At 49.4% G+C, this 54,204-nt stretch overlaps 2 protein-coding genes across 6 annotated transcripts; one reads left to right on the plus strand and one right to left on the minus strand.

Moving 5' to 3' along the window:
* The first annotated feature begins 5,737 nt into the window (after positions 1-5,737).
* Positions 5,738-21,997, plus strand: SH2D2A (SH2 domain containing 2A). Of its 4 annotated transcripts, XR_006891566.1 has the most exons (10): positions 5,738-5,872; positions 6,482-6,642; positions 7,395-7,567; positions 8,297-8,386; positions 8,613-8,781; positions 12,280-12,429; positions 12,648-12,965; positions 14,677-14,847; positions 19,611-19,724; positions 21,065-21,997. XR_006891566.1 is itself a non-coding variant. In XM_046682386.1 (9 exons), the coding sequence occupies exons 1-8, from the start codon at positions 5,839-5,841 to the stop codon at positions 14,842-14,844; spliced, it is 1,263 nt and encodes a 420-aa protein (XP_046538342.1). In that variant the 5' UTR covers positions 5,738-5,838; the 3' UTR covers positions 14,845-14,847; positions 19,611-20,335. The 4 variants fall into 4 exon arrangements, 3 of the variants coding, with proteins under 3 accessions (XP_046538342.1, XP_046538343.1, XP_046538341.1); XM_046682386.1 differs by lacking the exon at positions 21,065-21,997 and having other exon boundaries at positions 19,611-20,335; XM_046682387.1 differs by lacking the exons at positions 19,611-19,724; positions 21,065-21,997 and adding an exon at positions 15,412-16,590.
* On the minus strand, positions 20,456-43,491 carry PRCC (proline rich mitotic checkpoint control factor). Of its 2 annotated transcripts, XM_046682383.1 has the most exons (7): positions 42,765-43,489; positions 33,062-33,109; positions 30,043-30,609; positions 27,384-27,479; positions 25,147-25,290; positions 23,050-23,115; positions 20,456-20,905 (listed from the first exon to the last, which is right to left on the minus strand). In XM_046682383.1, exons 1-7 carry the CDS (start codon positions 43,230-43,232, stop codon positions 20,819-20,821), a joined length of 1,476 nt encoding a protein of 491 aa, XP_046538339.1. In that variant the 5' UTR covers positions 43,233-43,489; the 3' UTR covers positions 20,456-20,818. The 2 variants fall into 2 exon arrangements, with proteins under 2 accessions (XP_046538339.1, XP_046538338.1); XM_046682382.1 differs by lacking the exons at positions 20,456-20,905; positions 23,050-23,115 and adding an exon at positions 23,148-25,044 and having other exon boundaries at positions 42,765-43,491.
* Between the last annotated feature and the right edge of the window lie 10,713 nt (positions 43,492-54,204).

Raw genomic sequence — 54,204 nt, forward strand, 5'->3', positions numbered from 1 at the left:
CGACCCCATCACCCAAAATTAGTCAACTTGATAGAATGATAGAATGACCTGTCAAAGGCTCAGGAAAGCACCATCTGGGAAACCATGTCGAGTTGGAGTTCTCTCCTCCAAGATGGAGTGTATCCCGTAAACCAATGCTCATGATACGGTACTGTGTCCCTGTCTTAGTCAGCTCAGGCTGTTATAACAAGAATACCATAGACTGGGTGACTTAACAACATTTATTCCTCACAGTTCTTGAGGCTGGGAAGTCCAAGAGCAAGGCATTGGCAGATTCTATGTCTAGTGATGACAGTCTTCCTCGTTTGCAGATGGCCATCTTCTCATTATATCCTTACATAATGGAGAGGAGGGGAGCGAGCTCTCTTCCTCCTCTAATAAGGACACTAATCCCATCATGGGGGCTCTACCCTCATGACTTAATTATCTCTCAAAGGCCCCATCTTTTAATATCATTCTATTGGGAGTTAGGGTTTCAACATATGAATTTGGGGGGGACAAAAACATGCAGTCCCCTATAACCAGAATACCCAGATGGGGGTACCAGGGGTTGGAACTGGAAATGGTTCCTCTCGCTATTACATCCAGTGACGTATTTCTGAATTTGTGATTCCCTTCACCATAATCTTGGGATCTTCCAGATTAGAGGTCCTAGTTAACAGAGGGAGATGATTTCTACCAAATGACATCGTAAGAATTCTACTAAACTGGAAGCTGCAACTACGACCCATCCACTTTGGGCTCCTCATGTAGTGGACCAACAGGTAAAGGAAGAAAGTTCTCATACTGGCTAGGATAATCGATCCTGGTTACCATGTGGAGACAGGATGGCTGCTGCACAATGGGGGCAGGGAGAATGTCTGGTACCCAGGGACTCTCTGGGGCATCTCTCAGTACTTTCATGCCTGGTGATGACTGTCAATGGGTAGCTACAACAACCAACAAGAGCAGGGCAACTAGGGGTCTACACTTTTTGGGAATGAAGGTCTGGATCACCCTACCAGGAAAACAACCCAGACCAGATGAAATGCTAACTGAAGGAGGGGGCATCTAGAATGAGTAGTAGAAGAAGGAGACGATGACTATCAATTAGAGCCGCTGGACCAGTTACAACTATGAGGATTGTAGCTTGTTTTGCTAATCCTCTTGCCTCAGTCTTTGAGGAAAACACTCTTGACCTCCACCTTGAAGGGAGCCATGTAACTGATTGGACCTGTAGCTCCGTTCTTGGAGAATAAGTAAGGATGTCTCTGTTTGTACAAAACAACTGTAAGCCCTATATTGTAGTATAAAGGCTGAATATAATGAGAGGGCACAAGGGGTGGACTGTGTTGGACACAAACTGGTACACCTCCTGAGATTCTTTTCATTGACTCTTTATTTCCAAAGGGCTGCCTGCCTTCCAAACCACTGCCACCTTTATCAGAGCCCTTCCTTGTGGCCTGAGCTGATGGAGTCCAAGCTGAAGGGCTAGAAATACGTGGTCTTCACACCCGACATGTTGAGCCTATCTCTCTGAGTCACCACTCCAATTCCGATTAATATCAAATACCACACTATGGGCCATGGAATCTGGCTTCCTAAGTGGACACCAAGGTACAGGGGATGCAACCTCTGCCTATGGCATAACCTTGAGCAATGGGAAGTGGGAAGCAAGAGAGAGCCGGCAAGATAAATTCCTCCTCCTTTCTGCCCTCTGAGAATTCCTCCAAGGGGTGGTTTCACCTTGCACCCTGTCTGGAGAAAGTCCTCTTTGTCAAGTGAAAATGCCTGTCTGGCAACTGGCTGCCTCTCTTTGCAGTTCGTTTTGAAGTGGTAACCAATGCAGTAACATTGTTTTGCATCTTTTTTTGCTTCACTTCTCTTTTCCTCATCCTCCCCACCCTGAGCTCATACCTCCCAAAGAAGGTATCATACTTTGATTCTTGCCTTGGGCCCTGCTGAGACACTTGCCAATGTTGTCCTCAAGACTGGATACTTGAGCTGGGATGCTTCCCTACTCTAGTAGTCACGATTGGGACTCACCAATATAGCTGGCTCTCCTCCCCTTCTGGGCATATGAAAGAATACACATCTCTGACTCTTGAAATGAGGCATGACCGTGTGACCCGCTTTGGCCAATGATGTGTTAGCAGAAGGAGCGTGTTTCATTCCCAGAGACAAGAAGAGCATTTAGGAAGCAGTGTGCAGTTCGTGTTCCTCTTCCCCTGCCACAGCGACTGTGCAAAGGTGTGTAGATATAGCAGCACCACAATATTCAGGCAACCTCAAAGGCTGAGCCACCATCTGGGCAACAGCTTCCCTGAAGAAATGCCCAGATCTACTGTGTAATTCGCAGAGGTGAGAAACAAACTTCTGTTGTGTTAAGCTGCTGAGATTTTAGGGTTCATCGGTACCTCAGCATAACATTGCCTATACTAACTGATGCTACACTTCCAAACCATATGAAGGAGGGGTGCTCAAGGAATCACTGTCATGGGAGGAGGGCTTGAAGAAGAGGACACGAGCATCTTGCTCCCTAGCTGATATCTGCTGAGCCTACCATGCTTTCCGTGCAGAGCATGGTGAGGGAGATCATTCATCATCCATTCACTCAACGAATTACCATGGAGCACCTACAACATGCCAGGAACAGTTCCAGGGGCCGGAGAATCAGCAACGGACAAGACAACTGATACTACAGGTGCCCTGTAGAATTTGACTGGCTTTCGTGAACCAAGAACTTCTTACCTGGAGGTTTCTGAAGGTTGGAGAATTGCTAGAGCAGCCTGTGAGAACAAAAGAAGAGGAATATGGTGCAGCGGACCCAGAAAAATGAGGATGGGCAGCCCCGCCTCCCCAAAGATCTTGGAATGGTTAGAAGGAGACCCAGCAGTTTCCATGGCTTCAGGAGAGGTCAAAAGCAAGAGCCACAGGACTGCCCTGCTGGCCAGGAGAAGCGATGTATCATTCAAAGAGGGATGGGATGGGGCTCTTGGCTGGGCTGAAGGGAAACCCAGTAGGCTGCCCCTGAGAGGATTCTGGGTGATGGACCCACACAGATCAAAGCTGAGCAGTGCCTCTGGAAAGCAGAGGCCACCACTAGCCACAGGCCAGAGCGAGGTCAGGCCTCTTACACTCCAACAGGTGACTAGTGACATAAGACATAAGACATGAATCTTATGTGACAGACAGACTCTAAAGTAGTTTCCCATGATCCCTGCCACCTGATGTTCACGCCCTTGTGTAATCCCATGAGTGTGGGTAGGACCTGCGACTTGCCTCTAACCAATGGAATATGGCAAAGGTATAAGTAATTACGTGTATTCGATCACATTAGATTGTAGCGTTCATCTTGCTAGAGGCTCTTTCTCCATCTGACTAAAAAAAAACTAGGCAGCTACATCAGGAAGCCCAAGTGGCGAGGAGCTGAGGACGGCTTCTAGGAGCTGAGGGCAGTCTCCAGCCAACAGCCAGGAAGAAGCCGGAGACCTCAGTCCTGCACCCACAAGGAAATGAATGCTGCCAACAACCTGAGTAGCTTGGGAGAGGATTCCTCCCCCGTCACACCTCCACACGAGAACGCAGCCTGGCAGTCACTTTGACTGCAGCCTTGTGAGACCCTGAGCAGAGGACCCAGCTAAGCTGTCCTCAGACTCCTGACCCACAAAAACTGTGAAATATTAAATGTGTGTTGTTTTAAACCGCTGAGCTTGCAGCAATTTGTTACATAGCAATAGATAACAAACAGATGCCCCTCTACCTCCTCTCCTCCCAGTTCTGCCCCAGCCTCAGAGGGTTGGGGAGGAGGAGAGCAGACCATGTCCCCTCCCCACTCCAACTCCCTCAGCCACTGGCCAGGGGAACAGGGTGGGAGAGGGGAGGAAGGAAAAGAAGTTCAAATCACAGATATGTGATTGGATATTGGAGTTTTAAAATGGACTAAATTGAACTCTCAATGCTTAAAAGTGAGTGGAAATTATAGCATCTGCTCAAGATGTTACAGAGTAAGAAAGAGAGCAGAGCCTGGTTGAAAGTAGTGACTGCAGAAAAATAAAACCATGTCAGATTTGAGCCCTACTGAATTGAGACTACTCAATAAATTGGCTTTATCACTGATTTTCAGGAGGTTCAGCTCCTCCTCTAACTTACTGTGAATGCTGGGCAAGTGACTTTCCTCTCCAGGTCCCAAACTCTGAAGCATTTGTGGAAGATCTTTAAGGCACCTCTGTCTCATTTCCAACCCCTGGGGGCTGGAACCAAGGGTAAGGCCACAGTTTGTAAGGAAGGGAAGAGGGAGCAGGCAGCTCAGGGAGGGGCGTGGGTGTGACTGCGCCAGTGGTTCCCTGCCCAGAGCTGGTGCGGAAGTAGCTCTCCAGGCTGAGCATCTGGTGTCCAAACTCCTTCCTGGGCACAAGGCGGCATGTAACACAGCCCTGGTCCTCTCCAGTTGCGTAAACTACTGCTGGCAGCCACCAAGCCAGCTTCTGCTCTAGTCACACACTCCCCGGCAGCTAGCCCATGCACTATGCCATTTCCTTCTTGCATGCATTTGCACACACTGGTCCCTCAGCTAAAACACCTTTCCCCACCTTCTTCAGCCTTACTCATCCTCCTCAGTTCAGCTCGGTCTCCTTTTCTGACACCCCAACCCCCTATACACACATGCACACACGCTAGGCTAGATGAGGAGCATCTGAGGTGGGCTCCCACAGCAGCAGCCCACACCATGAACTCACCACAACCGTTGACAAGTGTCTGTTGGCAAGTCATCTCCCCTACCTGACATCTTGTGGCAAGATCCTTTTTCTTTCTGGGTTCTCAGCCCCAAGTACCGGGCCTGGCACATAGCCACGGACTATTGGCCTAAACCACAGTAAAATTAGTAAAAGAAGATCTAGTTTCTAGTCCCAACTCCGCCACCAACTTCTGAGACACTGAAGGACCCTGGCCATGGCACTTAACTTCTATGAGCTTCTGTTTACCCTTCTGGAAAATGGGGATAATATTCCCTGTCCCCTTCTCATTTGTGAGGAGCAAATGAGAGAGAAATGGGATTGGTCCCCTGGTGAGGCAGGAGGTGTAAGCACAGAGTAAGTTTAAGACGTCAGCACTAATGTTATTAACAACTACTAAGAGTGTTGCTATGAATAATGACCAGCTTAGTTGGAGGAAATTCCGCCTCCCTTCCTCCAGGATTGCCTGGTTTTGCCCTAACCCAGCTCCATTACCTGCTGGAGGACAAAGCCAGGACCCCTCCTCTCTATCCCCTTGTCTCACAGATTTCGTATGACCTCAAAAAGTCCTTCCAGAAGTCTAACCCACATCCTTCCTGTTGCAGCCCTGCCCCCTTCCCTCTTCGTGTGTCCTAAGAGTATAATCCTGAGTATGAACTTCAGAGGAACTCGAAGCCCAAGCACCCTATAGGGCTTATCGTTCTGAGGTTGACATCCCCTTTGCCACTGCTCAGAACAGAAGCCGAGAGAGACAGAGAGACAGAGTGAGAGAGAGAGAGAGAGAGAAAGAAAGGGAAGTCCCAGTTTGGAGTGAGGGAGTGGAGAAAGAACCAGGAGGGCTAGGGTCAGATAGCAGTAAGGACTTCCCAACACCCAAACACAGAGTGACACAAATACCACCACCACACCACCACCACCTTTGGCTGCCTGGCTTCCGGGGGAGGGACAATTGTCTTACGCTTTCCATGACGTGGGTCCTCCAGCAGAGTTTGGGCTGTGGGCGAGGTGACACTTCCTGCCCTGGGGGCTGGGGTGAGAGGAAAGATGGGTTGCTGAGTGTGCACACCTTTGAGAGCACACACACACACACCCTGCTCCGGGGCTCCCTTCTTAGGTTGCCCCCATGGAGTTCCCCCTGACCCAGATATGCCCCCAAGGTAAGTGTGAAGTTGGAGAATGTGGGTGGGAGGGGACATCAAGACCCTCGTCTCCCCTGCTCTCTTCCGTGCCTGAGCTCCCACTTCAGGGGTGAGGGGCCACACCCCAAGCCAGAGCTGCCAGGGTGTCCACCACCCCTTCTCTTTCTCTGGGGATCCAGGTCCACTCAGGCCTCAGGACCAAGGTGACAGGGGCTGCTGAGCGCTTCTTAGAGGGGCGAGAGGAGGGAAAAGGAGGATGAAGCGGGGTGGGAGGTAGAGGATCCTGGGCCAGAAGAGGGGCCCGCCCTGAAGAGATTGCCTCCTCTCCTAGATCGTGGGACTTCCGGGCCACCGGGAGGCCAGCTGAATTCCCAGCTCTCCTTCCTGGTGCCCAGTTTCCGTGACAAGCCCCTCTGCCGCCCCAGCCCCTTTGGGCCTCCTAGCTCCTTACTCCTCTGCCCTGAGAAATGCCCCCTGCTGTCCCTCCTGCCTTTCTCCTGCTCTCATGACCGTCCGTGTCCTCCGGGTCCCTGGTCAGAGGCATGCAGGGCCCCTCTGGGCCCCGGGGCCGGGTGAGAGAGGCAGTCCCTCACTGAGAAACCCCAGCTGTCCTCTTTATGCTAACAGGGAGTCGTGAAACCCCTGCCCCAACCTTCAGCACCTTCCAGCCCTTGAACTTGACCAGCAGGAGCTGCCAGGGCCTGGGCTCACTTCCGGGGCCCAGATTCCAGGCCCCGAAGGCAGAGGAAGCCCAGCCCAGCCCCAGGGCCCCGGCTGTCCATGCTGTGGTGAGTGGGAACCTGGGGGGTGCAACTCCCTCGTCTGCTCCCACCCTCCCAGGGATGAGGACTTGCAGAAGGACAGAGGCCAACAGGGAGAAAGCAAGAATGATCCGGGGCTGCCAACAGGGCTAAGGGCACAAAGGGAGGGAAAGGAGAGGAGGGTACCTCCTTCATTTGCTGAATTGCCAACTCACTCTGTCCCCGGAAGTTCTGGCTGAGTCCACAGGTGACCAGGGTACAGTGTATTGGGCCCCAGAAGCAGGCGTGTGCATCTCTGTCATTTGCCCAGTGCATCCACATCTCAGGCCTTCTCACCCACCCAGTCATCAGGAAATCCCCTCTCCGAACCAGCTCAGTCTCTCCTACTGTAGGATGAGCACTCCCTCCTTCTGGCCCCCGTGGTGACCTCCTACATCATCTCCCTTCATCCCTCAGGTCAGGAACGGACTTTCTGCCCATCTGGAAGGCCCTACCCCCATTTAAGCACAGTTTAACGGCTCACTGCTACCAGATTAAAGGCCCTCAGGACCCAGAAGGAAGTGGAAGGAAATTCCCTGGAAACCAAAACAGCGGGAGCTGAAGAAGGGCTTTAAGTTAGATCTTGGGAAGGACTTTCTGGACAATTATACCCTAAAATAGGCAACTGGGATGGGGGTGGGGAGCTTCCTCTCTGCACCCAGGAGGGGCTGGGTATGAGGATGAGAAGGCTCACTAATTGAACTCTAAGGTCCTCCTCCTTGAACTCTTCCCCTACCCAGGCCCTGGGGGCTTTCTCAAACCCAGAGAATGCTGGGAAGGCTGAGGAGGTGCCGAGGGAAGGAGGCCAGTCCCTGCAGGCCGAGATCCTGGCTTGGTTCCAGAAGACCCAGGCCCACTGGCTCCTGCAGCACGGGGCGGCCCCTGCCTGGTTCCACGGCTTCATCACCCGGAGGTGAGTCATAGAGGAGGAAACAGGCCCAAGAGGGGCAAGGGCAAGCCCTGGGTCCTGCAGCCAGCCAGGAGAAGATTGAGGCTACAAGTCTAGTCTGTGAGTCCTGCAGGTTCCCAGCCATTCACTAAGGCATCTCTCCTGGGGGAGATCATTGGAAAGGCTCTGGGCCAACCCTTCTGTGCCTCAGTATCCCTTCTCTAAGACTCAATTACCCTCCTGTCTCTAAGGCCTCTAGTCCCCATAGTTTTCCCGTCTGTCTCTCGGTCTCTCTCCCTCCATCTTAACCTTGGGCTCTCTCCAGCCCTCCCCTCTTTCTTCCCTCCCTTGCAGTTCCTCCCTCCTCCTCCTCTTCTCAGCATTGCTTCTCCTGTATCTCTCTGTTCGCCTCCTCTGTTCAGCTTGTGACTTCTGAAATCTAAAAGTCTATTACCGTCCCTGTTGCCACAGCCGAAGCGCGCACACACACGCCCTGCAGGCTGCCCTTCCAGGATGAGGCCAGGAGGAGGATGCAGGGCTGGGAGACATCCTGGGTGGGAACCCTGGCCCCTGTCCATGCCCAGTCCCTGCAGTGGGAGAGCAGTGTCCACATCCTCTCTCTCTCATCTCCCCTCTTCTCTAGCCACTTCAGCCAGCTTGGTTGGGGGTGGGGGTCCCCTAGAAAGCCAAGCAGACAGGGGGCAAGATTGGAAGAGTCAGAGCAGCGTTCTGTCTCTTTTCCATCACCCACAGGGAGGCAGAGAAGCTGCTGGAGACCAAGCCTGAGGGATGCTACTTGGTGCGGTTCAGCGAGAGTGCTGTGACCTTTGTACTGACTTACAGGTGAGAGGCGGGGCTTCGGGCTAATCCGAGGGACTGGACTTGGTGCCGACTGACTCGTGAGGGGCAGAACTTCATGCTGACCCCCCTCAGGAGCGGGGCTCTTTGCTCAGCCCCAGGGCTACTGAGGGTGGGAGACCCTGACGCTGGGCAGGTGGAGGTCATGCCTCATGCTGGTGGCTGGGGCCGCGAAGAGGGAGTCTGGCTGATCCCAACTGGCGCCCTCCAGGAGCCGGACTTGCTGCCGCCACTTCCTGCTGGCCCAGCTCGGGGATGGGCGCCACGTGGTGCTGGGCGAGGACAGCGCCCACGCTCGGCTGCAGGACCTGCTGTGGCACTACATGGCCTACCCGCTCAGCCCCTACGGGGAGACGCTCACCGAACCCCTCGCCCGCCAGGTACGTCCCCTCAGCCCTGACCCTCACCCTGACCCCAGGGACCCAGGCCAGCGCCCCTCCCCACGCAGAGCCCAGGCTGCAGGACCGCAGCACCAGACGCTTTCTCATCCCAATAGGTGACCCAGCCCTGCCTCCCTTGCCCACACATCTCTGTGTAAAGCCCTTCGAGAAAGATGCGTGCTGGGGGAGAGGTCCTCTAGAGACCAGCCCAGCGACACAGAGCTGCAAGGGGCTGGGAGTGGCCAGCTAGGCACATGGGCCATTTGTTTTTCAATCTGAGATATTTTCTGGGTACCTAGCATGTCCCAGGTACTGGCAGTCCCTGGAAATAGAGCCATGGACAAGACAGACGGGTCCCAAATTCACAAAGCTTACTTACCAGCAGCAAAGTCAAACAAATAAGAATCAAGTGTGAAGAGCGTGAAATGAGAGGGAATACAGAGTGGGTGCCACGTAGCTCACTTGGCAGGGAGCTGTATCAGGGAGTGCCTGCCGGAGGAAGCTCTGGCAGAGCTCAGGGGCCGCCATGTGCCAGGCATTGGTCTGCACATTGGGAAAATAGCAGTAAACAAAACCGACCAAACTTATCCCTGCCTTCACGGAGCTTACATTCTAGTGAGAGAAGACAGAGACAAAATGTAATACAGATAAGACACAGATAAGGCATTCTCTGTCCAGTGATGAGAAGCAAGTGCCAAGAAGAAAAACCAAGCAGTGACAGGATTGGGGCTGTTTTACACAGGGACGTCAGGGAAGGCTACTCTGGTAAGGGGACATTCGAATGGAGGCCTGAATGAAGTAAGGGAAGGAGCCATGCAGCTGACTAAAGGCAAAGCATCCTAGACAGAAGGAACAGCCAGTGCAAAGGCCCAGAGGTGGGAGGATGCTTGATGTGTTTGAAGAAGACAGAGCAGTGAGGAAGCTAGCATGAGTGGAGAGGCAGGAGGTGAGGGCAGAGAGGTGAAGGAAGGGGGCCCTGTAGACTCTTTTTCTTTTTTTAATTTTTTAAATTTTTTATTTTTTGGAGGAAGATTAGCCCTGAGTTAACATCCACTGCCAATCCTCCTCTTTTTGCTGAGGAAGACTGGCCCTGAGCTAACATCCGTGCCCATCTTCCTCTACTTTATATGTGGGCTGCCTACCACAGTGTGGCTTGACAAGTGGTACATAGGTGGGCACCTGGGATGCGAACCCTGGGCCACCGAAGTGGAACATATGAACTTAACCACTACACCACTGGGCCGGCCCCCTGGTAGACTCTTCTATAGATTTGGGATTTTATTGTGAGTGGCATGAGATGGCACTAGACAGTTACAAGCTGAGGAGTGACATGACCTGGCAAGTTTGGGGGAGAGGGGAGCAAGCGTGGCCAAATGGAGGCCGCTCGAATACTTCAGGTAAGATGATGGCAGCCTGGACCAGGGTGGTAGAGGCGGTGGAGGGGTCGGGAGGTGGAATGCGGGGACTGTTTTGAAGGTGGAGCTGACAGGGTTTTTGCACGATTGGATGAGGAGAGTGAAAAGGTGGAGTTGTCGTTGACTGAGATGAGGAAGGCTCTAGGGGGAGCCAGTCTGGGGGGTGGGAGGGCGGGGGGATCAGGACGTCAGGTTCCACAGGCACAGTCTGAGATATCCATTCAGTATCCCAATGAGGATGTTAGGTGGGCAGTTGGAATATGTAAGTCTGGAGTGTGGGACAGGTCTGGGCTGGAGATGAATATTTGGGAGTCATCAGCATGTCATTGATGGATTGATTCCAAAGCCTCCAGGGGGGTGAAATCTCCCACAGGAGTGAGTGTAGGGGGTCCACCCCGTGGCTGAGTGGTTAAGTTCGCACTCTGCTTCGGTGGCCCAGGGTTTCGCCAGTTCGCATCCTGGGTGTGGATATGGCACCTCTCATCAAGCCACGCTGAGGCAGCATCCCGCATGCCACAACTAGAAGGACCCATAACTAAAAATACACAACTATGTACCAGGGGGCTTTGGGGAGAAAAAGGAAAAATAAAATTTTTTAAAAATCTAAAAAAAAAGATTGAGTGTAGATGGAAAAGAAAGGAATACCATGTCTCCAGCAGTTAGAGTTTGCAGAAATGAGGGGGAACCTACAAAGAAAACTGAGAAGGAGCAGCCAGAGAGAGAGGAGAAAAACCAGAAGAGTGTGATGATCTGGAAACCAAGCAAAGAAAATGCATCCAGGAAGACTGAGTGCCAATGGGTCCAGAATTGACCATGGGATTAGCGAAGAGGAGGTCACTGGTGACCTGGGCAAGAACAGTTTCTTGGAGTTTGACTGGAGTCAATTCAAAGAAGTGTGCCCTGTGGAACTATGCTTATGGGCAACTCTTGGATGGAATTTTGTGAGAAATAGGCAGAGACTTGAAAATGCTCCAGCAGTGGGAACAGGGTGTAGGGAAGTCTGGAGGTGAGAGGAGCCAGCTGGAGCTGAGAGCTGTGACCGGGTCTCGAAGGGGTCTTATCATTCAAGTTCTCTGGAGTTTGGACTTTATCCTGGAGCAACAGGCAGCCGCTGAAGGATTGCTGGGGGAATTTCTGCAGGCTCACTCTGCCCCCTGGAATGGAGAATGGGTTAGCAGGGCAAGAGGATGCAGGGGGAGGAGTTAGACGGCTTGCACTGGGGTGGTGGCTGTGGGCACGGAGAGAAGTGTGCAGATATAAAGATAGGCAGTGCAAGGAGCAGACCTTGTGTTCCATTAGATGTGGGGCAGAAGGTAGGGAGGGAGGTGTCAAAGATGACTCCTAAGGTCAGGAGGGTGGAGGTGCTGACGTTTATTCATAAAGGGAATGCTGAAAGAGCAGGGGGTTGGAGCAGGGAAATAGAATTCTGATTTGGACCCCTGAAGCCTGCAGTGCCTGGAGACCTCCAGATGGAGACTGCACTTGGCGGATTGCAGAAGCACGAGAAAAGCCGTATGGCCTGAGCACACCAGAAGCAGTGGGCATGTGGGGAGCATCCATGAACCCAGGGCTAAATGCTGAACTAAAAGCATACGTAGACCATGGGAAGGAGCCTGCTCCTTGTAACGCTCATCTCCCCTGAGGCAGTCTCTCTGCCCCCAAAATATCTAGCTTATATTTGCATAAAGCACTCCTCTGGCACCTGCACAAATAAACACAGGCACAGCAGTCTTGGAGATCTATCCCTAGGCCTAAAATTTTTAGGCTAAAGACTTCTAATGGCTTGTTGCATTTTTACAACCACGGGCACAAATGGAGACTGGCCTGGCCCTGTGTTTCAGATGAAATTAAGTTTAATGCTAGATATGGCTTTTGATCAGAGCTACTTCCCTACCCCTTGGTCTCCTTGCCATCTCCATCCCCTCTTCTTCACCCAGGGAACTCAGCCTAGGCCAAATTTCTATGCCCCTCTCCCCTACATCCTCCCCATGGACCAGATTACTTTGTCCTCCTGGATCACCTGCCCACTCCACCTGCCATCCCTCCTGCACCAAGTCCCTGAGGCCTCCTTCTTTCCCGTCAGACTCCTGAACCCGCAGGACTTTCCCTAAGGACTGAAGAATCAGACTCTGGAAACAAAAGCCAGGACCCACACCCTCAGTATAGCCCAATCCTCAAAAAGGAGCAGACCGCAGCTTTCACGCAGAAAGACGGTCCCGGGGAGCCAAATGAGGTACTACTGGGCTGGAAAGGCCGAGGGAGGAGACAGGGCCTGAGGAAGGGGAGGAGCCCAGGATAAAAAGGAGGGAGAGGCCTGCGATAAGGGGCGGGGCAAGAGGGAGGGCGGGGCCTACAGGGGACAGAGGCTCGGGCTGGGACTTAGGCACCCGCTGTGACCTGGGCTCCATTTCTCTGACCCGCTCTCCTTCCCGGCCTCTGCTTTTCTCCTAGCCCTTCCAGCCGCCCAGGCCTAAACCTCGTGTCCCCGCTAAACCTCAGCTGCCCCCCGAAGTCTACACAAGCCCGGCTCCGCGACCCCGCCCGGCCCCGCCCCCCAAGCCCTCCAACCCCATCTACCAGGAGCCTGACGAGCCCATAGCCTTCTATGCCATGGGCCGGGGCAGCCCCGGGGAAGCCCCCAGCAACATCTATGCCGAGGTGGACGTGAACGTGGACGTGGAGGCGCCGGCAGTGGGGGAGGGCCCGCCGTCTCTCCTCCAGCACCTGGTCCTACGGAAGTGCCGGTCCAAGCCTGTCCCAGGAAGCCAGGTGAATGGGGGTGCAGGGAAAAGTTAGACCAAAAGAAGGACTTCCTGAAAGCTAGATCTGGGAGGGTGGAGAAGGTGTTCAGATTGGATGCCTGGTCTGGGTGAAGGTCAGAGGGTCTGAGCTGCTGGCAGCCCTTTTACGGGCCCAGAGATTGCTCCCTCTCCTCTCCCTGGAGTCATTGGGACCTGCCCCTCCTTTGTCAGGTCCCCACTCCCTCCCTCACAGAGAAAACAGAGGCCCCAGGCGGGGGCCCCTCAGCCTTCCCCGACCCGAGCCTGCATTTTGCTGTGTCCCTCTCACCCAGCGGTCCTCTTCAGACCCACCTGACATTGACCCCACGTTGTGCAGTGAATCGTGGCTCCTCCCATCCTCCCCTCCCCAGTCTGCATCTGGGCCTCTCCTGCTCTGGCTCCCTCCCCTCAGCCTTCATGGCCTTGCCGTCCTGAAGAGGAGGGTTTGGAGTCCCTTGTGTCATCTCAGATGAGCTCAGGGGAGAGGCACCTGCACACCCTCCCCCTCGTTCCACACACTCCCCCTCTCCCTCTTCCATCCCCTCACCTCCCATCTTCTCGCTGATCCATGATCCCTTCAAGTCCAAGTAGGTATCTCATGTCATGGACTGTGTTAGCCCCCCCAACCTCTGTTCCCCTCCTCAGGCCCTTCCCCACCCTCCCTCCCTGCTGGTGCCCCAGGCTCCCCCTCAGCCCTTGTGCCTGCTCACAGTCACCCACAGCCCTGCCACGTGCTGCCATCCTAGAGCTGATGTCCCCAGTCATGTCTCTATCCAAACCTCTCCAGGCTTCTGCTCAGCTCCCCAGCATCCCACAGCCTCTCGAACTCAACACAACCAACACTGCCCTCACCCTTCTCGCCCAGATTGTTCCCCACCATGTTTCCTATCTGGACTGGTAACTCTCCAGCCACCCAGCTATCGAAGCCAGAATCCTAGGGGTCCCTTGACATCTCCCCTTTCTTCACCCCTACTCCCCCACAAGCCAGATTCCTTCTGGGTTTCTTCCTAAATATACTTTTCCTTTCCGCACTTTCAGCCCCATCATCTCTCATCAGGACTTTTCCAAGAGCTTCTTAACTCGTCTCCTAACCACCAATCTTGCCACTTCTGATCTACCCCTAAGGAAGCCAGAATGGTCTTTCTAAAACAGCTGCCTGGTCCAGGATGCCCTCCATACTTGGGCAGTCCCATCTCCTAAGTGTTACCACCAGCTACTCCCGTCCTCCCAGAGCTATTCCCATTTCTCCAAACACACCAAGTGGTTTCACCCTCCTAGGGTTTGCACAGCCAGTCCCTCTACAGCGACTTCCCGCAAGCTCACCCTCCCACTGCCCGGCAACCTTTTAATCATCCTTCAAGACCAGCTTGCCCTTCTCCTCCTCTGGAAGGACTTCCCTGACCTGAGACACTGCATCCATTGTGTGCTTTATACATACCTGCCATGCAGGTAGTCACCTGGGTCACGTGTCTCCCCTTCCCCAGCAAAGTGTGAGCTCCCTGAGGGCAGGGGCTGGGACTGATTCATCTGTTTCCAGAGCACCTAGCACAGCGCCTGGCACAGAGAAGGTGCTCAGGAAATGTTGAATGAATGAATGAATGAGGGGGTTTAGACCTCCTCTCTGCAGGCCTCGAGGCTGCAGGTAGGCCTAAGAGGCACAGGGTAGATGATGTGACCTAGGACCGTCCTTCTCTCTGCAGAATCCAGGTGGCTGGCAACTGCATTCTGAGAACTCTATGGCAGGACACAGCCCTCCCGCACCCCACCAGCCCCAGCCCCGCTGGGGAAACACCCTCCCCAACAACCTTTCTAGACAGGTGCTTCAGGACAGAGGACAGACGTGGCTCCCCCTGGGGCCTCCACAGTAGTTGGTGAGTCTGAGCTGGGGGAGGATGCTTGGAACATCCTGTCCAGAGACCTTCACACACACCCAGCACCCTCTCAGGACACATGGATGGAACAACCAGGAGGTGATCAAAGCTAGAAAGGACCTCAGCCATCATCGATTGCAAAGATGGCAAAAAGATGTCACCTTGCATGCCAACTCCAATCCATTGGTCGTGGCTGCCTAAGGCGCTGCATTGGAAAGGACGTTAAGGTCATATCCAAACTCAGCAGAAAAGAGCATGATTGATTAGTGATGTCTGCCACGGGTGAGGGGGGAGGAGGAACAGTATCTCCTTTGTCCTTACTGATCCAGTCCAACTCCCTAGCTGTGGAGATAAGGAAACAAAGCCAGAGAGGGCTGGTGACCTGGCCAAGGTCAAGGCTTGGTGCTCTGTTTCCTTACCCCACATCCACTAACTCTTCTCCAAGGAAATATCAGAGATTTCCTCAGATGGGAAACCTGGCTGCTTTTCAGAGCTCCATCGCATGGGGACCTGGGTGCTGGTTCCCGTCCTCTGGATCCCAGCTTAGCCCTGTCCCCCTGACAGGTCTAGGCCCCCCACAAAGAAGCCTGGAGGTCGGACGAACAAATGTGGAGTCTGCTTCCTTGGAGGGATGCACCTGCTGGTTCCCTCCCAAGAGTCCCCAAGAATCCAATGGCTCAGTGCTTGGTGACCCTCTAAGGGAGCGGGCTGGGAGGGCCCTGCTACCTCCTGCTGCCCTGGTTTCTCCTCCTGGAGTCTAATTGCCTTGGCCCTCTGAGTCTTTGAGTCTGGGCCCTGGTCCAATGCTGCTGTTGTCTGAGGAATGGTTTGGCGAGAACAGATGTTAGAACTTGTTTGTTGATTCTTGTCTGGCTAATAAATCATCGCCAACCACCTCCCCCCACAGGGATCCAAGCCCTCCAGGCTCCTTCTGTCTGTCTCTGACTCTCTTTCTCTCATATTGTGGAAGGCAAGTGGTTGAACTGCCATTGCAGTGAGGAGAGAGGGGTCTGCGGGTTGAGAGACACCTCGGCAAGGGTCACAGATCTGTGGGCTGGGGGCTGGGAGACACCAAGGCAAGGGACACAGACCTCTATCTGCAAAGTGTCCCTTCCCTGGCTGGGCTGGGCCGGGCTGGGCAGGGAGCCAGGGGTGCCAGGAAAGAAAGAGGGGCAGGGAGGGGAATGGCTGAGGGGTAGCCCCTGCCCCTCCTTCCCCAACCCCCCCTGCCAAGCACAGGACTGGGAAGGGAGTGGGCACTGTTAGCCTGTATGTGAGCCCCTTGGAGGCTGGGGAGCCCCCCTGCAGTGCCCCCAAGACTCTCTTGTGTCTTCCTGGTCTTTGCGTCCATCAGGACCCCGTCCCTCTCCTGAGGCTTCCTCCCTCCCCTCTGCCCAGACCCACTTCAGGGCCAGCCTCCTGCCCCCATTCAAAGCTCCACTCTGGGCTTCAGCTGCCTGGAAGAATCTGCCCTGGGTCTCATTTTTGTCTCAGACTGGGGGCTCTCTGAGCCAGGGTTGTGTCTGCTCCTGGATCACCCTCAGGGCTCAGAGCAGGGTTTGTCCCCTGAAGCCGCTCAGGCCTGGGTACCCCTATGATCCCATCTGTGCGACCTGTTCTTACACTCTACATTGCTACGAGTTCAGTCAAGGCAATCAGAGCCCGTCAGTGTCCCTCTTCCTGCCAAGGGGGCCCTGTACCTGCCTGAGGCACAGAAATCCCCCAAACCCTTCCCTGAAACGGGGTTCCCTAGGCCCGGGTGCTGCCACCACCACACCACTCCCTGCCTAGCACAGGCGCCAGCTGCAGTGACTGGCTTCCCCTCCTTTCTGCTCCAGTGCTAATCAGCTTAAGGAGAAATATGGTTGCTGAGTCAACAGAGTTGGGGTTCCACTTTCTTCTGTCTGTAGGTCTAAACTGCCTCCTGAGCAAGGGGAGAGACAGGGAGGGAGCTGGAAGGGAGGGGAGGGGAGGAGAACAGATGGCTTTGCCGAAATCAGCAGGAGGCTGAAAATGCAAGAAAGTCTCAGGTTAGACTCAGGGAGTCAGCTCGTGGCTGATTCCTTGTGGCAGGGGGAGGAGGCAGGAAAAGGAGAGGCTTACAGTATAGCAAGAGCTGGAGATCAGTCAGAAAACAAGAGAGGATTTCCTTAGACTTTGGGATATAACAGGATGGGCAGGTAGGGGGAGAGGCGGAGCCAGACCCAGTGCCCCGCCCCCTCCCTCTCCAGCTCCCGGCCGCCTGGGGTGGAGTCGCCAAAGGGGTGGTGGGAGAATCCAGATGATGGCGTCATGGAGAGCCCAGGTTCCTGTTGTAGTCCTGTGCTAACTAGCAGCACAGCCTTTGGCAGGGAAATCTTTTCTCTGAACCGCTGTTCGCCACTTGTCTTTGAAGTGGAGATAACGTCTCATTTGCACACAGGGCTGCTGCACTGATCAGATGAGACCATCAAATGAAGGGCTTGGCAGAGCAGGACTACTGGGCCTAGAAGGGACTTGAGACCCTTCGTGACTGTTTGGTTCAACCAAATAGGAAACTGAGGTCTAGAGATGGGAGGTGACAGGGAGCTGGAGGCAGTCCGGCTCAGATCTCGTCATCCCAACTCAGTGCTCCCCTTTTACCATGGGGCCCCTGCCAGGCAAAAGGATAACGTCCCATCCTCCCGAGGGCTCCAGCTGCAGACCCAGCCCTGAAAGCTCCGTGGGGGAGCCTCCCTTGCCCTCCCCCCCAGCACGGGCACCCAGCACCATCCTGCTGCCTTCACTCCCAAGCTGAGTCCTGGGGCTGGGCTGAGACCTCAGGAGGAGGCTGATGAACTTGTACAGGAAAGGAGCTGGGGCAATTGCGGGTTGCTCCTCGCCAGCCAGAGACCACTCGTGCCAGGAGGGGGAGGGCATTTCCCAGCCGTCTCAATCTTCCGTGGTCATTCCATCCCGCCTCCTGCCTCCTCCAGGCAGGCCTTTCTCTGGCTCAGCCCACTCTTAGATCTGAGAGTACAGGCTCCCACCCCCAGCCCCAGATCCCCTTCAGAGCCTGTACAAGGCCTTGCTGAGTGGAGGGGTCCAACTTGTCCCTCCATTTCCAGCCCCTTCAGCACCACAGCTGACCCTGATGGCTCTCTGTATTTTTCCTGCTCCTGCCTCCCCTTAAGCTGCCCCTTTTATCCTTTGTGCTCCCTCAGCTAATGCAGTAGACAGGGTCAGTAAGGTGCCCTGTAACTCTGGCTCAGGGGCAGGGGAGTTGAGAAGTTATTAACCCCACAACCTCAGCTGTCCCGATTCCACAGTACATCACTCCCCAGGAACCCACTCAGGGAGGACTGGGGCCAGTCGTCACTGAGGCCCCAACTACAACCACCTCTAGTAGCCTTAGAACATCTGTCCCCACCTGAAACAAAGCTGAGCAGAGGGAGGCGGGGAGAAAAGGTTATGAGCAGGCAGCACAGAGCGTTCCAGCATCCTTGCCACTTCCCCAGGCCCCACAGAACTTCAACCATCCCCTCAACGGTGTGGCTATTTGGACAGCACGTTCAGCACCCAGTTGGGGTGAAGACCTGGCCGGGCCCCTCCCCCTGGGCCAGAGTCTTTGGGGTCAGAGCTGAAACTAACTCCTTATGACAGCTTTGCCATCTCTGTGCAGTTTCTAAGTCTGATCCTTATAGACCTCAACTTCCTTGGCCCCGCCGTCCTAATGAATCCAACACTGCACACTCAGGCTTTGCCCCGACCCCTCTGACATCTTCCAGGGCTGTTTGGATCCATTTCTGACCAAGGCCTTTGCCGCTTCCTCCCTCTGCCACCCTTTGGCTGTTGCTGCCATGAGAATTTTAGCCAAGTATCATTCCTTATTCTTCTCTCTCCCTCATCCCTGTCTTCTTTCCTGCTTATCAGAACTTGTGACTGCTACCTCCAGGAAGCCCTTCTAAATGAAGTCTGTCCATTTTCTAACCTGTCAGTATTTCTCTTTGTGACCAAGAAATTCCAACCACCAAATAAAATGTCATCTTTGGTAGGACTAAAATGTGGCTTAAGATTACTTGCAGCAAACCAAAGGAGGTGGGAGGCAAGAGGAAGCTGAAAGATGTCTGGCCTAACTCAGTCCTTTCCCAGACGGCAGTGGACTCTCTCTACCCCCCATTTCCTGCCTCCCAGCCCAGGGCACTTCCCACTCCATCGTGACGCAGCCCCTAAAATGAGACCGTTGAGGAACTGTTGGATCCCAGGAGTGCAGCAGCTGAGGAGGGCACAGCTGCACCCATGGCATACTGGGAGAGGAAAGAGTGTCTGACTCTGTGCGATCTCAGACGTTTTGGCCCTGCTGAGCCTAACCCACCACCTAAGACAGCCCAGAGGGACAATCCCAGCCCTGGCCCCCAGGGCTGCTGTGGAGGGTGGGAGTGGTGGTATGGGCTGATGCTCCTTGCTGAAGGCTGGCTGGATGTACCAATTTGGACAACTACAGCCCAAGTGTCCCTGAGGGATGCACGAGTCCCGTCTGGCTCCAACCCGAAGTAGGTCAGATTTCAGATAAGCGGGTGGTTTTCCTGTAAGTGATGAAATCTTCCTCTGTCCTTAATGAGAAACAGACTCCTCAACTTACCCCAGCAAAAGATCAGAAGCATGGTGAGATTCCTCACTTCTGCCTCTTCCTCCTTATCCCAAAGGCCCCACCACACACTTCTTCCTACTGCCCCTCTGGCCTTCACCTTCCTCTCTCACCAAGACTGTCAAACACTAATTCCTCCCAATGTTTCCCTGTTCAGAACCTGCAACAACTGGAGTCAAGCATCTCTGTCCAGTCAACACTCTGCCTGGCAACCAAGGCCTTTCTTCTTGCAGTTTCTCAAACACTCCCTTCCTGCAGGAAGCCACTGCAGGTGAGCCCCACTCGAGTCCCAGAACCCTCAGCAACCTCTTTCAGTAGGATCTGCATGCTGTTTTGTAACCAATATTTGTATCTTCCATCCCTACTTGGACCCTGCCCTGACAGGGAGGAATCTGCCACTGAACGCTCTGGGATCACAGATCCCAACAGCTAACGGAAGTCCACAGACACTGCCACTTCCCCTCCCCAATCACCCACCCAACCTCACCCTCCCTCCCTAGCAAAAAGCTGGGGGTCCCGAAGTCTCCAAGGAGATCTGTCTAGCCCCCAAGCTCAATGCAAAGCTTCCGGACCAGTGCAGGCCAGTGACTACCAATGTAAACCTGCATTGTCTGTCGGGTCAGGCATTTCACCACTTCACCTCCTGCTGTGCTGAATTTTATGTCTGACAAATCTTTCATGTCACAGCAAGAACCTCCTTGAATTCCCCCCGGTCTTCACAGATACCTGAGACCAGCAGTGCTTCCCATAGGGTTTACAGGCCCCTGCCCCATACAGAATTATACGTACAATTCCCCAGGTTTTCAACGGCCATGAACCCAGTTTAGATGGTGGGTACAGAGAAGAAAAGCAAAGCAATCAGGGAGGCAGCTCAGGATGGTGTGGAGGGTGCTTTACACAAGGTAATAACTGAGATCCAGGGACAGGATTACAAACGAGAAGGGTCCAGAATGGAAAAGGAGACCGCATTAAAAAGCAGGAAAGGGGTCAGGGCAGGCAGTGTCTGTCAGACTGAATGTTTTATTTCAACAGACATCCCTGGTTTAAAAAAAAACAAAAACAAAAAAAGGTGAGGGAGGGGTTCAACATTTCATCACACCCAACAGGGAGCCAAACTCCCATCCAAGAACTCAGAGCCCCTTCTGAGGCATCACTCGAGTCTTTGCTAGCTCCAAGACAGAAAGGAGCTGAATTTTCTAACTTTTGTTAAGAAAAATCTATCAAATATGTTCATTCTCGCAGAGCGAGGGCTGGGTCCTCAGGGAAAGAGATCCTGGGCTTAGAGCAGCTGGGGTCCCAGAGGTGAAGCCGGGGGCCGGGCCAGCTGGGCTCCGGGAGATCCTGGGGGCAGTCAGGTCCGGAGCCCTAGAATCCGTATTTGGCTTGGGTCTGCCGGCGGCTGAGCTTGTTCTCTGACCAGGTGTTCTTCAGCTCCAGCTCCCGCTCCTTAGCCTGCGGCGAGGAAGCAGAGCCAGAGGAGAGTCACTGGGGTTGTGAGAGACACTGCTCTCTTGCCTCTGTGAGCTTCCCAATTTAAAATCTCTCCCATCGTAACAGTTACAGGGAAATAGCAAATCCCTTGAAAGACTTAATTTTCTCTTACTCAAGCAGAAAGGGAAGACCCTGAGAAAGCAAAGAAATCCTCTCTTTGGGGAGCTAACAGGATTTAAGCAGAACAGACTGAAGAATCCTGGTCCTTCATCTGCTAGAATTAAAACTGAAAAGCTCAAGTGGAAAACGGACAATGAGAACTAAAATTTGGTATCTGAAAGGAAGACAAATCAGCTGCCTTGGATACCCGACCAGCCAGGTCAGCCTCAAAGACTCGGACAAGTCCAAACAGGACACCACCCAACAATAACTTAGTCTGGAGATGCAGTTTTGCTGTTGTGCTGACTGCAGTGTATGTGGGAGCCGAGAAACTCATGCCATTTTAAAGTACAAATTGAAGCTGTGAAAAACTGACCGGAAGGCACCAGAATTATGACTTCCCCCTTCTGACGTCAACAACTCCTCGCCCTATACTGCATTCTGGGAATGTACAAGCACCACCCTAGAAAACAGACTCCTCACCCCCACCCAGTTACCTCCCACCTGCTCATCTCCCCTGGCATAATGAGGTGGGGAGGGCTAAGAGTTTGGCTTTCAAACAAGACCCTACCCTCAACTTCTTCCCTACAAATAACAAGATAGGGTAAGGGTACAAAAGGAGTTCCTGAAAAGGAGGGTGAAAATATGACAACAACGACGAAAGCAAGATTTGCCACTGAAATCATCAACCAGCATGTATACTCCCCAGGGAAAAGGCCAGGAAAGAGTCTTACTTCTGTCTGTATCTTTGACAGCATTTAGTACAGTAGGTTTCAAAAAGAGGTTTAGGGGCCGGACCCATGGCGTAGTGGTTAAGTTCGGTGTGCTCTGCAACAGCAGCCCAGGTTAGTGGGTTTGGATGCCAGGCATGGACCTACACCACTCATCAGCCATGCTGTGGCGGCAACCCACATACAAAATAGAGGACTGGCACCGATGTTAGCTCAGGGCTAATCTTCCTCACCAAAAAAATACAAAAAGAGCAGCCGGCCCCGTGGCCGAGTGGTTAAGTTTGCACATTCCACTCCCGGCAGCCCAGGGTTTGGATCCTGGGTGCAGACATGGCACTGCTCATTAGGCCATGTTGAGGTGGCGTCCCACATGCCACGGCTAGAAGGACCCACAACTAAAATATACAACTATGAGTTGTTAGCTCAGGTGCCAATCTTTAAAAAAACAAAAAGAAAAAAGAAAAACAAAAAAACAAAAAGAGAGGTTTAATGATTACATGAATATCTGAAAGCTGCTAGGTCCTATAAAATAAATACCAAGACATATTCTAATTCTAAAAGACATTTTTGGATTATCTGTAATTCTGAATTATTTGTGTTGATGTTTCCTGCCACAGAAGTGGAGAATACAAAACCAAACTCTGGGGCCAGCCTGTAGCATAGTGGTTAAGTTTGTGCGCTGTGCTTCAGCAGCCTGGGGTTTGCAGGTTCAGATCCCGGGCCCGGACCTAGCACTGCTCATCAAGCCATGCTGTGGTGGCATCCCACATAAAATAGAGGAAGATTGGCATAGACGTTAGCTCAGCAACAATCTTCCTCAAGCAAAAAGAGGAAGACTGGCAACAGATGTTTGCTCAGGGCCAATCTTCCTCACCAAAACAAAAAAGAAAAAGAAGAAGAAAGAAAAAAAAACCAAACTCCTCATTAGATGAATGTTTTGCTAAAAGTTGGTTACAAATTTTTTCTTTAAATAGTTTTTTAAATTACTAGATAAACTTGCTATTTAAAGGAATGCTCCAAGAAACCATCCACTCCCCTCTTACATTTATGTTTTGGATGTCTGAATTTTCACTTACAGAGTTTATTTCAAGCACCTGTACTTGAGTCTTATTTGAAGTGAGAGGGATGCAGGGCAGGGTAATTCTGAAGGATACATCCCCCCCTAGTGGCCACATGGAGAACTGAGAATGACACCTGCTGGCGGCTGGTGCCTGGCACCAGGGCTTCAGATCTGAGCCTTCAAATCCCCAGGTTTACAGGGATGCAGCCTCTCACCTGATGAATCAGATACGTAATCTGGTGTTTCCGCCGCTGCTGGCCTGTTGGTTGCTCACCTTTCTTCTGCAAGGGAAGAAAACAAAATCATTAACCCCCAGGAAGAAAAGCAGAAGTTTCTCACATGCCCAGGTGGTGCAAGGTTGGGGATTGAGAAACCAACTACACAGCCCAAATCCTGAGGGAAAGAAGTCAGCTCAGAGCTGGAGCTGTTTTTATGTCTCTATACTTACAAAACAGTTATTTCTATTAAAGTCATTATGCAAAAAAACCAAGCTCAGACTTGCCTGAAATAGCCTGCTAATAACTTCATTCGACTGGCAATATTCTGAGGTCAGGACTGTGTCTTCTGTTTCTTTGGTAACTCCACCCCACCCTCAGCACCAAGCACAGGGCTCTGCCCACAGTGGACATCTGATACCAGCTTTACTGCCTGCAGTCCGTCTAAAACAGCTTAAGTGCCAGGGCACAGGCCACCTTCCTTCCTCTCTCCCTCCCTCCCTCCAGACCCTTTCACAACTCCGCTGCCCATCTCTCCCTTAAGCCCTTTTCATCTCTGTCCCCTTCTCCCCAGTCAGGCCAGATGTCTGGCCTGTCTCCTACCTACTTCCTACCAAGCTCTCTCCCATCAGTCATCTTTGGCTGAAGCCTCGCTTCCCTCCTCCTAGTAAGTGCCAAGAGCTTCCCTGGATTCAAATTTTCACAATCACTGTACCTCTCTCCAATCTTCCAGCCTCCACCCGTAGCTGCAGTGAACCCCTAACCAAACTCTGATGCAAATGATTTACTGTCCAAGTCTATATTGGTCTGGGCTTTCATTCTGCGGTTTTTCTGTCCCCTGCCAGTGTTGTCTCAGACTGGAAGCTTCCTCATCAGCCCCACCCAACTCCCAAAACTCCTCTCTGGAGCCTCCTCAGCACTTATGTAATCAATTTGCACTGTAATCATTTACACTCAAGTGTCCTTAAACCTCTTTTCCCAACTACACTCTAAACTCCTCAAGGACAGGAACTCTATCTTTTTCTTCTTTTTTAAAAATCTAGCTCAATACAATGAGATGGTGGAAAGAAAATGTGGACCTGGGAAAAGAGTAAATTCCAATTCCTTGCTGCTATTTCACGTCATTTAACGTGACAGTTAAAGATGACAAACATAATCCATCCAGCTCCACTCCCGGCCCAGGGTGAGCAGTAACGACAGCAGCTATTACTATGTGATGATGCCTCCCGACCCGCAGTTAGTAGAGCATGCTCTCCTAAGTGGCTTTTCCAGTAAACAGTGATGGATCTATGCTGATCTAACCACAATCCTTTGCTCTGTCCTGTATGACCGCCAGCATTCAGTTAAAATAAACGGCTGGGGCTCAGATGGCCATCTGTGACCACAGAACAAAGCAGAGAAAATGGGGGGAGGAGAAGGGACTAAAATGCCCGACCTTAGCCTTGCTGGTGCTGGGCTCGAATCCAGGGCTTCCCCACACTTTCCCCGCTGTGGCAGCCTCATAAATGTCCACATTTGCTGTACTCAGCTACTAGGTGAAGAGATGTTCATCATACTGACTGAGGAAAACTAGCACAGAGAAAGGAGGAGTGTGGTGTGGAAATGTGAGGAATAAAGCATTTGAAAAGACCACGGCCAGCTGCAATGAATAATGGAAAGGAAGGAGAGAAGGGGCTGCAGTCCTGAGACAGGACTCCAGAGGCTCTGCTGTGCTCACGCCTCAGAGACGTGCTGAGCCAGGTCCCAGCCTCTCAGGATGGAGAGGGACGTGAGCGTAGGGAGAGGGCAGAGCAGCTGTGGATTCTGTCCAGGCAGGGAAGGAGCCACAACACGTCAGAGAGCTTCCAGGTGCAGGACAGGAAACTGCTCCAACCGTTCAACCTCAGCAACCAGACTCCACCATCCAGATGGAGGGTAAAATGCTGCATAGTTCTGGAAGGCAGCAGCTGTATCTGTGAGGCTCGGTGCATACTCCAGTACCATTGGCAACAGGTGCTGTGACAGTAACAACGGGGTGTGGGGTCAGGATGGGGAGTAGGACCAGATTCTGCTCTAGGGCCTCCCAAGTTGGCCACCTGATAAACCTTTGCCACTTACTTTGCTGAATGACTTCATGGTTTTCTCTTCTGTCAACGACTTGGTCATCCACTGCTGGGCCCCACTGAGCTGGTCATCACCTTTGATCTCCACAAAGTTGATCTCCTCCCTTCCTCGGTTCCTCTTGCCCTGCAGCCGCTTAAACTGGAAAAGGGAAAAACAATGCAGGAGTCGGGAATCTGGGTAGGGGATGAGGAGACGTCACTAAGGATCAGAGTTTATGGAATGGCTTTGGGACTCCCCAATTCCATTGCACCCTCAATTCCCCTCTGTGCACTATGTCCTTTCACCCTGCCACTTTCCAAGCTCCCCTGATGCTAGATAAAAGGCTACTTCGCAGAACTTCTCCTGGACTCAGGGAAAGGGAGACCAAAAGGTAGTCCCAAACCTGAGTGAGTGCAGAGAATCACTGGTATGAATTTATACTCAAATTATATATAAATTATATCTGCCTAAAAGAATTGCATACAATTTTCAAATTAAGAATTAAGGGTAAACAAAAGTCCTGTGCACCCCAATGTTTATTGCAGCACTGTTTACAATAGCCAAGACGTGGAAGCAACCTAAGTGCCCATCAACAGACGAATGGATAAAGAAGATGTGGTACATATATACAATGGAATACTACTCAGCTGCAAAACAGAACAAAATCATTCCATTTGCAATAACATGGATGGACCTTGAGAGAATTATGTTAAGTGAAATAAGCCAGTGAGAGAAAGATAATCTGTGTATGACTCCACTCATATGAGGAATTTAAAACTGGGGTGGGCACAAAGGGTGAAGTGGTGCACCTACAACATGACTGACAAACATTAATGTACAATTGAAATTTCACAAGATTGTAACCTATCAATAACTCAATAAAAATAATAATAATAAAAAAAAAGAATTAAGGGTAAAAAAAATCTGGGATTTCGCCTCTAAAAATAGGTTCTTCTTACATGTCTGTTCCTTCTCATTGGTTTGGTATCAACAAATCAGCAGACCCCACACCAGAGCGGGCATCAGACAGGGAGAAATGTGGAGCTGGGGAGAGGGAGCCTCACAAAGAAAGGCCTGGTCAGTTTCCCAGGAGACCAATGCTCTTTTTTCCTCCTCCTCAAAAAAATGCAGCTCACATAAGCCAGCAGGAGATGTGCCTGGGAGGGAGTCCGGGTGAAGGTGAATCAAAGTAAAGAACACTCAGAAACTCAGCGAGACCCAGGTCCTGGTCTGAGCACTAGTGAGGCCTCCTGGGGTCACTTTACCCACAAGAAACTGACTTTCACCACTGGGTGAGCTCTCTGCTGCCTCCTAGGCTTAGGACAAAAAGAGCCTGACTATCCAACTTGAGAAGAAGCATATACACAGGGGAGTGAACACAACATTAACCAGGCAGAAGTACGCAAAGGGATGGACACCTTCCTGTGAAAAGGTGAGCAGAGAATTATTTTCTATAAGAACCTGCATGCAAAGATGCAGCACCCCCTATTTCTCCAACCCTCTCCTAAGAGGCTGTGGCCTCCCCACAGATGGAACAATACTTTATACCCTGAGCGTGGCCTGACGGCCGCAGGACATGGAGTCTGATCTCCCTTTGCGCTGAGGCTGGGGAGAAGCTCAGCAGCAGGGGATACAGTTACATGAGACACAGGTTATTCACTGTGGCTGCTGTTCCCTCTCAAAATCCGTCCTCCCCCTCTCCTTTAGTGTAAATGAACCCAACATTTTAGCTAGGCATACTACTACCCAACTAAAAGACTACATTTCCTAGGCTCCCTTGCAACTAGATATGGCCACGTATCCACATTCTAGTCAATGAGATAGAAGTGGAAGTATTCTTAGGAACTTTCAGGACGTCTCCTAAAAGGGGAGGTGGGAGGTGACTTTCTTTCTCCACTCTACTGCCTGGAATACAGTAATGGTGGCCGTAGCCTTAGTTGCTATCACTGACCTTAAGAATAGAGGCTACAACCTAGGGATGGCAAACTAACAATCAGAAGGGGACTGGATCCCTGACAACGACATGGAGTTGCGACACCAGCCCTTGTCTGCTTACCTCTAGCCTTCCCTTATGAAGAAAAATATTAACTTCCCTTATATAAGCCACTATCAGTTGAAGTTTCTCAGTTATATGTTGCCAAGCCTAATCCTAACTGAATATGGTTTAAAAAGAACAAAAAAAAAACCTTCCTTTAGCTTCAGATTTGAAACCTGGTGTCCATGGGTCAAAGACACGTGCTTTGTTAACTTACTGCTTCGTCATCGATGAAGGAGGCATCTGGGGCAATTTCCTGGGTGGGGACCAGGGCCGGGTCCTGTGCAGGATAGTAGCCACCACTGTAATAATCCTGCAGCCAAGGAGGGAAACAAACACACCAACTGAGAGAACAGTGCAGAGGGGACAACAAGGTCTGCCCGGGAACAGAGGAAACCCTCATCACGGAGGCAGTGGTGATGCTCACACTACAGACCCCTCCAAAGGGCCAGTTAAAGCACAGATCCTAAGGACCCATCCCAGACCTCAAGAGCAATCCCTGCAGCTTTTCTGATCTGCACCATCCAGACAGATGGGTATTTTTTAGGGACAGGTGACAAGAAATAAAGACCTTCTCTCTTGTTTCAATTTACACACTGCTCCCTCACTGCTTCCCAGGAGTGACTCCCACTCCTTACTTCTCCTGAACCCTCAGCCTGCTCCTGCTCTGAGGCTCCAGAAGCTCCACCGTGAGCAGGGGTGAGAAGGTGGGAGGGCGTGCTATTCCTGCCCCTCATCCTGTCTAGGGCCTCTGGACACAGGGAGACTGCCTGTAACAGGTGGGGAGGTTGCGGATCTCTGATACAAAATAAACCACTATAAGGGTGGTATGGAATTTACAAAGCTGGGAACAAAACAGGTTTGTGTTATCAGCTTTTTAGTTCAGGAATCTGATGATTCCCCTTAGTGGTGAGCTGTCTGGATGTTGCTATGGACCCTAAAAGAAGAGGAGTGAAGGCAAGAGCAAGGCCCGGCTGAGGCCAAGCTGGGGGGCCAGAGGCTGAGAAACTATTTCCTCCCTGCCTACACTTTTTCCTAATTCTACCACCTTTGCCCAAAACTCCCAGGAATGCCCCTCTAAGAACATTCATTTTATAATGAGCTAAATGGAAAAGAAGGTTTAACGTTGACATAAATAAAAATATATAAAAATCCAGAGTGATTAGACCATGAATTATCCACAAAAATATTCACAACAAAATACATTTAAATTGCAGGGTTCCCTAGTGTATTTAAAGTGCTTTAATTTGCATAGACTGCCTCAATGGTATTTATAACTGCATACAGAATTACAATTTGTTATTCATTTGCTGGATGTAAACCAGTAGTTTCTTAGATTTAAATAGTATCTTTTTTTTTTTTTGCTAAAAAGGTCAAAACACTCTCATCTTCCTCCTTCTTTCTAACGACAGTGAGGGGAGATATACTATCCCTGATCAGCCTACAGGATACAAGGTTTAATGGCAAATACTTAGGAGACATAATTGTTCTCAAAGTCTTTGTCTTATCTGCAGTCTGGGTGTGGGTGGGGCCTCATGGTGAGTGGGCTTTGAGGGGACCCTGTTCTGATCAAACACTGACCATTCAGGGAATCACAGTGGTTGAAAGGGACTTGAGTTGCCAACCATCACCCGGCAGGAAAACCTTCTACAGCTGCCCAGCCACTTCAGCCGGAGTACCTGAACTCCTGGGAGCCCTCTCCATCTAGGGAAGCTCTGACTGCTGAGAAAGTCTTTTTTTGTTTGTTTGGGTTTTTTTCAGTGAAGAAGATTGGCCCTGAGCTAACATCTGTTGCCAGTCTTTCTCTTTTTGCTTGAGGAAGACTGTCACTGAGCTAACATCTGTGCCAATCCTCCTCTATTTTATGTGGGATGCCACCACAGCGTGGCTTGATGAGCGGTGCTAGGTCTGCACCCAGGATCCAAACCCGTGAACCGTGGGCCGCTGAAGTGGAGTGCACGAACTTAACCACTATGCCACCAGACCAGCCCTAGGAAAGTCATTCTTAAATCTCTTTACAATCTGGCATCATATACTCCCACTCTCTGAGGCCAAAGACAAAGGTAAATAGCTCTTCCAAGTAAGTGTCTGAATAAAAAGTTATCACACCGTTTACTGGGCATTTGCTGTCACTACACTAAGCCAATGCAATTCTCTGAGTAACCCTAGGAGGCTGCTATCATTCCCATTTCACAGCTGAGGAATCTGAGACTCAGAGAGGCAGTTAAATAATTTGCCCAGACTCATGCAGCATGAGATTCAAACCCCCAACTGCCCTCAGACCTCATTCTCCATCCCTGCCCAAACTACGGGCCCCTAGTGCCTCCTCTCCAGGGACTGGCCTGTCCTCTCCACTTCTCAGGACTCAGTCGAGGCCTTTCATCATTCTCCTTATTCCCTTCTGCATTCAACTCAGCAGGTTCCCTCCTTGCCTCCTCAGTCCCACCTCTCCCTTCCTGAGAGAAACTCTTCTTGGACTCACTAGAGTCTATCTAGAAGTCTATGCCAGAGTTCACTCAGCCTCGTCACCCACAGTCACGAAGGCCATCTTGGATCTCTAAGACTAGAGACCAGTCCTCTCCCACCTTCTCCCTGGCCCTCTCACCAGCTCCCACAGTACGATTTTGTTTTCAGAACAAAGCTGTCAATTATGTGGTTCTACCTGTCAGGCTTTAAGACTCAGATAATTTTAGACCAATATGGTTCAGAATAAAGATAGTATGTTTTGAGGCCTGATACATATAGGAAAATTAAGACGCTAGAAGATGCACTGATCCAGCCAAAGTGACGCCACAGAGCCCATGTCACTGGCTCAAAGCTCTCCCTGACTGCCATGCTCCAACATCCCTCTGTCTGCCCTCTATGCCTCTACCCACCTGATAATAAGCACCAGCGGCATTGGCATCGCCATATGTGGAAAACTGATTGTAGCTGTAGTCGTCCCCAGGCTTAGGCATCCAAGGGGCCCCACTTGAGCCTGCTGCCATCTTGAATTCAAGGGGGGCATTGGCTGCATCGTCCTGGAAGGCCGGCTCTGGTTCCGTGCCTGGAGGCAGCTCTTCAGGGACGGTGGGGATGGGGTAAGGGTATGGCTCAACTCCAGGTGGCTCGGCCTTGTCAGGGAGGGAGAAAAAGTTCTCGGGGGCGACTTCCTCATCACTGTCGTCCTCCTCCTGTGTGATTTGCTTCGTCACCTGCAGGGCAGCACTCTTGGCAGCAGCCTTGATGGCAGAGGGTGACGGAGTGGTGGTTGTGGTGCCCACAACAGGGGCAAGAGAGGAGGGCTTGGTCTTAGAAGCCTGTCTGGAGGGCTTAGTGTCAGAGGAGCCATCCGAGGGTTTCCGGGAGAAGGCATGGGGCAGGAGCAACCTGTTAGTCTCTTTCACAGTCAGGTTTTTAGGTTGGGGAAGCAAGGCAGACAAACCAGTCCCCTCACCAGATCCCTGGTGAGCCGGGGTTTGGGGAAGGAGGGAAGAAAGACGACAAATGAGATGTTAACACGAACTATGGACATCAAGAACAAGAACTACAGGTATGCGCTCTAGCCTAAAACCTTACCAGCCCTTGTTTCCTTCTTACCCCTGCCCACTTCGGACACCCAATCTGGGCTTGACTCCTCCTACCTGAGGCCCTTCTGCTTCTTCCAAGGTAGGATGTCATCCATGTTTTCCTCAGCTCCATCCCAACCCAGCTCCACTGCCCTCTGCCACAGAGCCTTCCTTAACTCTGTGCTTTTGGCAAATACGATACTCTTAGTCTCACATCATCCTTCTTCCCAAAAAGCCCAGGGCTCTCTCTAGCTGCTCACTCAACTCTCTCCACACCCTGAAGGTTCGTCTTCCTTTTTTTTTTTTTAAAGATTTTATTTTTCCTTTCTCCCCAAAGCCCCCCAGTACATATTTTTTAGTTGTGGGTCCTTCTAGTTGTGGCATGTGGGACACGGCCTCAGCATGGCCTGATGAGCAGTGCCATGTCCACGCCCAGGATCCGAACCAGCGAAACCCTGGGCCCCAGAAGCAGAGTGTGCGAACCCAACGACTCAGCCACGGGGCCAGCCCCTGAAGGTTCTTCTTAACAGGGAACTCTTCACTTCCTTTGGATTGCTACTCAAAGTTAAGAACAAGGTCCTGTCTAAAAGAGACTTTCACATGTTGCCAAAAGTCCACAGGGGTGGTATATTCAGCTTGTTTATGCCTGAGTCAAGCATTTGACTTACCAGTTTATGAGCTAATTGGCTCAGCCCATCCAGAGTTCCTACTACTCGTAAGAATCACTCAGATTCTGCTTTCTGTACACTACAAGGCCAGCCTGGCCTGACTGCAGGGCTGAGGGAGTCACCAGTTTGAAAAAGGAGAACTGAATAAGGTCACTGTATCACTATCCTGGAGTACCAGTGTACTTCAGCCCTCTCAGCCAAACGACCAGATTGAGTAAATAAACACTTTTGAGTCAAGCAGACCAGGCAAAAATGTTTATCTGGAAAAAGGGGTCCTCTTCCTGCTGTCTGTGTTCACAGATTTGAATCAGGCCAACCTGGCAGACCACAGGGGCTCAGGCTCATGGGAACCAGACTGAGGTGACAGGTGGAGCACATCCTCAGGCTACCTTTGAAGTGGTTGACTTCTCAGATGACTCTGGGATGACAGCTACATCCCATTGAAGTGCTGGGTCCCAACTCTGCCTTAACAGCTCAAAGTTTCTCTATCCACTCATCTCTTCCTACTACCTGGAAGACTGCTCTTTCTTTACTCCTGGGGTGCCTTCTGAGCCAGTGTCCTCCCCTCTCTTTAGTTGCCAGTCCACCTCCTCCAAGAAGCCATTGTGATAACAGGAGATGACTGGCCTCATTCAGTCTCAGTATGCCAGTTTCTTCCATGACTCCTCGTTCATCACCCACTATGAATACGGACAGAACGTCACTCTCACCAGTTATCTTTCTAACTTCCACACAACTGTGTGGAACTTCTAAGACCTCCCAGCGGTGAAAGAGGCACCTTAACAGAGCCAAGGGAAGGGGCAGCTTCAGCACTGGATACCCGAATCACGAGACCACCTTATAAAGGCAGGCCCGCTTTTGCTTTGCTGAGACATGAGGTCTCAACATGAGGTCAGAGAGTGTATAAATCACCAAGTGCAGAGTGGAACGGGAAGAAACTCCTAGGAGTCAGAATAAAGGCACTGGGACAGGGGGAAACAGCAAACAGCAGAAAGATCATCTTCTGGCACTGTCTGGTTGAGACTTCTGGTCTTGATTAGAGAGCAGCAGCCAAATGCAGCAGGTAACAGCGTGGACTCTCAGTCAGACTGCCTGAGTCTGACTCCTAGCTCTGCCCCCACTCACGGTCTCACCTTGGGCAAGTTCCTTAAGCTCTCCGTTTCCTCATAGGTAACATAGGGATGATAATGACACCATGACTTAGGCACTATTACGAGGATTAAATAAGTTAAACACTGGTAAAGCACTTAGAATAGTGCCTGGTACACAGTAAGTGCTATTTAAGTGTTTATTTTCCTGGTTAAAAATGAGACAGGGAGGAGATGGATAATTTTAAAATAGAGGTTCCCTAACATCATTTTGACTAATCTATTTATTCTACTCTTCCTAAATAATCCTTTTACCTGAGATGTAATGAATCGAATTGAGTTCCGATTCATCTCCCTACCACTGCCTGTCCTCCAGGAGAGGTAACCCTAGCACGCTACGGCCCAGGCACAGTGAGGAGAAGGCAGAGAAGCACAGGGTCTGATGTCATCAAGGAAACAAACCCACACCCAGTCAGTCCTCAGATCCTTGGATTTGCTCTGGGCCTGATCTGGAAACTGCTGGCCGTCGTGAATCCTGTCTTTCAGGAAACAATATAAGAAAAAATGGCTCTATTATGTCACAAAGCTTACCTGAAGGACAGTTTTCTTCTTTGTGGGTTCATCTTCCTCAGAATCTGACTAAGAGAAAAAGAAATGGAATAAGGCCGCACTGTTTCAGGACAGCGGAGGAAGCACTCACATTAAAGGAAGCACACATAAGGGAATGGATGACAGCAGCCATCTTGTCTGTGCCCCTCCTCTATACCAGGGGTGCACCCACCCGAGGTCCAGCAAACGGTAGAGCTCCCTTGCTGCTCTCAAACAGCTTCATAGAATGGGGATGCACTGACTGCCCCTGGTCACCCACGGACCTACCCCAGGACCTGTTGCACAGCCTTTTGGCATCAACTTCTATTCCTTTAACTTAAGACTATTTCCTCCCATTTAGTCTTTGGTAGAAAGAAAAAGCTATACCCATTCTTCTTCCTATAAATCTGTCCACAAGAAGACGAATGGGATTTGGCCCACAATCTCACCCAATCTCAGCTTCACTTCTAAAACCACTTACATAGACTACATAACCACAGGGCTGGGGAACTCCACCGGGATTAAGTGGTGTGTTAACTACTCTTCTATGAGGCATTAAAGGTCAAAGCCATTGGAGAAATCCATTCCCTCTCCAAGTATGATCTATTGTCTGCCAGACAGAGTTGTTCGTGTCCAGGAAGAAGGCAAGCAAATGATGACTGCGAGAATTTGGGGCAGGATGGGAGGTCATCTGTGTTATCCCTCTGATTCATCAGGACTGTTTCTAATACAAACTCTCACACTGAAAAATATCTGAACTTTTAGCTCAATACCAGCTCCTGAGCATCTCCATCTACCAGAAAGATGCAAGGCATATGAACAGCAAGCTTTAACATCTTATTTAAAAAAATTAATCCCCAAACCAGGAACCTTAAAACCTTCTATTTGTTCTCAGGACCTTGTTTTGGGCATCTGTAAATAAAGGTGATTAGGCAGGAATCTAAGACCTTGTTCATCTCCAAGACTCTACAAGAACCCAAAATCCTGCCTGTCTTTCTCAACTGACCCTCATATCTCACAAGTTCCTTTTGGGATTCATCTGCTACAAGGACTTGTTGATCATTATTACTAGGAACCCACTCTACGCAAGACACTGTGCCAGGTACTGCAGACAGAGGTTCCCAACTGTCGTCCCACGGCTGGGTCACAAGTATGAGGACACTGATCCACTCAGCCCACAGGACACCAGGCAGAGTCTGGACCAGGTGGAGTCCTGGCCACAGGGCTCCAGAGGCATAACCTGGACCATCTACCCCAGTGTATTTCAAAGATTTCCTGTTTGTGCCACCACATGAAAAAGGTCCCTGATCTCCAGGAAGTTATAGTCCAGTAAGAAGAATGACAAGTACCCAAATAACTGTAACAAAGGTAGCAAAAGCTAAGGGCATAAAGTGTGGTTCAAAATCCCCTCAAAGAATCAGCTGTTCCTACATTTGTGCTTTCTTTTACCTAAGTCCCTCGCCTTCTCACTCCCTCTCCTTGTATCTGTGTCACTGCCAACTCTCACTCTCCCGTCAATGTGCACTCTACCTCCTGACTCAAAATTCCTGACAAGTCTTCCCGAGGAATCCCACCTTGCTCTTTTCCACTCTGTGTCCCTGCAGGACTCATTTGTTCGGGGTGGCATCAGACTAACACTGATTCACCTGTGCTTGCTCTGTAAATGCTACATTTTTCATGTGTATTCTTGCCTTTACTCTGACAGCAAAGGCCCTATCTTATAGCTCAGTATTGCCTCACAGCAGTCACTACACAATGATTTTAATTACTAACTGCTGCCAAATGTATAAAAAAAAACCTATAAGGGCAATCTGTCTTGGGACAGTCATGCATCGCTTAACAACATGAATATGTTCTGAGAAATGCGTTGTTAGGTGATTTCGTCATTCTGCAAACATCATACAGTGCACCTACACAAACCTAGATAGTATAGACTACTGCACACCTAGGCTATATGGTGCTAATCCTATGGAACCACCATGGTATATATAATCTGTTGTTGACTGGTGCATGACTGTACATAAATGTGGGGGATAAGAGAAAGGGCAGTAAAGGAAAGGACAGCCATCTGCTGAGTGCCTACTATGGGTCAGGCAGTTTACTCACAATTTTACATTTAATCCTTACAATAACATTTCAAGGTAGGCACTGTTATCTCAGTTTTACAGGTAACAAGAGTAAGGCGGCTTAGAGAGGTTAAATGATGGCCAGTACTTGGCAAAGCCAGGACCTGAATCAGTTGAGGCTCCCATGCTTTTGCAGTGACACCATGCGGAGCTGTCCGTGTTTGTCCAGGCCTGAGATCCACACTGACCAGATCCCACTAGACCCCACGTGATACAGTTGAGAGACCATGAGGCTCAAAATCAGAAATACGGCTTTGAGTCTCGGCTTTATCACTTACTGGCTGGGGGATCCCAGTGAGCCATTTAACCCCCTGAGACTCAGCTGGACATACTACTTATCCACCTTGCTAGGATGTTCTCAAGACTGCGTCAGCTACTATCCACGAAAATGTACATAAACTAAAACTCTAAACAGAGCTCCAAGATTATTATTCTCTCTGGCCTGCCAAAATGTCAAACTCAAGCAAAGAAGCCTTAAGCTGCAAACACCTAAGCATTTTCAGCCTTTTCTCTCTGTTCCAAACTCCACTGCCTCAGGGGCTCCTGACCACCTCCCTCTTCTTTTGACCAGGAAGACTTATCTCCTTTCCAGCAGACCACACAGAACCACCTCGCTATGGGGTATACAGGTTTTCATGAAGTCCCCAGGCACGTTTAAACTTTAACATCTTAGGCAGGTAGGTCCAATGGAAACAATCTGAAAATAAACAAATTTTATCCAAGTTTAAGATGATTACATTTATAAAATGATACGTGCATATTCTGATTCTCAGATCCTGTGACAAACATAAAGCGGTTCCTGTGAAAGTGTAGGCAAACTGTCCTATGGCTAATAGAATTGAAGGCCAGATTAGCTGTGGGAAGAAAATTCAATTTCTCTAAATGTCACAGATTGTTCCTATTACACTGACAACCTAAGTTTAAAAGCACAAAAAAAAACTGTGCAAAGACTTGAGGAACATCTTATCATTTCCGGATGTACAGGACTGCTATGGCTACTCACAATCATCCTTCTCTCTGTGAACATCTTATACTCATCTACTGAACTCCATTATAAATCATCTCATGATGGGCACTAAATATGACAGACTCCCTGAAACAGAACACTAAAATAAGACCCTCAAAAATGTGCTGAGCCCCTAAACTCTAGGTAAGTCATAACTATTCATCTTTGAGGGAAGGGCAGAAACAAATCTTTACCTCTTAAAGTGACAAACGGGGCTCAGAGACATTCAGAAATCTACCCACAGCCACACAGAGAGCCCAGGAGAACTGGGAGCTGGGGAAATAGAATGAGAACCTGCTTCTTGCCCCCGGCACTAACTTTAGCCACCTCCATCCTAGAAGAGGCTGGAAACATAGAACTCACTGATTCACTATGACGAGGTCTAGATGCCACTCAAAGCACTTCTGGGCATGTGGGGCCTGACTGAAAACTAACAGGAAACAGAAGAAAATCTCAGCAAGAAATTATCCAAATCCGTCATAAGAGAAATTACATTTCAGTTTAGAATACCAAACAGCAGAGAGGTGAGTAATCCAAATGCTACAAGATGTGCCCTATGCATTACAGTCTTGGGGGGGGGAGGGCAGGAATACAGCTGTCTTAGAGCATTTAAAAGGAAAATCAATTCAGCTTCTATCAAGAACCAGGCTAGAGGCAACAGGCTTAGCCTAAGCACACAGCATTTAATTTAGACACAAGGAGAACCTCCTTGATGGCAAGAGGTACAGGAGCATACTGGGGTTTTTCCTCCTTTATCATGGTAAAATATAGATAACATAAAATTTACCATCTTTTTTTTTTTTAAAGATTGGTACCTGAGCTAATGTCAGTTGCCAATCTTTTTTCTTCCTTCTTCTTCTCCCCAAAGCCCCTCAGTACATAGTTGTATATTCTAGTTGTAGGTCCTTCTGGTTGTGTTATACGGGACGCCGCCTCAGCATGGCCTGATGAGCAGTGCCACGTCCGTGTCCAGGATCCAAACCAGCGAAACCCTGGGCCGCCAAAGCAGAGTATGTGAACTTAACCACTCAGCCACGGGGCCAGCCCCAAAATTTACCATCTTAACCATTTTTAAGTGTACAATTCCGTGGCATTAACTACATTCACAATGTTGTATAACCATCCCCACCATCTATTTCCAGAACTTTTTCATCATCCCAAACAGAAACCCTGGACCTATTAAACAGTTATTCCCCATTCCCCACCCCGAGTCTCGGGCAACCTCTCTTCCACTTTCCGTGTCTATGAATTTGCCTATTCTGGGTACCTCATATAAGTGGAATCATACAATATTTGTCCTTTTGTGTCTGGCTTATTCTACTTAGCACCATGTCTTCAAATTCCATCCACGTTGTAGTACGCATGGAGAATTTCATCGCTTTTTGAGGCTGAATAATATTCCATTGTATGCATATACCTCATTTTGTTTATCCATTCCTCTGTGGATGGACACTTGGGTTGGTGCCACCTTTTGGCTATTTTCAGTAGTGTTGCTGTGAATACTCGTATATGTATCTGAGTCCCTGCTCTCAACTCTTTTTACCTACGAGTAAAATTACTGGATCATATGGTAATTCTAATTAACTTTTTGAAGAACTGCCAAACTGTTTTCCGCAGGAGGATATTAAATGAAGGCTGTGGAGTCAACTCTGAGAGAGCACTACAGCAAATGGCAATCTAAGCGAGTCTGTGCCATTCGACCCAGAGAGAAGGACAATGCTAGAAATAGCGGAGAACCCACGGCTGGGAGAGAGTATGCTGGGCCAGAACAGGCCCTCCTAGGTTGTGAAGGCACGAACTGGTTGGGTCTCTTAAAAACAAAGTATTATAGTTTCTCTTGGCCTCACAAGAGCCTGAGCCTCAATGGCCACCACTGTCCTCTCTGCTCCAGCTGCCAAGAGTGACAAGACACACACACCCTGCGACTGCTGAGCAAGAACGGAAACAGACGTTTTCCATTAAGCCAGGCCCAGCGGGATCTGCTCATCTATCAGAGCCTCATTCCCCATGGCAGCCTCCCTCTTATCTTCCCAGGCTCTGGTTCTGACAGACTCCCTCTCCAAAAAGCAATCACTAGCTGCCAGGGCCAGGAGCCAGGCAGGAAATAAGGGCCCAAGAGCAGACCCCCCCAGGCTCCAAACTCTAATCACCACCACACTCCTCTCGGCTGTTAGCCCAACTTGCTGGATTCATCGACATTTTTTACTCTTTGGTCTCGAAATCTTCTGCTTACATGTGCCCTTCAGTTAGGATATCGTTTTCTCTCCCATCTTCGCACTCCTCATTGTATCCCTTTCATATTTCTGGTTGCCTATGGCTCTTCTATCTTTTCAGTAGGCACTAGTACAGAACAAAACACACCAAGGTGCAAATATGACTTCTGCTACTCCCAAACTGTGTGCTTTTAGGCAAATCACCTCTGTTGTCCACCCTCCTATTTCCTCAAGTGTAAACTAGAGATAATACGTGGCTCACAGAGTCACAGAAGTGCCTGGCACAGTGGCAGACACAGCATTAATGCACTGTACCTTGCCTCTCCATCTAGGGCTAAAAGTTAGCTAAACCCACTGCAGTCAACTCTTAATTACCTGGTTAACAGAAATGATCAAAATTAGTGAAATCTCAATCTCACAGCTTCAAATTCTCCACTATCTGAGTAAACAACCTGAAAGTAAGGGTCATACTAATCCAGACAACCCTAAAATTTCTATTTGCTTTGGAATGCACATTCTATGACAGAAAACTCTTACAACAGACTGACTTTTCATTTTGGTTTTTTGTATCTTGATTTTAGAAGTCTGCATCCGCTAAGCCCATGAAATCGACAATCGACCAATATTTGGAGGTAGTTTAGGTCCAAGGAAGAAGAGTAAAAAGGGAAAAAGAGAGGACGACTATCCATTTTATGGATCAGTCCTAATCCGTCACATAAATCAAAAGCTGACTGAATCTGACTCTGCGGTGCATCTGGAGAGAGAATTTGTTACTATCCTGCCCCCTGACAGCAGCCGACTGATGAGCTGACCCAAACCATGTTCTCTCCTGGAAAACCAGAATTGGGACTAACATTGTAGTTCAATCTGGGCTGAGCATTAAAAGCAAGGAAATAAAAACCAAGAAGGTGTGGGCGGCCATCTTCCACCTGCAACAAAGGTTAAGAAGCAGAGAAACCGGTCAGCAGACAAAGAAGAGGGAATCTAACACGCAGAGGAGCTGTGTGAGGCCTGGAGCACGTCCCGACTCCAGGCCCTTTCTCAGGTACTTCAGAATACGGACGAGGCGTTACTATTCAAGCTAGCTGAAGTCGGTTTCTGATACTTGCAACCAATTAAATGTAACTGATCCCCAATCTGCTCTGCCTCCCATATTCCCTAAATAAATGGCATCACTATCCTCCCGGCTGCCTCAGGGTCAACCTTGAATCCTCGCCTTCATCCAGGACATCCAATCGATCCCCCAGCCTCATCACATCTACCTCCTAACTAGACTTGGAGCCTCCAGTTCTCTCCACCCCCTGCTACTCCCTCATCCAGATCACCACCATCTCTCACGTTGCGTCTCTGCCAATCTTGCCCACTCCAGGCCTTTCACCACTCTGCGATCAGACAATTTTCGTTCAGCCTTTAAGGGTTCTTCACTCCCCCAGAATTACATACCAAGGCCTCAGCATGGCATCCAAGGCCCACTGTCATCTGGCCTCAGCCTCTCTCTCTCTAGCCCCTCTCTCATCACTCCCCCCGCCCACCCATGTGCTCCAGCTACTGAGCCATACTCACTTCAGGTTCCCCACGTCTTTTCATTCTCCCCACCACTAGGGTTTTGTACATGCTGTTCCCTCTGCCTGATGTGCTCCTCCCCACTCCACCCCCCTTCCTCTGGCTACCTCCTACTCATCTGTCTTATCTTTATTCAGATATCTCCTGCTTTTGGAAGCCTCCCCAACCTCTGGACTGGAATAGTGCCCGCTAGGTGTGCTCCCACGGCACCAGCTCTCTCACGGTTCTTCACTGACTTAACTTAAAATCCATTTCCTTGTCGGTCCAAAAGCTCCTTTTGGGCAGGGTCTATCATGTTCACTACTGTGCGCTTAGCTCCTGGCACAGAGAAGCAGCTCCATATTGAATGAATGAATGAATGAGAGTTCAGAGTTAATTATCTCTACTTCAGCACTAAACTCTAAAGGGAAATTACTTAAGGAAACCTAATCCATTTCTTTAAATGTGTACTGAGAGCGTGCTAAAGGAAAGACCCAGAGCTTAGAACCAAAGGGGCTGAGAACTGAAGGGGCACAACCACCCTGACCATCCTGAATTCTACGCTAAGGCTACCTTTCCCCAGGAATATTGTGTTCAGAGAACAAAAATATCAACCTGAACAGAATAAAAATGGGAACATGAACCAGCTAAGGGCTAGGATTTGGCTTTATTTTAATCATCCATGTCACAGTTCACCTCAGGAATTTAATGACTTATACTTACAAAGGTGAGACAGAGTTAGGAGTCCTCAAGAGTTTTCCGCCACTTCAGTCAGACTAAATGGAAGATTCTACAGCCTTTACCAGCCAACTTTTTCTTTTCTTTCTTTTTTTTTTTTTTGAGGAAGATTAGCCCTGAGCTAACTACTGCCAATCCTCCTTTTTGCTGAGGAAGACTAGCCCTGAGCTAACATCTGTGCCCATCTTTCTCTACTACGTGGGACGCCTACCACGACATGGCTTGCCAAGCCGTGCCATGTCCACACCAGGATCTGAACCAGTGAACCCTAGGCTGCCAAAACGGAACGCGCGCACTTAACCGCCGCACCACCGGGCCGGCCCTACCAGCAACTTTTTCTAATGCTACCCTCACAGACCTAGAAATGAACCTTTCCACTGTCACTGTGGAGGGAGGCAGGCTGGCTCACAGTGCCATCTTCTCCCATATATCAGAATGAGACTGAGACAAAGTTTGGGGAGAAAATTGTGAAGAGGAGAGAAAAGAGAATGCCACGAAAATAAACCTATATTCCTCTGTCTTATTCAGGGACTTCCCTTTGTTCCAAGTTAAATCAAGGCCAAGGTAAGTTTCAGTAGATCAAGAGAAGGCTTTTGGGATCCTAGACTTAGAAACGACAGACTCAGGTGAGGAAGAAAGGGGAAATGATATGGATGAAAATTTGGAACAAGACAGTGAGGGAGATTCTAGAATCTCCTTCCATGAAGAATCCATATTCGCTAGAGTTCATTCACTCAGAAAATATCTTGGTAGTACCCAGTATGTGCCAGGCATCGTTTTAATCACTGGGGACATGGCAACGAATAAAACAAACAATAAGCCCTGCCTTCGTGGGGCTTGTATACTACGGAGGGAGAGGGAGAGAGGCAAGTAAAACACGTAGTATGTTAGATGGTGGTCAGTGCTGTGGAGAAACAGAAAACAGAGGAGGAGCGTGGGGAGGAGTGGGTGATAGGGGGCTGCAATTTCAACAGGCAGGCGAGGAAGTCCTCACCGAGACAATTCTTTTAAGCCAAGACTGGAAAGAGGTGAGGGAGAGAACCTCAGCCTATCCGTGGGAAGACGCTGAGGGACCAGCGAGCACAGAGAATGAGGAGGTCTCTGGGCAGAGGTGGAAGCCTGAAGAAAAGCAAGGGCAAGAATAAGCTCCTCTCAGAGGGTTAGCAAAGGTGAGCCAGGGATTCACGAATTAACTTTTCAGAGGTGAGAGAAAAGAGGTGAGAGAAAGGAAGGCACTCCAGATAACTCCAAACACTACCAGCCCCTGACTTAATGTCTCCTTTATCCCCAAAGCACTCACTCCAGAAAAGTCCTTCTATTTTTCTGCTCCAAGACACAGAAAACAACATAAACTTGGCTGCCTCTTCCAGCAACAGTGCCCCAGCATCCTAATTCACCCAGGCTTGACAAGACTTAAATAGCGAAATCGAGGCACAGGCCTGGCTTTTAGGCAGACTCAGCCCTTAACCTTCACTCTGCCCTTTACCAGGTAGGACACCTGTTTCTCATCTGTGAAAATCAGAAATGTTATCTCCCAGAGTTCGTTGGCTGATCTGTACTCGACCAATACTCAATTTCTTCCCCGACTCCCCTCAAAAACAGAACCCAAAATTCCTATCCTTTTCGTTCACACTCTGATGCTTTCAAGCTCAGAGGCAAAGGAAAGGGTTAGTCCCAAAGGCTTAGCAAGGGCTCAGGAATCCTGTCCCCCCACACTGCTTCAGGCGCCAGGTTTTACGCTGTTCTCAGTAATAAGAGAGACAAAAACCAGCCTGAGGTGAAGATGCAACAAGGGGGAGTAGAACCAAGTGCCCCTGGGCCTGGGTCTGTCAGTGTCAGGTGATGGTATGTGGCCCTCCTGCGGGCGAGTCCAGCTTCAAGAAACCCGCACGGACAAACACCCTAACTCCCCAAAGTTGACAAACTTCATCTCAATTTATCGCACTGTATCGAGTCCAGTGGTCCGGAATCAACGGATGCATTTATAGGAGGGAGTCCCGGAACCCCACAAGTCCCTCCTACAGCTGGGCCCATGGCCAAACCCGGCATGCAGTCTGGGGGTGCCCTCCCCGGATACTCACATCTCCCTTATGCAGCTCCGGCGCCGCTATCTTCACGGGCTCTGTCCTCTTCTTTGGCTTGGGAAGCCCCAGGGGGGGCCCGGCACCGCCGATAGGGGTGGGCAGGCTCAGGCCAGGGCCTCGGGGCGAGGGCAGCCCCAATCCCAGCCCCTCCCCAACTCCCGCCGCTTCAGCTGGGCTCACGCCTGGAGGTGGGGGGAAGCCTCCCAGGCCGAAGGGCAAGGGGGGAGGAGGCTGGAGCCGGGGGTCTCCGGTGGGTGGGGGCAGCAACAGTGGCGGGGGAAAGGCTGGGGCCAGCATCTGGGGGGGCGGAGGCAGCAAGGCCGGACCCTTGGGTGCGGGGAGAGAAGCGAACAAGCCCCCTAAAGTGGGCCCAGATGTAGGGGCCGCCGCCTCCTCCTCCTCCGGCTCCGGCTCAGCCTCATCTGGCTCACTCTCATCGCTGCTGGCGTAAGCAACCAGCGACATGGCGCCTCCCGCCTTTGGGGCGCCCTTGCCGGCAGACGAGGCCTACTTGAGACCGAGGATGCCCGGAGGCCTAGTGGGCCCCGCCACTCGGCGGGGCAGGAAACCGAAAAGCCCGCCTTCTCCGTACTCTAGGGCTAGCCCCGGCAGGAGCCCATAGCCACAGCTGATTTCCACCGAATAAGCCTTCCCTCTTCACTTAAGCTCCCAGTCCCGGGCAACTACACACAGCTAATGGCCGCCGAGTCACTCCGCCTCCTCCTCGCCTCACCAATATAGGAACTACAACTCCCAGAGAACACTTTGGACACAGCCCCATTCACCGCCGCAGGGAGCTCAGCGCAAGGCACGGCGGGAGTTGGAGTCCAAGGAAGGATTAAGGGGCGCGCAGAAAGACAGAGGGGAAACCCGCCTCTGATACGAGGACTCCTGGGATGAGTAGTCTTTTTGGGGTCTCCTGACAATTCGTAGGTGACTACAAGCCCCATCGGTCACCGCAGTAGTCACGGAGACGGATAGGAGAGCATTTCGGTACTTGAAGTTTCCTAAGGTAGCTGCTTGGGCGCTATGATTTATGGGAGACGTAGTGCCCATAGAAACTGCAAGTGACGTCGGGAAATGAGAGGGAGTCTGGGAAGGTGGAGGATTGGGGGAAAATAGCTTAAAGGGAAAGTGATCTGTAAGTGAACCGATGAAGCTCCAGAGTCGGCAGAAACCGAGAGTTGGAATAAAACACCCCAAAAAGAGCCAGGGCCCAAGAGACCTGCGAAATCGGGCTGCGAGACAGAAAGAAGCCAGACTTCAGGCCTAATAATAAACATCTGAGAGCTGAAATAAATGTGACATAAGAGGGAGGAGGCGATCTCCCTCCTGGTGTGCACATCCAGGAGCACACTTAGCCCTTCCAGCCTGGGGCCTGGCCTCCCTCTGCAGCAACCAGTGAGACCGAAAGACAGGCAGGGCCCTGGAAGTTGGAGCCGAGTACTTGAGGTCAATCCCTTCCCCTCAGCCTGGTGGGGTAAATGGGCCAGCTACATGTTAGCCCCCTTCACAGATGTGAGCATCACCTGAGTCCATCACTGTCTGCCTGTGCCTCCCACCCATCCATCTGCATGTCCTCTGTATCTGTCTCTGTCTGCCTGGTATTTGTTGTGCCTTTGTGTGTGACCTTGTTAATTAGTCTCTGTGACTGCCCTTTATATCCGTCCATATTTGTGTGTGTCCTTTTCCGGCTCATATGTGTCTGCCCATTCCATATCTGTCCTTCCCTGTCTGTCTGAGATTTTGTGTCCTTTTCTTGTTTATCCATCTTTGCCCCTTTCTGTCTGCCCGCGACTGGGTGTCCTCTACTTGTCAACTCTCTGGGTGTCCTTTGCGTGCTAATCCATCTCTGTGTGGATGCCACCTCCCTTGTCTCAGAATGCAGAAGATTCTACTGAGTTCAGCCCATGAAGGCTGTTGAGGTTTTGGGAGGAGGCTAAGAGGAAGATGGAAAGGATGGCAAGAGGGATGATGATGATGGCAAAAACAATGAGGGACAGTAAAAGACCCAAGCTTGACTCCTCCATCAGACAAGCTTGATATGCCCCTCCCCAGCCGCTCCAGCTCCGTGTGTCTAAGTCTCACTCTGCCTTCACAGACGAACTCATATGCCACCGTCTCCATGAAGCCTCCTTAAATCTGTTTGTTCCCTGCTCTAGATGCTCAGAGTATCTTTTTCTGTGTACCAATTTTTAAACTTTAATGTGCCTAGGATCACTGGGAAACCTTCTTAAAAATGCGAATTTATGAATTCCAGCCTAAGAGATTCCAATTCAGGAGGTGTAGGTGGGGCCCAGAAGTCTGGATTTTTAAGAAACTCCTCAGTTGATTGCAAAGCAGGCGCACTGAGGACCACAGTGAGAAGCCAGCCCTTCCAGTCCTTCCTCGCAGCTGGTGTGCTTTGCACAATGCCAACTTCTCATCCCTCCTTTTCCAATCTAGGTTCTCCAACCGACTTTCTGGTGGCTTTGGACAGTGACTTCTCTGAGTCTCACTTTCCTCCTTTGAGAAATGGATAGAGTGTTAAGGAACCCTGTCCTACTTCTGTGAGAAATACCTGAAATGATTTAGAACCCAAAGAGAATGAGAAACTTTCAAAGGAAAAGCATGCTTTTTCCTTGTCAACATGTCTTGCTGCCCTGCAGAGAAGAGAAGCCTCACAAGGGCAGGGGCCTGTCTGACAAACATTTTCTAAGCTGGGTCCTCTTATTCTAAAGATTAATGATTCATCTTATTCGGTAGGTACCCTGCCCTCAAAAAGTTGTTCTCATACAAGAAGTTGATGATAGAAACTTCAGGACAGGGATGGGAAGGGGATTTATTTCCCACTGTGTACTCTTTTATACCTTTAGAAACTTGTAACCTGTGCATGTATTACCTATTCAAAAGGAGTAATAACAGTAATAAAGTGTTCCAGTAAAAGATAGTGAATTGAACAGACATATCTAATTTGGTTCCCCCCTGAAATCCACTAAAGCTTCAATAAAGGAATTTTTTTTGGAAAAGGCATTAAAGATCACTTTGAAAAGGTTTAAACCCACAAAAATAGGGAGATAAGAAGAGGAGAGCATGGTAACAACATTTGGGAAGATGGAAAGCAGATGCGCCAATGGTAACTGACTGGGCACAGACAAGAGAGCTGAGGAGCAAGCTGGCCTTGGGGAATGGGGAGAATCCATCGGATCTATTGGAGAAGCTTGCAAAGGCTCAGGAGTGGTGGCAGCAAGCACCTCTGGAAGTGAATGAGAAGGGAAGGAACAAAAATGAGGACTGGTTAAAAGCTGGTTAACTTTTAAACAGCTGGTTAAAAACTGTTTAAGAAACAGTTAGATCCTTACATCCCCTCCCCCACTTCATGCTAATGGAAGACTGTCTCTCCTCAACTCCCCCCAAAATTAAGGAAGGTGGGTTTTTTTTGCTCAAGAGGGAATAAAACAGAGGGTTTCTGCTATAGGGAAAACCAGGCACAGTCTAGGGCAGAGGCACTGCATAGAAATCAGGGGAATTAAAGCAGTATGCACATGGGGTACTTCTCCCAGAAGACTGGCCACCGGGCTTTACCCTCCACGCTAGAAATTGGAAAAAAATCTCCACTGGAAAATCTGTTCAGCCCAAGAAGAAAGACCTATGGAGTCTAACATCAGGGATTCCCCCTACAAACTTCCCAACCAGATAACCCTGACATCAAGTTCTCAATTGACAAGCCCCAACTATACACTCAGATGTGCAAGATGGCTTTTTAGTCCCTCACTCTTAAACATGAGCAGGCACACTGACATGAGTGACAGAGACAAAACAAGAAAGTAAACAAAACTAGAGAAATTGCAGGGCAAAGAAAACTTTAAAGACATCGATAATCTTCTCAGATGAACAAGAGAAAATACTGTATACATGAAATAAGATCAGAATGTCATTAAAAAAAAGTAACATGCAAGGGCCAGCCTGGTGGCATAAATGTTAGCTCAGGGCCACTCTTCCTCAAGCAAAAAGAGGAAGATTGGCAATAGATGTTAGCTCAAGGCGAGTCTTCCTCACCAAAAAAAAAAAAAGGTAACATGCAGAAAATGAAATAGACGTCTTGAGAAATAAAAATATAAGAGCATAAATAAAATGCTCACTAGAAGAGTTGGAAGATAAAAGTTAAGAAAATCAGAGAACCAGTCCAGAAAGGCCAATATCTAAATAATGAGTTCAAGAAAAAGAACAGAAAAAACAGAGGAGAGGAATAATCACAGAAAACTTCCCAGAACTGAAGTACAAGGGTTTTCAGATTGAAAGGGCACACCAACTGCTCAGCATAATGGATAAAAATGGGTTCACAGCATCATGAAATTTCAGAACACTGGGGAGACAGAGGAAATTCTACAACTCTCAAAGAAAAGAACAGATCTCTCAAAATAGGTCAGGACAGAATGGCTTCAAACCTCGTAAGAGACACACTGGAAGGTGGATGACAACGGGGCAAGGGCTTCAAAAATCTGAAGGAAAAATATTTCCAGCCTAGACTTCAGCAACGAGCCAAACTCTCAGTCAAGTGAGAGGGTGAAATGAAGATGTTTTCAGACATGTAAGGTCTCAAAAAATTTCTGTTCTGAGTACCTTTTCTCAGGAAGCTACTAGAGGATGTGCTCCATCAAAAAAAGGGAATAAACCATGAAAGAGAAACACCTGGGATTTAGAAAACCCAGGAGAGGGGTGAACGGAACCCCCAGGATGGATGCAGGGGAAGGGAGATTCCAGGAGGACAGCTGGGCCCCAGATGTAGAAGGCCACCAGTTAGTCTGGATCTGCACCGAAGGCTTTGGGAATGATGTTACCAAGAACCTGAAATTGATAGTATATCCGATGTGTGTAAATATTTTGAGAAGAGATTGAAATGGTGGAGAACTTGTGGCTGAATTAGTGAATAAGAACCTAGAAAACTAAACAAACTAAAAACAAAAAGCGTTAACAACTTAGAGAAAGCAAAATGTTATGCATAAAAGGAAAAGAAATCATGGCTCAGATGTGACTGATATGTGGATATTAATATAGCAGAAATTACAATGTAATTCTATTGGGATGATGGGAATTTGGGGAACAGTAAGTCTGTGAGGCTCAGTTGGCCAGAGGAAAGAGTGAAATGTATTCCATAGGTTTCCATCAATAGATAATGCCTAAAACTAAATAAGTCAAGAAGTAGCAGAAAAGCATGTTGCTTAGAGATGTGGCGGTCAATCACTAGAAATTAGTTAACATAGTTTGAATGTTGAAATGTTGTCTCTGGAGCAGGAATAGAGAGAAGTGGGAACTGGGACCACTGTTTTTCATTAAAACTTCGTAGAATTCTGCTTCTTTAAATCATGTGCATATGTGACTTAAACAACAAAACTCAGATGCACAGAGTCACCATAATCCTTGGTTCTTAATTTACCTTCATCATTGGTCCACACATGACCCTCTTTAATTTACATTTATAAGTATGTAATCAACACCCACATAGCTACCACCCCAACCATTCCCATCAATTTATGCTTTCCTATGTTCCCCTCCCCGTCAGGTCCCCCATCTCCCCCCAACCTAGGTATCCACTGTCCTGAACCTGTCTCTCTCTCTATATATTTTTTCCCACACCCATAGGGACTCCTGAAAATATATTGTTCAATTTTACCTGTTTCTAACTTTATCAAAAGGGCATCAAGCGGTAACGACTTACTTTTTCCACTCAATATTTTATTCCTTAGATTCATCCACATTGAACATGTCTGTTCTTTTTTTCTGTTTTAATAATATTCCTTTGTACGAATATACAACAATTTATCCATCCACTCTCCTGCCTATGGGCATTATGAGTTGTGTCTAGGTGTCCACTGTTAGGAACAAACCCCTGATGCTCTTTCTTCTCCATGTCCCCTGGTGCACACATACCATGGCTTCTCTTGTGTACACGCTTAGGAGTGGAAATAATGGGTCATAGGGTACATCCAAGTTAGACCTTAAAATTTGCTGCCAAACTGGTTTCTAAAGCAATGTAGGAGTGACTCTGTCCACAACCTTCCAACATCTGGACTGTTGGGCTTGTTAATTTTTCCCATCGAATGAGTATTCATGGTTTCTTACTGTGGTCTTGATCTGAGTTTTATTGATCACTAATGAGATTGACTGTCCCCTCACATGCGTATTGGCCATATGTATTTTTTTTATATGAAACTCTTGTTCACGTATTTTGCCCATTTTTCTATTGGGTTGTTTGTCTTTTCTTTATTGATTTATAAGTGTTCTTTATATAGGTGGTCTTGACATAATCTTATATTGGTTTGCATGTATACTTTGGGAAAAAAAAAAAAACCAAAAGATAAACAAGAAAGGGCAGAGAAAGGTAAATTTGGAGTGAGAAAACTAGAAACTTCCAAGCTGGAACACTGACGTCAGAGCAAGACCAGGGTGTGTCAGGGTGAGTGACAAGACTCAGGGCTAGAGACCAGACTAGTCATGGGCAGCCACCTGTCTTCTTCACCTTCAGACCTACTCCCCTCTCCGCAAGTTTGCCCAGGGCCTAGCACAGCACGTAACAATGACTGAGGAATATATGTGGGGGTGAATGAATGAAGCCCCAAGTCCATAGGCAATGTGGTGATAGAAATGGCCTTTTAGTACCCCCGCTGCCATCTGTCCCCACAGAAGCCACCACAATCGGCCTCCTCCAGCAGGGCCAAACCTGCTGCCCAACTTTGCGGGGGAGGCTCTCTCTCCCCTGAGAGGGAGGGGCAGAGAGCCGGCAAGGGCGCAATCTTATCAGTCCAGAAAAGGGCTTTGACGCCTTCTCAGGGTGCGCCTCCCAGGCTCCTCTCCTCCCCAGAGCTCTGTCCCTGCTGCAACACCCTCAGTGGGAGAGAGCTGGAGAGTGTGGTCAGACATGATCAGAGGCGCCGCAATTCTGTCAGCCCGACCCTGGCCGCAGACCTTACTCCCTTAAGCCCCAGGGATCAAGGGGAAGGCAGACAGACCTGGAGTTTGGAGCTGAAAAGAAAGGTGGGCTTCTGGTCCACCCTCAGTCGCCCCTGTCTGTAGGCAGAAAGGTTTCTTCCAGTGCTACTTGCCAGCAAACTCCTGCAAACAGTGTTGCTGTGAATGGCCCGTACCTTTTTCATTTTGCAAACTGGAGAGAAAAATGATGCAAGATCCTCAGCCCTGAATGAGATGAAATTGTGCAGTACTATTCACTACAGCATTGTTGATATTATCAAAAGAAAGGAAACAACTAAAATGCCCATCAACAGGGGACTGGTTAAATAATTGATGACGCAGACATACTGTGAACTCTGATGCAAGCATTAAAATGAATGGGGTGGATCTTCGTGGACTGATATGGAAAGAGTCCCAAGATATACTGTTAAGTAAAAGAAAGTGAAGTGCAGAACAGGCTATAGGGGATGCTATGATTTGTGTAAAGGAAATAGAGAGCTCTGCGTCTGCTTGAAAATTGTAGAGAGAATATCACTGGAAGAATACATACAAAATTGGTAATATTTTTGCCTCTAAGAAGAAGATTGGGGTGGCTGAGAGAGAGGGCTAACACAGGGACGACTTTTCACTAAATTATCTTCTTTACCTCCTAAATTTTGTAGCATATACATGTATTGCTAAGCTAACATTGTTGTCAATCTTCTTCCTTTTTCTTCCTTTCCCTGCCCCCAAAGTCCCAGTACACAGTTATATATAGTTTTAAATTCTTCTGGTTCTTCTATGTGAGCCACCACCATAGCCTGGCTACTGACAGCTGAGTGGTATGGTTCCACGCCTGTGAACTGGGCCCTGGCTGCCAAAGCAGAGCTCGCTGAACTTTAACCACTAGGCCATCAGGGCTGACTCTAAGCTGAATTTTTTAAACAGCAATCTGGAACTCATGGGGATCTCGAAGTGCTCTGACCCGTTCCTGCTCTAGAGGGCTGACGGTCTCTCTCCTAAGGGCTAAGGAGCCGTTGCCATCACAGTTCTTGGAAGAGTGGAAAACAGACCCCAGGAACACAGCCACCTGGGAGCTGATGCAGCCCCTTCCACATGCAGGGGCACATGTCCCTCAGCAGGGACCACTGCTATACCCTCTCCCTGACCTGGCAATTCCAGGCCCCTCCACTTCTGTGCTGCCACCAGATGAAGCTTCTAGAAGTTCACCTCTGCTCATGTTTCTCTCCTGCCCAAACCCTTTAATGGCTCCCACTGTCAACCAATTAAATGTAAACTCTGGGGAGTCTGGCCCAGGCATTAGTATTTTTTTATTCTTCAAGTGACTCTATACAGCTCAAGAAGAAAGCCATTGTCTTGGAGCAGCGCTGTCCAACAGAACTTTCTGTGATAATGGAAATGTTCTATATCTGCACTGTCTGATACAGTAGCCACCAGCCACATGAGACTACCAAGCACTTGAAATGTGGATACTATGACTGAGGGACTGAATACTTAATTTTAATCAGTTTAAATTTAAATAGTCACATCCGTTGGACACTATAGCTTTAGAGAGTGGATCTAATGATTTTCACTTTTTTAAAATGGAACCCTCCTTTTTTTTTTTTTTTTTTGGTGAGGAAGATTGACGTTGAGCTAACATCTGTTGCCAATCTTCCTCTTTTGCTTGAGAAAGATTGTCACTGAGCTAACATTGGTGCCCCTCTTCCTCTATTTTGTATGTAGGACGCCACCACAGCATGGCTGATGAGTGGTGTGTAGGTCCACGCCTGAGATCCAAACCTATGAACCCCAGGCTGCCAAAGCGGAGCACACAAACTTAACCACTAGATCACCAGTGTGGCCCAAAACCCTCTTTTTAAAAAATAATTTCTTTTATTATGAAAGATATTATACATACAGAAGAGTTGTAAACATAAACATTTTTAAGAAAAATGGCTAATATTATTATACTAACAGCTGATAGCTAACACATAGTAGCCAATAGTCCTACTATGTGCCAGGCAGTGTTCTAAGCACTTACATATATCATATATATTAACTGATTTATCAACATCCCCTTTTACTGATGAGAAAATTGAGGAACAGAAAGGTTGAGTAACTTGTGGCAGGTCACACGGTTGGTAAGTGGTGGAGCTGGGACTCCCAGGGAAGCTGGCTCCCAAGCCTGTGCTAACCACCCTCACCTACGGTACTAGTGCCAGCCTTCTCAGAGCAGAGGGCTGGAACCTTAGAAGCTCCCTGCAAAGGAATCCATTTTCTCAGACTAAATATTCCTCAAAATCTAATATAACGATACATACCGTGATAACCAATTTTATCAACCACTTACCATGATCCCAGTTCTGTTCAAGGCACTTTAAATACATTAATTCATTCAACCCTCATCCCAACCCCTTTTTACAGACATGGAAACTGAGACTCAGGGCAGGTAAGTAGCCTTCCTAAAGTGACACAGTGCATCAGTCGTGGAACAGGTACTCAGACCCTGTTTTCTCTGACTCGTAACCATTCTGACTCCTCCTTGTAAAATGCATAAAAACACAAGCATGGCTACTCTTTCATTTTGGGTAGGGGAGGGGGCATGGAGATGCAGTTTTGAAAACCACTTGTCTAAACTACCCATCCTCCTCTCGTCCATTTCCCAGAAAGGGTAACTGGGGCCAAGACGTGGCGACGGGAGTAGGTCACACAGTGCTGACAGCTGGAGCCATAGCCAAACCCCTCACTCTTGGGAGTTAAAGGGAAGGAAGCTGACATTTCCTTCGAACCTAATGAGCAGGTGAGCTTTTCACACAGATGATTTCCTTTTCACTTCACAACAACCCCAGAAGGTAGCTGTTTGTATCTCATTTTTATAGTGGAAGAAATTTTTGTTTAGAAATTCTAGTGAAGTCATTTGCCAAAAGCCAGTAAGTAGCTAGCAAGTCTCAAACCTAGGTCCATTTGACACGCAAACCCAGTGGTTTTCCCTAAATTGCTCCTTCCTCCAGTGGTCTGAACTCCGTCCCTCCTGCTGCTGTGTCAACTGCTCCTTCCAGGTAGGGACAGAGTAAGGCCACCGCTATCTCTCCTGACCTGGCTCCTCCAGACACTCGCTTCAGAACCCTGGAGCCAGATCGTCATCCACACGCTTCCGCCCCAAGTCCCCCAAACTTCTGTCCTGATCTCCTTCCCCACACAAATGTGGACTCAAGCACCGGCATCAACGGAATCATGTCACTGAGACATCTGTGAATTGGCTCCAAGCGGGACTGGCAGTCTGGGGGCTTGTGACTCGTATGTTTCAGACCCTCCCTACACAAATGGTGGTCTAAAGCAGCAGCAGCACCTTGGGGCTTGTTAGAAATGCGGATACACCAAACCCACTGAATTAGAATCTGCTTTTGAAGGGGATTCCCAGGTGATTCATTTGCACATTAAAGTCTGCAGAGCACTAAGTTAGACCTGAACCCCAGGGGAAGCAGGCTTATGTTGCCCGCCCGTGTAACTGACCCTCTGTGGCTCTTGGCTTGGTTGTTAGGGGCAGCTGTGATGGTTGATGATGTTATTGTAAGGAGAACTTGGATATTAAATTGCAACCAAGGCCTGGGAGATTATTGCAACAAAGGGAACCCTGGTTGTTTTATTGCAACCAGCATCTGCATGGTGGACTGAATGACAGGCCCAAGAGATTTGTCACAGAAAGAATTTAGAAGCCTTACTGCCACCTCCAAACAGGCTATTATGATGCAACAAAGTGGAGAAATGGATAGGACTCTTGGTTTTAACTAAATTGGGATGTGCTAAATTGGAAAATAGTTTAAAAACATTTGTTGCTCTGAAACTGTGCCTATTTATAATACCAGCCTGGACACTTAAAGGAAACTTATTGTGACACTGGACTTACTGAAACATCCTTAAAAATCTGTGACAAGATTCTTTCCCAACAACAATAAGAACAACAAAGAAAAGCATTAGCCTGACAGAATCGGGACTATAACACTGACTGCATTTCAAACTGGAATGCATCATAGAGTAAACACCAACTGGAATCTAGCTGCTCTGTTGCAACAAGTTTGGATTTGCTATTGAAACAAATCGACAAGTCTGGGGCTGAGGGTGTGTGTGGCTCTTTTATTGCAACAGGACCTTGCAGAGCGCCCCACTGTGCCAGCAGCCTTGGGCCTGGAGCACCTGTGCACAGGACCAGAGAGACTCTGATCGCAAGGGGAAATTATGCTGAGAGAACACACTGTTATAAAGGCAGAACATGTGAAATGCATTGCCAGGGCCTTAAGGACAACGAACTGATATGCAGGAGTGTAGGGAACGACTACAGGCCCCAGCCAAGGATAAGCAGCCGTTCTACGCCTCTCACGTTGGCAGGACAGTAATGGTGTCCCATGTTACCGTTCAGGAAACTGAGGCTCAGAGAAGTTCAGGGGTTGGTCCAAGTTCTCATGACAGCAGGCGAACAGCAGGGTAGGATGTGGATGGGCCTTTGGGC

This window comes from Equus quagga, chromosome 13 (assembly GCF_021613505.1).
Source record: "Equus quagga isolate Etosha38 chromosome 13, UCLA_HA_Equagga_1.0, whole genome shotgun sequence".
Classification (NCBI taxonomy): Eukaryota; Metazoa; Chordata; class Mammalia; order Perissodactyla; family Equidae; genus Equus; species Equus quagga.

Coding starts and splice junctions, on each gene's coding strand:
- SH2D2A (XM_046682386.1), top strand. CDS start 5,839: ATGGAGTTCCCCCTGACCCAGATATGCCCCCAAG. Junction 5,873..6,481: donor GACCCAGATATGCCCCCAAG/GTAAGTGTGAAG, acceptor TTATGCTAACAG/GGAGTCGTGAAACCCCTGCC. Junction 8,782..12,279: donor CCGAACCCCTCGCCCGCCAG/GTACGTCCCCTC, acceptor CTTTCCCGTCAG/ACTCCTGAACCCGCAGGACT.
- PRCC (XM_046682382.1), bottom strand. CDS start 43,232: ATGTCGCTGGTTGCTTACGCCAGCAGCGATGAGAGTGAGCCAGATGAG. Junction 27,480..30,042: donor CCGCTGGTGCTTATTATCAG/GTGGGTAGAGGC, acceptor CCTTGGCTGCAG/GATTATTACAGTGGTGGCTA. Junction 25,291..27,383: donor CCTTCATCGATGACGAAGCA/GTAAGTTAACAA, acceptor TCCCTTTTCCAG/TTTAAGCGGCTGCAGGGCAA.